Raw genomic sequence first — 55,970 nt, forward strand, 5'->3', positions numbered from 1 at the left:
ACGAAAGAGTATTTCGTCGGTGAACAAAATACTCTTTGTTATTAAGTGTATTAAATATACGAAAGAAAACTTTGTGAGCTTTTTTAACATACAAAATTCAGTAGTTGCCTTAAGTATGGCTTGAAGTTTGGAAACAATTTTATTCAAAGTAAAGAAAGTCATTTTAGTTTTTGCTTATACCAACTTAAGTAATTTTACGCAAGGTATTTAATTCAAAGTATAAAATTATTATCATATCCATTTTATAAAATTATATCCTATCAGCTGCACTTACTTGAGATAATATTAACAACCCTCCAACAAATACGATATGTGTACCCTAATTTAAATTTCATTTTATGTGTGCATTAATATCGTAATAAATTTATGCTAAGCTATTTCAAAAAAGAGGAATAAAAAAAAAAAAAAAAAAAAAAAAAAAAGCTGAAAGCTCTCAGAATTTATTTTACGTACAAAAGGGCTTTTTCTTCATTTACATACAAATACACTTGTTGAGTGCATTTGGCTAACGCCCCTTTGGGCTAAAAATAATTAAAAAGAGCATAACTTTATAATTTTTGATGGACAGTCTCGCGCCCTGGATATAAAATTGTTTTATTCCGTACAGTATTACCATTTCTCGCTTAGAAATCGTTGAGTTTTTTAATAAAAATTCGTTAAAGTTATACAAAATATTAAATACATAATAAAACAAATTCCGAATTCGGGCTTCTAGGTGCCCATATTCTGGTAGAAGACTACGTTATTCAAAATTTGATGGCTCTAGGTACCGTCGTTTTTTCACACTGCGAGAAACATATATACATATTCTTCATTATTTAGTTTCTTTAAATATAATATAGGGCAATAATATTTGATAGAAACAATTTGAACAATGATTCAATGCTTTTAGTAATTCGACTTAAGACGCCATTTCGTGGCCAACAGCTCTTTTGGGCTAACGCCCGTTTGGGCTAAAAATAACAATCCTCTGTTACTGACTTTATAATAGTAATGTTTATAGCTTTCCTTATCCGATTATTCTTCACAGTTTCTTATCACTTAATGGCAGACAAGACAGTACATTACATAATGCATTAGATTATCTAACATAATATAACCTTGAACTAAAATTTGATAAAAAAAAATAAAACTGCCTTAATTATGAAGTCTGAAGTGGGATTTTATTCAGTTTTAGATTCGAATAACCTTTTAATTCTCGATATCTTGGTTCTAGTATATCAATAATGCTCTTTATTACTTTTGAATGACAAGGCTATTTTATTTCATTATGGAATTACCTCGATTTTGAATCTTTATTGGATGTTAGGAATTCCGTAATTATCTACTGATAAGGCTCTGATATTGCAACAAAGAGAAAATTCATACAGATGTAATTTGAGAGACTGATTTGCTTCACCTGTCATTCAGGAGCATTTTATAATTATCGAAGAGGAACATTTCGGGCTACATATAAGTAAGGATGATTTACTTCTTATGATTTTTCTGTATTTATAAAATGCAAAATGTTCATTTGTGCATTGCGTTCCCTCTACTTTGAGGTTAGTTTTACATTTTCGTTTTGAGTATTGATAGCATGGAAGTGAGAAGTAAACGGAACGGATACGAGTAGCCCTTTTATACTTTTATAGGATGTGTGAAGTCTATTCAAAGATAAGCTTTCTTGTCCTGCTTGTTTTTGTCGGTTCTGTCAGACTGCTATTTTCAATATGCTTTTCGCTGTCTCGGACATACTTACAATTCCCGCTTCGCAAGTAAATTAAAAATTTTCGTCACATTATTCAAATGCTTCTTAAAATTACCACAATCAAATTTTCGAAGACTTATCAGTTTGCAATAACCGTAAAATACGCTATTAATACATGCCTTTAAATAGCAATGATAATCATCGAGGTGTAATTTCAGAGCAATTACTTCTTCTGCGTGCTTAAATATGCATGGATAATTTAAGTGACGATCATAAAATAGAAATTGTATGCAGAATAATAGCAGTAATAAGTAATATTTTAATATTAAAAAGTCATGATAAACGTAACATTGCTTATCCGAAATCCTAACCGGAAACAAAAATTGAAGAAAAATAAAAAATGTTCTTCTGTAAAAAGTGATAAAACTTCTAAAACTATTTTATGTACATAATGAAAATAACGTAATTTTCATTCCATGAATACTGATCAGTACACTTTATAACGGAAATATGAATATAAAGACAAATTAAAAAAATTAGATTCCATGATGACAGTTTAAATTACACGATTTCTTACTCCTCGACATTTAAATACTTACCATATTCATCCATATTATCAAAAACGTGGTAAGAGTTATGAAGAGCATTAAGCAAAAATACAAAACAGACTTTTATAATAATATGCAGAATATATGCTAGTAAATAAAATATAACATTCAAATTATTTCATTTTACTTCTCTAGAAAATTATTAATTTTAATTAATTTAAATCAAAATTTTAGAGAATTTGAAATTTCGTAAATAAAATCATTAAAATTGCGCCCACCAGCGGCCGAGCGGTAAAGTCGCTGAACACTGGGAGTTCGGTCCGAGAAATCCCGCGAACGGGCTGGCTGCATGGGCGTTTTCGTGGTTTCCCCATGTGTAACGTGTATACGAGTCAGTTTCCTTTAGAAAGTCCTCGACGAAGGCATCCATTCCCCTAGGAAGGTAACCCTAGTGTGCTTTGCCGTAATTAAATAAATCAAACCACTGAAATTGCATTTTTTAAAAATCCTTCAAATAATCGTATTTGTGTATCCTAATTCCAACATGCTATAAAGTTTACTTAATAGCATGGTGGAATTAAAAATTAAATGTTTTAAGTTTTGAACATTTTAATGTGTATTATCCATAAAAATGTTAAAAAAACAGTTTTTAAACACATAACATTTGTTACATCCAGCATTGTCTTATCTCCGACCTATACTATATACAGATATTTTTATTGCAAAAACAAGCAACCCTGAGGAATTTTAACACAAAGGAAAGAAGGAACAAGGCGAATGGAAAAGGAACTATGCATTATTTTATCTATAAAAACCGCGTGATCGCCAGGGTTAAATTTTTTTTTTTTTTTTTTCGATGCAACAGTTCTTTCTGAATATTCAGCATCAGAACAACAAACCGCTAAATAACTTTAAATTTTAAAAATATCGAAAATATCATTGAGAATATCACCAGAAACTAAAACATTCCATATTTGACAGAGAGCGAATGATGGCCGATAAAAGACAGGGATGTGTGATCGAAAACTGAGTCGTTTTCGGCTTCAGATTTGAAGCACGATGTCCATTCCATCTGCCTGATAGTTGTTTTCAGTTTGGAAGTAAACTATGCCAACAAAGTCAGTATTTATGACCGGTATAAAGCAACTTAAGAATGCTACTCGATTGTCAATTTTATGGCTAACGGGTTGGTTAAAAAATCTTTTTCGAAGTGATTTTTATTTTTATTTTTATTTTTACTTATTTATTATTTTTTATTTTTATTTTTACTTATTTATTATTTTTTATTTTTATTTATTTATTTATTTATTTGTGGTTTCGAGGGTAAGAAGGATACCTGAAAACATTAGACTAAATAATCATGAAACAAATGAGAATAATATTCGTAATACTAATTCAGAAGTCAAACAACAAAAATCAGCGTTATATTTACAAAATTTTCACAGGACTAGTTTCGATGGTTTTACCGAACCACCATCCTCAGCTGCAAAACCTCAAATGAACAAGATAGAAAATAATGATTAGATAAGATAAGAAAGCCTGGACAAGAATAAGCAAGTGGCGCCATCTGTTGGTGAAACCAGAACTAAAACACAATTTCTTTAAAGGCCGAAGGCAAATTTGGATTGGAATTAGGATCGTTAACTAGAACAGAAAGATTTTTATGAATGTGAAATGCCTCTAGAAAATCCAGTTCTCCAATGGAAGATGTTTCTTGAATAATTTTGGCAGCAGAAAAATTGAAAGTGTGATTTTCGGACCAACAATGTTGAGCAACAGAAGACTTCTGTGTTTCCTTTTTTCTAACATATGCCTCATGATCCTTGACGCGAAATTTTAAGGCTCTCTTAGTTTGGCCAATGTAAATTAAACCACACTGGCAAGGAATCCTATAAATACCCCAGGAATTCATATCCGGAATGGAGTCCTTGAGTATGGAACTCGGAATATTGATGGGAGAATAAACAACCCGAAAGTTGAATTTCTGCAAAATATGAGCAACTTTATAGCTAATTGATGGAAAGAAGGGAATGACAACAGAATTTTTATAATCTCCTAAAAAAAAAAGAGTGTGCCTTTTAGTGTGTTGAGATGAGAATCTTTTAACTGCTTGATTAATAATGTTGGGTGAAAAGCCCCTGTGAATAGCTATTGCTTTTAAATAATTTAGTTCTTCATCAAGGGCTAGTTTGGAGGAGCAAACTTGAAGAGCACGGAAAACATAGGAATAAAATGAAGCTAACTTTTGTTTAGTCGGATGACATGATTTAAAGTGTGGTGGAAGGCAAACCGATGAAGGTTTACGGTAAACCGTAGTACTGAAGTTGGATGTGTTACGTGTGACCAGAATGTCGAGAAACGGAAGAGAATTGCAAGTCTCAAGTTCAAAAGTGAACTGAATAGCAGGATCAATGGAATTCATTGTTGAAATAACTTTATTTAAATCATCTTTGTTACCTTCAAACAGGGTAAAAGTATCGTCTACATAGCGGAACCATGCCGGGAAGTTTAAAGTTTCAAACAATTTTGATTCATAATAATGCATGTAGATATCAGCCAGGATGGGACTGAGGGGGCTTCCCATGGTTAATCCCTCAGTTTGCTTGTAATATTTATTTTGGAAAACAAAATGTGTTTGTTTCAAACAGAGTTGAGTGAGAGATATTAGCTGATCAATTTCGATGCAAGAGAAATGAAATTCGCGAAGTCTGGTTTCTAGACATCTTAATGCACCCTCCACTGGGACATTGGTGAATAATGATTTTACATCAAAAGAAACCATGAGTAAATTACTGGGAGAAGTGTTTTTAACCTTTTTTACAAACTCTATTGAATTTTTTATGGTGTAAATGTTATGGTCTAATAGAGTGGAAAATCTAGAAACTAAATATTTAGACATCTTATCGCTCATAATGTGAAATTCAATAATAAACCTTTGAAACCAAATCTAACTGCGAGAGAAAGAGCCACAATTCGCGAAATTCATTCTAATCCGGCTATTATTATTTCAAAAGCCGACAAAGGTGGCCAGATAGTCGTCATGGATCAGAACACTTACATCGATGGTGTCACTAAACTCTTAAACGAAGGACCATATAATCCGATCCCTAAAGATCCTTCACCTTCGGACTTGTCAAAAATAAAGACTGCGATCAAATCTTCGCAAATCATTTCAAGCAACTTAAAACATTCGCTTATCCCATCTGTTGCAAATTGTGCCAGATTATATGCTCTCTCCAAAATTCATAAAAGTGGTATTCCTTTCCGCCCTATTGTATCAAATTTAGGTATTGCCTCATATCCATTAGCTAAATATTTAGTTTTTAGATTTTCCACTCTATTAGACAATAAAATTTACACCATAAAAAATTCAATAGAGTTTGTAAAAAAGTTTAAAATCATTTCTCCCAGTAATTTACTCATGGTTTCTTTTGATGTAAATTCGCGAATTTCATTTCTCTTGCATCGAAATTGATGAGCTAATTTCTCTCGCTCAACTCTGTTTGAAACAAACACATTTTGTTTTCCAAAATAAATATTACAAGCAAACTGAGGGATTAACCATGGGAAGCCCCCTCAGTCCCATCCTGGCTGATATCTACATGCATTATTATGAATCAAAATTGTTTGAAACTTTAAACTTCCCGGCATGGTTCCGCTATGTAGACGATACTTTTACCCTGTTTGAAGGTAACAAAGATGATTTAAATAAAGTTATTTCAACAATGAATTCCATTGATCCTGCTATTCAGTTCACTTTTGAACTTGAGACTTGCAATTCTCTTCCGTTTCTCGACATTCTGGTCACACGTAACACATCCAACTTCAGTACTACGGTTTACCGTAAACCTTCATTGGTTTGCCTTCCACCACACTTTAAATCATGTCATCCGACTAAACAAAAGTTAGCTTCATTTTATTCCTATGTTTTCCGTGCTCTTCAAGTTTGCTCCTCCAAACTAGCCCTTGATGAAGAACTAAATTATTTAAAAGCAATAGCTATTGACAGGGGCTTTTCACCCAACATTATTAATCAAGCAGTTAAAAAATTCTCATCTCAACACACTAAAAGGCACACTCTTTTTTTAGGAGATTATAAAAATTCTGTTGTCATTCCCTTCTTTCCATCAATTAGCTATAAAGTTGCACATATTTTGCAGAAATTCAACTTTCGGGTTGTTTATTCTCCCATCAATAATATTCCGAGTTCCATACTCAAGGACCCCATTTCCTTTTTTCTAACATATGCCTCATGTTCCTTGACGCGAAATTTTAATCATATCCGGATATGAATTCCTGGGGGTATTTATAGGATTCCTTGCCAGTGTGGTTTAATTTACATTGGCCAAACTAAGACAGCCTTAAAATTTCGCGTCAAGGATCATGAGGCATATGTTAGAAAAAAGGAAACACAGAAGTCTTCTGTTGCTCAACATTGTTGGTCCGAAAATCACACTTTCAATTTTTCTGCTGCCATAATTATTCAAAAAACATCTTCCATTGGAGAACTGGATTTTCTAGAGGCATTTCACATTCATAAAAATCTTTCTGTTCTAGTTAACGATCCTAATTCCAATCCAAATTTGCCTTCGGCCTTTAAAGAAATTATGTTTTAGTTCTGATTTTACCAACAAATGGCGTCACTTGCTTATTCTTGTCCAGGCTTTCTGATCTTATCTAATCATTATTTCTTATCTTGTTCATTTGCGGTTTTGCAGCTGAGGATGGTGGTTCGGTAAAACCATCGAAACTAGTCCTGTGAAAATTTTGTAAATATAATGCTGATTTTTGTTGTTTGACTTCTGAATTAGTACTTATTCGGCGTGTTATTGTGTCTTAATTATTCGTAATACTGTTTCATAAATTTTTTGCTGCACCCAAATGGAATAAATAGTATTATCCTGAAGCAAGAAGAATGCCTTCGAGCAAGTATCCGACTGTTGGGGGGGGAAGTGTAAGTAAGGGGCGGCGATATTTGCAGTTTCCCCTCAATCGTCTAAAAAGAACTCCAAGATTCAACGAAGGTCGTTAAATGTTTTAGCAAAAAGTACAATTAAGTTATTATTGAAAATTAACCCCGACTGTTCGTGATAAATTTACAAAGTGATTAAAAGAAAATCAAATTTAGATATAACTAATAACAAAAAATATAGTTTAGTAAATTCAGATTTTAATAGTATCACAGATGATGTTAGAGAATGATAGGAATTTCAGTCTCCAAACAGCCCATATTGAACTGCATTTGATCTCGGATATTTTTTAATGTCGTTCGATCTTTGTGAAACGAAATATTTATAGGGGCGTAATACATTGAAACAATTTGCCGTTAATGTCTATTTTGAAATTTCCACAGTTTTTCAGAATTTATTGTGCGCGGTCCTTAGATATACCAGTATTTTATTAATATGCCAAACGTGTGTGTAAAATATGATATTATCAGCTGGAAATAATTATTACAAAAATAATGATCCCAATCAATGACAATTATTAGTCTACTTTTATTCAATCTAGTACGTATAACTACTGTAAAATACATTATAAGGTTTTATGGTTATTTAAAAAATTACCTTTATATTTTTATCTTTAGCCACTAGTACTTTCAACGGCTCACTCCTGGATGCAAATTAGTAAACGTACATAAAAACAAAGTTCTTCAAGTTAAAGAGAGAGCTTTCATAAAATTTGCAGAGACCATTGGATCGTCTCCGAATTATTTCTGCCCATCTCCGAGAGTTAACAACCTTAGCCTTTCCTAGCCGTGTTGATGACGTGATGAAAAGGGCCTCAGCTAAAACGTAGAAAAGGATCTTGCCGTGATGCCGTGAGAACTGCATTCTTAGATTTTTATGTTTTTCTTAAATTTTATATTCTATTAATCCTCCATTCTATTAATCCTCCGGTGACTTGCTCCATAATTATACGAGAAGCTTTTATGTTGGAGATCACGTAAGGTAAGATAACGAAGAAGTTTTTTGCATTAAATTTTTATGTGATCTTTTTGTGTAAACTAGAACTAAAGAGAAAAGAAACACTGAATAAAAGTAAATATGTTGCTAACTGTAATTAATAAATAAGTAAAATGAAAGCAAATAAATCTCAGATGGAAAACATGCTCAGAAATAAAGGTTTGGAATGTAGCTATTCGATCATCATGTTAAAGCTTCGTTACAAGAATTGAGCATATGCGGACTTGGAAAATATAATTTTGAAATTCTAGAAAAATATGTGTATAATTTAGCCTATTTATTTCCTTGTACGAAGTATTGTAATCCCGGAGAGAATAAAGGACTCTCTTTCCAAAACAGATTGTAAAATGGGTATAAAATGGATTCAGAGAGATTTGTTTTTTCGTGACATCTGTACGTACGTATGGAGGCTTTAGAACGTTGAAATTGTGTATATGAGTGCTATAACATGTTGTTTTCCCGTATTTTTCAATTTTTAGTGAAGATTGAGTTTTTACGTATTTGAGATTCTTTGTATTTTTACCTTGACGCCAAGTAAAAGCAGAATTAATTGCATGAGAAATCTATATCTAATGAAATTCGGGGAAATAAGTTTAAATGAAATGCAGCAAAAAATGTGTCTAATTTAACAGGCCGTACAAGGAAGTCATGTGGTGTCCACATCAGCTATTTTATTTGTTAAGATACAAGAATAGCAACTATTTTTTTACAGTTATGCGATTTTAGATAAGCAGGTTTATATGTAATTTTTTTTTTCAGAAGTGTTTTCCCATCAAAGGTATTCCCGCTTTTACAAGCCTTTCTTGTCAGTACTCTTTCTTTAACTTAGCTGGCAGATGAAACGTGTATGTAATTTATTATGGTAAAGTATACCTAGAGCTATCATTTTCATCAAGACTTTCCTCAATGCAATTAGCTTTTGTTCAGGAATTAATTTTTTTTCTTTACTTTTATATAATAAGAAAATTTAGGAAATCATCCGCATGCCAGAAAATGGCTATGCCAGAAAATGGCTGGATATGTATCTAACAGTACTAAGCGGTTTCATCAGTTTGTTAGCTATATGTAAGATGTCATTTAATTAGCATTTTCCAACTGAATGCATGTCTTAAATACCATTTTCATTACATTTCTTACATTTCCTTTAAAACTGCAATAATATATTTATGATAGGTAACAGCTGTGTCAGATGGTTCAAAGTATTTAGTACAGAAAAGGACGAAAATATTATTGTAGAGAGATTAAATATGATTTAAGGTAGACAAAAATCGAGATGTTTTATTGATCTGTTCTGAGCATAATCTGACATCTTTCATTTTTGACTCAAGGTATCATACTATTTTATTATAGAATAGTAAATATTAAACAATTTCTATATTCTGAATTCTTGTAGGTACTAAAATGTCATATCATAATATTGGAAATATATTTCGGAAATGTCACCACTTAAAGCACTCAAGTCAAGTATTTGTGTTGTCTGTTACACGGGTGGCTACTGTTGCTGCTGATATAAACAGATATGAAGATCCTAAACTTGCAAATGCCAAACCTTTTGAACAAATACCCAGTATACCTACTTTCCCAATTATTGGAAGTGCTTGGGTTTATATGCCCCTGATTGGTAAGATATGATTTTGATTTTTAAATAGATATCTCACCAACATTAATTGATACCATTTACCATTTATTTTAATTTTGTTGCACATTTTATTTTGTTGATTTCTATGACCGAGTTTTCTAATTATTTTTTATCATTTTTTGCACGTTAAAGGTAAAATTTATTGCTACATTAAGTATTAATTCCTTTCTGCAATCAAGTCACTTCAGAATTGTTTGGTAAGCCTTGCGTAACCCTTTACTTTTTAATTGAATTTTCTGATGCTCACTGCTTTGCTCTAGAATTTACGCACTCTATAATACATTAAAAATGAAAAATAATTCGCATATACATGTAAGAGACTAGTAAATATTTACAATTTTACATGAAAATATTATGCATTTTTCAAATTAAAACTCGAAGTTTTTATGTTGTAGTTGAAAACGGATTCTGAGACATAAATTACTAGAATGCTCATTTTTTTAGGGTTTTTTGTACGAGTTAGCTTTTTTCACATTTAAAAAGCACTAAGAGGCATAATAAGGCTATTTATATATTTTTGACAGCTGACCGCTTGTGCAGGGTATATGCTCATGCACGCCGAGGCCCACGATCAAGAAAACAGATACTAGGACACAGCAGGCCATGGCTTAGGGCTGTTGTGCCACTAAGTTTAGTTTTAATTTATATATTTTTATCTTCTAACAAAAATTTGATAAAACATCTGAATTTCTGCAATTTCATTGCTATTTCTGATTTTTTGGCGGAAAGGGGTATAATGTGAAACGGAATATTAATTACCGTAATTAAAGTACATAATTATTAAACTTACTTGTAATCATATTGAAACAGATTAGAGTAAGGTTTTCTAATATTGGCTTTCAGCTATTATCGTGAACAATACTGAATTGGTTGTAAGGCAAATTTTGAGTGGCATAAAATAACTTCCTACTTCACACTTTAACATTTAGGAACTTTAATAAATATAGAGTACATAATATGAGAATCTAAAATACTTCTTCTTTGGCATATTGGATTTTTAATTGCATAATGTTTTGGACGCTAAGCAAATTTATGTTATTTATTTACTTTTTGAATGAGCCAATATAGTCTGTAATTTAGTAATTATGTGCGTCAACAATTATTCGCATACATTCGTTGATAAAAGCGTTAAATAAAAAGCCAAAATTAATAGAGATTTTAAGTAAATATTTATAGTAACTAAGCAGAAAGAGAAAAATTTGTTTTTGTAATATCAGCTTATTTCTTTTACTGTAATTTAATATTTACAGGGACATGATAAAAGATTTTATCTTTCAGTCGGTTCATTATGAAAGAGGCTTTTTTTCAGTTTTCTTGTTACAGATTGAAAAATTTATGCTCGTACGAATGAATATTTACTTTCTATAATATCTTATTGTATCGTAAGAGTTAAATTTAGATCTTATTAGATCTTATTATACAATACAGATTTTAAATAAATATATATATAGTAGCTAAGTAGAAAAACGGAAAATTTGTTTTTGCATTATCAGCTTATTTCTTTTACTGTAATTTAATCAAGTAAAATTGATAGTTCTGTTCTTTACAATGACATAAAAAAGATTTCATCTTTGAATCGGTTCAGTATATGAGCGGAGGCTTTCGTCTTTCTTGCTACAGATTGAAAAATGTAACTCTTGTTTAGAGCAGAAAGAAGGACAAATAATAGGAATTGTTTTCTTATCATTACCTTATTTTTTCATCTGTTAAAATATCTCAAAATCTTAAATCAATTCATTTTCTGAATACTTCTTAAACACATATATATTAAGATAAGGCATTTTTAATACTGTTTTTTTATAAATAAAATAGGACCATTATTTACAATGCTATGGAAATTCAAGTGATTTTGCTAAATTTTGAAGCCTTCAGCATTTTAGAAACAGTTGCCTATTTTTGATTCTGCTGTTTTAATATAACTGTTCAGTTATTTGAGCAGTTTGTATAACCTGAGTCCTTTTTTTTTTTTGTGTACTTAAAAATGAGAGCCTTTTTATATTAACGCAAGCATTTTAAACTTTTGTGCGACAGTAAAATGCATTTTAGTAATGAAAATGCCATCTTATACACTACTAATATGATTGTAGCTGATTGATATAACTCATCCTAATAAATTATAGACAATGTTGGTAAATCCATGCATTTATGCTAATGTATAAAATAAATAATAGATTCAGTTACCAAATTCATAAAAATAAGGGAAGTTATAATAAGATGAGGGCCGTAAGAAAGCTAATCCATACGGGCCATGTTAATCCTTAAATTATACTTGCGATTCCTTGAGCATACTTAATTTTGAAATTTAACGGCACGATCGATCTCATAAGATAAATATTACTCATTTCGAGCCTAAAGTTAACTCTAAAACTTGCATTTGTTGGATCTCATATATATACAAATTCACATACCAAAAATAACCCTTGATGATCTCTGAAAACATATGAAAGTACAACATTTAGAAGCTCGAAAATAGGAGTTTTGAAATATGAATAACCAACATTATGAAAAAACTAATAGGCAAAAAATTGCAGTAAGCACTAATTTTGCAACGAGCGTAAACGACTGCGGAAAATACCAATCTTCTCCACCTTTGTGATAAAGTTTGCTCATGATATGAGATAGATAACATGAGCAAGAAGTTACAATACGTTTCTCTAAATGTATGTTGAATCTAATTAATGCGTTAGGATAGTCGTTAAAATCGACGTGATTACAACAGTCGTAGACTAGTCATTGCAGCTACAGGAAGACGTATCCATAGATATCGCCAGATCCCTGATGTGAATTAATTCTATGACAATATTTGTTTCAAATAATTTTTTCAAATAAGGCATTATCAATGGCCTTCACTAATTTTTGGTGCTTATATTTGTGTACAGGATGTCTAAAAGTGTACGGAGTTTGAAGGAAAATTTTTGTCGTGAACTGGTTAATACTTATTTGATTATTATATTAACGTAGGGTGTAAAATCATGTTACATCAAATGACCTAAAGCAAGAAATATTAACTGGTCATATTTCACACGAAATGCTTAGATATATATATATTTCTAAAATACTGTTCCTTCTTACAGGTCGTTACAGTCTTCAAAAGCAGCATATAGCCGATCGACAAAAATACGCTCAGTATGGTGATATAATACGTGAAAAAATTGGACACTTAAATATTATTCAGAGCTATAATCCCAAGACTATGGAGATATTGTTTAAAAATGAAGGCCAGTACCCAACGAGGGGTTAATTTTCAACTCTCAAAGCATACAGGGAATATAGAAAGGAATGGTACAAGACAACTGGAATTATGGTGCTGTAAGTAAAAGTTGGACTAGGTTATTCAAATTCGGTCAGGGAAAATAATTGAAATGGATACTAGGAAATAACAAAATTATTGTTGTGTTTGAACAGAAGAGTAAAAAAAATTGTCGTTATTGATTCCTTAACGAGGTTTACATTTCATTAGTTACATTACTTAGAAAATGATTTTCCTGCTCATGTGTTTCGATATACATTAGTATATTATTTGAAGACTCAAAGCCAAGTAAAGAAGAGAAAAATTCGTACTCACTATAAAATATTTAGTAAATTTTGTGAATAAAATTTCAAAAATTTTTCATAGTACGTAGTGTTGAGCTTGAAAATATATTATATTATTTAATAAATTTCAAAGAACTAATTTTCTATTTTTAAATAATTACCGAGAATTATGGTATAGAATTTGCTGGCGATTCATTTTATAGAAGGCTTCTGAAAGAATTGCAACACTTTCATATTTACTTCAGCAAATTTTAGTTTGTATTATTCATTCAACTTCTTTCATTTTATTAACATTGAAGTAAAAAAAATTCAGGAACTTGGAAAATTGCTACGAAATCGGAGCTTATTTAAATTATAATATTTTTTTTAAAAATGAGCTTGCTTGAAAAATCAATCTAACAAGAGTCGGTGATCAATAGTTATGCATTAATCTAATACAAGTGTTTTATTTCTTCTCTTAGTGATTTCATTCTGAATGTAACAAAAAAAAATCTTTCCATATCGGTTTATGTCCTTTTATTGGAAATATGACACTTAAAAGTTATTCACATTTTCTTTGTATCTAAATGCATATATATAATAAAGTTGCAAATTTATTATTTTTTAGAAAATTCATATGAGGTACATAAAACGTTTATGCTTGAGATCAGAATATTAACTATTTGCTGATTTACTCATAGTATGTCAATAATCAAACTCAACGTTACTGTTTATATGTGAAATACTTTTAAATAGGTTTGGAATTTACCATGTGACGTTTGATGTATTTAACGATCATTCAATAGCGATCAAACTCTTGGTAGACGTTAAACGATTTAGTGCTAAGTCTAAAACAACTACTGAAACTACTTGAGTATACCTTTATTTAAAAGACCTTTTATTTAAAAAGAAGAGGAATAGAAGGCACATTTGGTGCTTACAAATCAGCCAACCACTGGTGGCGAGATAACAGTAAGTCAAATGTCAAATGTAAGTTAAATAAGATAGTAGCCAAAAGCTACACAGATCAGTTAACGGGAAGTTGGTTGAAAACTTAACCGGCATGTATATTCACCATCGGTAATTATAATGCAAGGCCGAAGACTATAAACCTTATCTGCTCTAGAAACGTAGTAACACGGCCTCGAGAGGCAAAACATGCTTTGTCTTACAATCTAAAATACCTCACCTTAGATACAATCGGAACTAATTTGCATTCTGGAGGAAAATGGAAGGAAAAAGTGCCATTAAAGGTCCAAAACATAAAATAACGGGTTAATCAATATAAAGAAACCTTACAACCAATATTTTAATATTAGGTGCTAACTTCTATGAAAGCTTGCTATTTTGCAAATATATGTTCATATTTTTAATATTCAAAGATTAATTAATTAAATTCGGAAACATCTCAAAAACTCTTAGTAATAATTCGTCTCATGAAAAATAAAGTGCAACATTATTTGAGTATAAAAGTATTAGAAATTTTAAAAGCTTATAGTAACAACTTCATCAGCTGTCTTAATGTGATTAAAGTAAAATCACAAAATAACACATCAAACGATATTTTAGATTTTCTTTTTCTGGAAAATGTTTCTTCTGGAAGAAATTAAAAATTTAATTTACTTTCTTTTGAAAAGCTTTATTTCATATAGCATTAATTGTATTAAAGACATTTAAAAACATTTCGTTTCATATAGGGATGGCAAAGAATGGTGGGACCTCAGATCGAAAACTCAGAAGCACATCATGAAGCCCAAAACTATCCAAGCCTACCTCTATCCTATGCAGGATGTCGCGCGAGATTTAGTGAAGCGAATTTACGAACAAAGAGACAATAATAAAGAAGTACCGGAATTTTTGCAAGATCTGCACAAATGGGCATTGGAATGTGAGTAGATATCTCTTATTATGTTATGCCTATTGAGGTTTAGAGATATTTTCTAAATACAATATTGACCTGCCCATAAGTTAAAATATTTCCAGTACATCGAATTATGTTCCTAGACATATTCAGACACACTAACATTTCAAGTAAATACTTCCATACAGACGGTGCCACACCCTTCACTGATATCCCTACTAAATCTCCCGATGCGTCACCTATGGATTTTTGTGCCTTCGGACTTTTAAAAACTGCATTATCCAAACGTTGTCCCAAAACCCTAACAGGACTCTGGAAAGCTGTTCGGGAGGAATGGGATAGAATTAGTCTTTACAATTAGGCCACAGAGCTGAATGTTCTTTTATAACACAGAGGCTGTTCGCACATTTTTTAGACAATTTTGTTAAGCGGTAATAAAAAATCGTTTGCTGCAAAAGAAGTCATTGCAATTGTACTATGTTTTTAAAAGTCAAAATTATCATCTGTGGCTTGAAAGTTTAGTGTTTATTCAAAATGGCGAATTTAACAAAGCAGTGGTTCGAAGGCTACATTTACGCTCTTTCCGAAGAGAAATATGCATACTCCGTTATCCAAAAACGATGTGAGAGTCATGGTTTTGTGATATCTGAAGCGTCGATAGGTAATACCATCAACAAAAAAGATAAAAAACGTCAAATTGGAGCCTCAAGTGGGACCAAAATAAGGAAAAAACGGACATCTTCGACTATTGCAAAGGTACGTTGTTTAATGTTAAAAGAAAATCCCCCTAGTCAAAGGACAGTTGCAAAATCATTAAAATGTTCGGTGTCCACTGTAAACAAAATGATAAACGTTGATTTAAATCTTAAGAAAGCGAAAAAACGCAATGTGCATCGTCTTCTTCGAAAGCACATCGCTCAACGCAGGACACGCTGTAGAATTCTATATGAGAAACATTTATCCAAGGAAAAATGGAAAACAATTGTCACAGTAGATGAAGCGTGGGTGTATTTAAATGACTGTAACAAAAAGAGAGCCATTTATTATCATAAAAGGGGAGAAAAGAAATTTAAGTACATGGTTCAAAGAATCGAAAGAAAGTTTTTCTAAGGGATTCATGATTGTTGCTGGTTTTTCTTATAATGGCAAGTTAAAAATAAAGAGAGTGCAAAAAAATGTCAAGATTAACTCCAAATACTATCAGAAACATATTTTATCCCCAATTTTTCTGAATGAAATACCATCGCTTTACCCACAGTGCCATCGATCTGTGAGACTCCATCAGGACAAAGCTAGCAGTCACACATCAAAATCCACTGTAAATTTCCTAAAAGAAATGGAACAAAAAACTGGTATCAAGGCTGTTGATTTTTCCGATAATAATCCTATGTGCTATATCTGACTTCGAATCTAAAATTTTCTGAAGAACACAAAAACCTTGTCTAAAACTTAAAGGTTTATTTAACTGGAACTTCAACACTGATGAAAACTTAACATCATAAACGAAAACTTAACATCTTGGGTGGAAAAACTTCAAAGTGCTTTAAAGTAACAGCTATGCCGGCACGGTGAAGAACACTTTCCCTTAAAAGACAGAATCCATCTAGCCCTTTCGGCTTATATCTCCATTTCGCTGAATTCAGACATCCGCTCCTACGTGTTTTGGACTTAAACGGCCACGCTGGAACTGGAATAGGACTGGATCAGGACCGGAACAGGACTGGAACAAGACGGGAACCGGAACAGGACTGGATCCGCAACAAGACGGGAACCGGAACAGGGCGGAAACCGGAATCTCTCATCCCCTGGCTTCTCCCCGGGCAGGTCTATTCTGGCTCGAACTAAAAGGAACTGCGGTGCCACTAAGGAAAGCACCTCCTTTTATTGCCGGCGGTTGCCGTTACTACAGGTGACTATGCAAATATTTAACAAAGGCCATACCCTTCACTGATATCCCTACTAAATCTCCCGATGCGTCACCTATGGATTTTTGTGCCTTCGGACTTTTAAAAACTGCATTATCCAAACGTTGTCCCAAAATCCTAACAGGACTCTGGAAAGCTGTTCTGGAGGAATGGGATAGAATACTTCTTCTGCCACTTAAAAAGGTATTATTATCCTGGAAATTGCGGTGTCGAAAGATAATTCAGAATAAGGTATGTCAAATAGAACATTTAAAACACAAGAATTTTATGTAATTTAGTTTTGTAAATACAATATACATCGTCTAAAAAATATGTGAACAGCCTCTGTATTAGCTCTAAATGTCACTCTGAAAAATACAAAGGCGTATCAAACTCTAAAAGTGCTTTTTAGTAGTTCCAATACAACTTTGACATTGTTTTCAAATGGTGGAGAAGATGAAATTTTGTTAAGTGATTTTGACAGTTCATTAATAATTTATATTTTCTACAGGGAGTTGAAAGGAAATTTTACGATGAACTTAACTTCGGAAATTAAAATTCTTCTTAGTGATTGGTTAAACGGAAGTGTTGTGATATATTTTCTTATTTCACAAACAAAGCATTCCATAAAGTTCAGCTGCTGGTCTAGAAACAAGAAAGATTATTTTCCAACGCAAATAGAATTTTTATTCTTACACCATGTCCAGTGGTGCAGTGATTTTGGAGATAGGTGTCACAGTACTATTCTTCAACAGCTCCTCATCACTTCACTGTTTTAAAGATTGAAACAATTTTTTTTTTCTGTTCCCATATTGAATCTATTTCTTAATTAATTCATTATACATACTAGTTTTATTTGGGGGGGGTATATTTGGATCTAAAATTTCATGGATGGCTTCAATAATCCTTGACTTTTAAATATTGTTTTTGTTACTGTATTCTTTCATTAAATCACTGTATTACTTATTTCATTAAATGCGTTGAAGTTATAAAGTTCGTCTTGGAATCCTTTCCATGGTTAATTCTGTCCTACGTACTACCCTGAACATTTTCAGAACAATTCTTAAAAGTTGTTTGATCTTGACGGCATGCAACAAGATTAAGTAAAAACAAACAATGCAACTAGCTGATTGAGAAATCCAGCTCATTGCAAACATCGCCAAAATAAAAAAGCATGCTGTCACTTAGCAGAACTTTGCATAGAACAAAAACGCACGAACATTGAGATTGAGATTCATTGTTGTAAGTTTCTACAGTCTTTTGATAATTCAGTTATGTCACTGTATCTCTGATTTTAATATGCCAATATGAGGTAAGGCTTACTTGGATATCACGACTTCCTTGTACGGCCCATCAAATTATACACATTTTTTGCTTCACTTCATTTAAACTCATTTCCTCGAATTTCATGAGAGATATATTTCTCATTCAATCAATTATGTTCTCAGTTCGCGACAAGGCAAAAATATATAAAAATTCAAAGCATCTTCATTAAAAGATGTAAAATAGAGAAAAATCTAAAACACCAAACACAATTAAAACAGTTGAAGGAAAACAATTTTTAAAATTAAAGTTAAGAGTTTCCACAGAAGAACAAGCAATTTGGTCAATGGGAAAAATTTTTGATGCATCAAAATTTAAAGCTAACTTTTGCTCCCATTGGTCAGATCGGCACTGAATCTGGTGCACTAGCTGGTTTAATTCCAACTATACTACTAAGCGTAAACAAATTTGCGCCACGGTAGGCTTAGTGACACATACACTTTTAAATTGTTGACAATTCTAGAATTATTGCATGCAGAGTAATTAAAGTCATAAAAACCTTAACCGGAACATCAGAACAACACAGTTCAATAACTTTTAAAGCAAAAAACGCAGAATTTACCAACAGAGTTCCCCGAGACGGGTATCACAGTGGAAAATTATATATATACGTTGGTGCGGCCGGACGCAGCGAAAAAGGGAGATGCACAGCTAGGCGTTATAACAGTTCCATATACAAATTTCAATGTTCTACAGCTAATCGTTTCTGCGTTATGCAAGACACATAGCTATAATTGACGTGACAAAAAAAGTCCATTCTGAAACCATTGAGAGTCCTTTATTTTATTCGTACGTACATATACCCAAAAAAAAAAAAAAAAAAATCAACCAAATGGATTCGAGAGCGGTCAAAATGAACATATTCGTTAAAATATGATACCCAAAATTTTTCTCGACTTTTATACAAGGAAATAAAAATCCTGCGCCTTTTTGTTTTGCTTGAATATCTGGCTTACATGGTGCTAATGTCTGGCTTACCTGACCACTAATAGAATGCACGTAAGCATATACGTACTATACAATACAGTAAGTGAAAACAATTAATTATTCCAATTAATTCTTATTTAATTTTTTTTAATTCGGAGGGAAAGTCATAAGTAAACTACAGAATATAGTATTGCATTAATATAAAAGCACATTTCTTAATTTAAGGGTTATTATATGCAACTATTATCATCCCCGCATGCCCAAAATGTTGGATTTTTCTTCTTAAAATATGGCAACTGGCAACTCCATTCATTTGTTTGAGGTTTTTATAAGAACAGTACGTAAATGTCCATATTATTGCTGAATTTGCTACCACGCATAGATGTTTGTCTAGAAATAAATAATAATGCAAACATATAAAACCGAACATTACTTAGTGAAATTTTCTGAAAAAACGTCTTTGGGAAATAATACAGTTATTAACCTAAAAGGGCTAGTAATCTCGAAACGCGATATTGTGTTGTTTCACTTAAATTTATCAATTAAATTTATCAATAAAGCTTTGCCGAGTAACAACACACTAACACGTGGAAGATAAAAAGTACTTTGTGTTTGGCCCTGGCAACACCTTGATTCTGAATTGACTTTTGTTGATTAAATTTGACAGATAAATATCTGAACACTATCGAATGGCTACACACTGAAGCGTGAAAGTTAAAAGTGCTTTGTTTCGAGTAGACGCATCACATAGCTTTTAAACCTCAGAATTTATAAATAAAAATTGATTAACGATTATGCACGATGATAAATAAAAACCAAGTTCAAAGTACAGACTTCGAGGTGCTCATGTTCGGATACAGAACTATGTGTGATAAAAAATTTAGTATCTCTAAGTGTCGCCGTTTTTTCTCAAGCAGATTTTTCATCATTTAATAATAAATTTGTATATAAATAGCAATGCATTAGGAAAAATTAAGAAATTAAAAGACGATTATATTAATGCATTTTGTTTTGACATTTATTTCAGCTATCGCATTTGTTGGATTGGATACAAGATTGGGCTGCCTTGAAAGCAATTTGCTTCCTGAGTCAGATGGTTTACGAATGATAAATTCTGTACAAACGCAGTTTGACCTCATGAACAAACTCGAAGCTTTTGCTGGTAATTTTCAGTTTTGGAAATACTTTCCTACCCCTACCTGGAAGAAATTCATAAAAGCAGCAGATGTATTTACGGAGTGAGTAATGAAATAAGAGCAGCTTCAGATTCATTATATAAATATTAAGACAGCTTTCTTTTCATATTTATGTCAATCATTTCATATTTGAAATATTCTTTAAAAAGTGTTGAATTTTTTCATTTTAATGACGTTATTGAACTAGTTATCGAAAGTTCGAGTTAAAGAACATACTGCGCTTAAGAAACATTTAGGATGTTGCACAGCTACAGTGGCGTAACTAAAGCGGTAAGTGTCCTCATCGAAGGCACATATTTGGGAGCGGCAGTTTTCACGTGATTCATATTATAGCTGCGCCCACCAAAGGCCGAGCAGTAAAATCGCTGAAATCTGGTAGTTCCGAACTGGGTTCGGTTCCAGGCGAACGTGCTGGCTGCATGGGCGTTTCCGTAGTTTTTCCCGTGTGTAAGGTGTATACGAGCTAGTTTACCTTGAAAGGTGCTCCACGAAGGCATCTCTTCCCTCAGGCAGATAGCCCTTTGTGCTTTGCCATAATGAATCACCCAAACTGCAACACCAAGAAAGACAAGAGATATCACAAAAACATTTATTTAGTAGATGACATGTTGACCAAGTATCAAATGATTAAATGTATATAGACTTCTGTGAAGTGTGGTTCCTTCCAGAATCAGTAGCCAGAGTAGCCGTCATTGTTGGAGATCACCGCTGCTATACGCCTCGGCATTGATTCAAAGAGACTTTGGACGTGTTCTTGGAATACAGCAAACCAAGCAGCTTCCACAAATTGCCAAAGTTGATCTGGTGTGGCAGCCTGGGATGTTCAATCGTTCAGCAACCATGCTTTCTATCGGCGAAAGTTCCGAAGAACGAGCCGGCCAGGGAAGCAATTCAATCTGGCGATTGACGAAGAACCCTTGGACAATGCATGCCACATGCCACGTGTGGTCGCGCATTATCCTGTTGCAATATGGCTGTGCGCAAGCCCTGAATGTAAGGAAGGACAACTGGCTCCAACATCCCGGAGATGTAGCGTTGACTGTTTAAAGTACCGGCAATGCGTATTAGGGGAGTGCGAGATTGATATCCAATATCGCCCCATACCGTAATACTCGGTGTAGGACCAGTGTGGCGGTGCATAACACAGCTCTTCAGCATCCTTTCTCCACGGTATCTCCAGACTCGAATCCGACCATCGTGGTGTTGCAGACAGAAGTGTGATTCGTCAGTAAAGACAATTTCATTTCATTCTGCCGTCCACATCCTTCTTTCATGGCACCATTGGCGGCGGAGACGTCTGTGGTTCTGCGTCAAGGGTAGACGAAGCGATGGACGTCTCGCGGACAGACCGCTATGCTGTGAACGGCGTCGAATAGTACGCGCACGCACTGGATGATGCGTTACAGAATAAATGTGCTGTGCTATGGTTCGTGATTTGACTGAGCGATCCGTCACTGCCATACGCACAATGTTCCTGTCATCACGTGAAGTGGTGCACTGAGGTGGATGCGATCGAACACGTCGGCCCGTCGTACGCTTTTGCATCCAACGGTCACATATCCGCATTACAGTTGTTTTGTTTTATCCAACGCGACTACCGATCTCCCTGAAAGATAATCCACACTCTCGGTATACCACTATCCTTCCTCTGTCGAACTCGGATACTTGATCAAACGATGATCGCTGTCTACTACGAGGCATAATCGATCGGTTTTTTTTTTTTTTTTTTTTTGAAAAAATCCCAAGAAAAACACAATTGCCGAACTTGAAATCGTCGAATACTCCAAGCCTTAAATAGCGCTTTGAAGTGGCGCCACAGGCGCGCGTGATGTGCGTCTTCGCTGAAATTCTAATCATTTGCATATCTCACCTCCGCTAATGCATGTTGTAAATTTCATGTTATTTGCATGCTTCCTTCAGGGTGTTGCATTTACGTTGGCCAGCAGTGTATATTATAGGGACTACTCATGTGAATTCTTGAAGCAGGTGAAGAATAACGAGAATGAATTGTGATGAAAAATTGGGGAAAATAAAATAAAAACAGGGTAGAGCGGCTTTTTTAAACTTTTGCAGGTTTCTCTAGTTCCTCCAGAATAATGTTTCAAATACTAACTAAAGTATTCAAAGAGATCGCAACGAAATTTTAACAGCTGCATATTTTTGTTACATCTTTTATATTTCTCGAAAATTTTCAACGTAAAATACGACACTCAAATTATGATCACGATGGCTTTAATAAGAGAAAATTCTTTGCTCAGAAAAAAACATGTCAGTTTTATTTGCCTTATCGTTTGGGGAAAATAAAAACAGGGTAGAGCGGCTTTTTTAAACTTTTGCAGGTTTCTCTAGTTCCTCCAGAACAATGTTTCAAATATTGCTATACTACTGCAAACGTTTTTCATAATTGCTGTCAGTGTTGCTCAGAATTTTTTAAATAAAAAGTCGTTTAAAAAATCTTTATTGATTTAATTAAATTCTTTTCTTTTTGCCTCATTTCTGCACTAGGTTCGCTAATTCTAGAATGATGTAATAAAGTCTAGAATTTTACGAATAGGAGTATAAACTTTTGGCCTGCTACCGCAGACCGGACTATCGGAGATAAACTGTTAACTACGTTAAAGCTGTACTTGTTGGGATTATATTAAATAAAGGCTAGATCCTGCTTGATGTGTAATTGTGTTCAAAATTCTGTCGAGAGCTAGGAATTCTTGTACTCTCTGCGTATTTTATATTTAGTTTGTTGAATTTATTTCTGGTGTGAAAGGAAGTTTTTGTGTGCTGAAACCAATTCTAGGTTGGCTGGTAAATTTGTGTTCGTATATTTTAGTTTAAGCACTCACAAGTGGCGAGGTAGAGTAAACTCGAAGTTTTTTACTTCTGCTGTCCGTTCTCTTGGTGATTAGCTATTCTGGTGGTGATAATTCACTGCGCAGAACAAACTAAGACTATAATAACACCATCCAAGTAGTTAAAACGTATAGAGATGTTGTAACGTTCTACTTCAAAAATAAGATCGATAATCGTTATGAAACACTGTAAATCAAATTTTAATTAGACTAAGGTAATAATTAATAAGGTATTTCTCCCGCCTTCTTAACTTGCCTTCGTGGTGTAGTGGTATTCACGCTGGGAGTGTATTCCAGAGATTTATGGTTCGATTCCCAGGGAAGGCGTTACTCATTTTTTATCTTTCCTACTTCAAAAAGAAAAAAAGAAGATACCTAGTGTCTCTACAAGACTCTTCCTTTAATCTAAAGAAGAATCGTTTAAAATTGAGCTTATGCTCTTTTTATACATACAGCTTTAAGAGAAAGTAAATTTTATGACGACAAGAAGCAATAAAAAAAATTAAAGGCCAAATACTTAACATTTCTAAGAATCATACCGTATATCTTATTAATCAATAATGTATTTTCAGAATTGCTTTTAGATATATAAATCGTTCGTTGGAAAACCTGAAGAAGATTTCTGTTGAGGACAAAGAGCTTACGCTGCTTCAATCAATGCTTCTCACCAAAGGTTTAGATACATCGGGAGCTATGGTGACAGTTACCGATATGCTGATGGCAGGAATTGATACCGTAAGTTTCATTTCAAAAGTTATAATTATGTTAAGACATAACTAAAGTCATGTCCATAAATTAAGGATAATTCGGAGTCACGCGGAAATCGAACTCTAAAATAAATATATCACCTGTAAAATCACTACACACATCTTCAAGAATCATATGCAAATTTCAGGAAGTAACCAGATGACACCGATGGTACGTCACAATGATGAGAGTGTAAGAGAGTGATATATAAGAAATACAGGCAAAGAAGTAAAATTGTTCGCAGGCGCTTTATAAGCATTTCAGGGCAATAACCGAATAATTATGACACAAAGGACGCATTTGGATGATTTTTTACGTGGTAGAATTATCGGCCGTCTGGAATGTGGGCGTACCCAACTGGAAGTATCAGACAAACTTGGAATTGGCCAGAGTGTCATCTCCAGGCTTTGACAACGATTCCAAGATGATGGTAATGTAAGTAGACGTTACAGCACAGGTCGCCCCAGAGTTACAACGCCGAATGAGGACCGGTATTTGGCAGTTTTTGCCAAACGAAACAGGCGGAGCACTGCCTCAGACCTGTCTCGTCAGCTTTCTTCAGCCACTGGTACGACAATTTCAAGGCAGACCGTGTACAGACGCTTAGGGCAGATTGGTCTATATGCTCGTAGACCTGTCAGATGCGTTCCACTTCCCGCAACTCACTGTCGCCTGCGGTTAGCCTGGAGTAGAGAGCATGCATTGTGGACACCGCAATAGTGGGCTTGTGTGATGTTTTCCGACGAGTCCAGGTTTAGCTTGCAGTCTGATTCTCGCCGGACTTTCATATGGAGAGCTCCAGGTACCCGTTACCAACAAGAAACATCATTGAACGACACCATTACGGTGGTGCAGAAGTGCTCGTTTGGGGTGGAAATATTCTGGATTCCAAAACTGACCTGCATGTTCAAATTGGAACCATGACAAGCCAAATCTATCGGGACGTCATTCTGAAACAACATGTACATTTGTTTCGGGGCGCCATGAGCGCACAATTTATGTTTATGGATGACAACGCCCGTCCTCACCGTGCAAACATCGTAAGCGAATGCCTTCAATCGAAGGATATCACCCGTATGGACTGGCCAGCATTCTCACCGGACTTGAATTCAGTACAGCATGTGTGGGACATGTTTGGCCGACAAGTTGCAGCCCGTCAACCTTCTCCTACATGTCTACCGGAATTTCGGAGAGCATTGCTTTTTGAGCGGTGTAATATCCCCCAAGATCAGATGGATAATTTGATACTCAGCATGCCTAGGCGTTGTACGGACTATATTGCATCGTCTGGGAGACATACAATGTATTAACAATCATACCAACCATGTAATATTGGTTTTTTGTAAATAGGGTTTTTTTTTTTTTTTTTTTTTTTTTTTTTTTTTTTTTAATTTGCTCCAGGGAGAAAAAATCGTTAATTTTTTTAATAATATCAAACATATAGTATCTTTTTTTGTTCTTTACATTTTGTTTAATAAATAAGCTTTAAGTCGAATTTGTTTTGCTTCTAACTCTTCCTTTGCCTGATTTTGCATTATCCTTAATTTATGAACATGAATGTAAGATGTAGATAATTAGTTTGCGCTTGTTTCTCTGACTCTCCATTTTTTTCCCGTTTTTTTAAGCAAATTACTGGATAATGTTATAATCTTAACGTACAGCTGCTGTATAGATACCTGGAACAAGCGCTTGTGTAAAATCAACTGTTCATTACTATGAGAAGGCACGATAAATATATTCATGATGAAGAATTGCTCTTTGCATACACTTAGCACGAAGTCGAAAGAGAGGGAGTCCATCCCCTTTTCTCTTCGATATCTTTTATTATTCTCTTTGTTAATATGACACTCCATATAAACCAGATATTCCAGGAAGCCAAACATTAAGCTATACATTCGAAGCATATAAACCAGATATTCCAGAAAAAAGACCCATTTTTTCGTTTTAGCCCAAAGGTTTGATTTGGTTTGGTTTATTTAATTATGGCAAAGCACACTAGAGCTATCTGCCTAAGGGGAGGGATGCCTTCGGGGAGGACTTTTCAAGGAAAACTGGTTAGTATACACTTTACACATGGGGGAAAACCACCAAAACGCCCGTGCAGCCAGCCCGTTCGCGGGATTCGAACCTCGGACCGAACTACCAGTGTTCAGCGAATTTACTGCCCGGCCGCTGGTGGACCCCTTTTAGCCCAAAGGAGCAATTTGCCTAGAAAGGCTATTAATTTCGTTTTGGCGTTTTGCGTCTTCCACTATAAAACTGGGTTTCATTTTCAAATGATTGCCCTCAAATTTTAGAGCCTAAATAATGAAGAATCTCCATGAACGTATGTACGTTTCTCGCAGTGTGGAAAAAACACGGTACCTAGAGACATGAAATATTGAATAACGTAGGCCTCTACTGGAATATGGTCATATGGAAGCCCAAATTTGGAGTTTTTTTTATCGATTTCATATTTTGTAAAACTTTAACGAATTTTTGATTAACAAGCTTAACGATTTCAAAGCGAGCAATGGCAACACTGTATGGGGGGAAAAATATCTCCAACGCACGAGACTGTGTATCGTAAATTCTAAGGATATGGTCTTCTGCACTATTTTGTCATATTGCTGTTGAATTGAATTTTATGGTTTAAACGCAAAAAATATGATATTTAATAAATGATGGTAACACACAAAACGTTGAATGGTCATAATACAAAAGACTGAAGCCCTTTGGTCATAATACAAAATCTGAAAGCTTTTAGACTTTGTCTTTTAATCCAACTTAAGTATTTTTAGAAGTTCAACTAAATTCCTGACTATGCATGGTAACTAAAGGTAAAGCCCCTTAAAATATTAATTTCAAAGATCTTGAAAAACGACTGTAGTTGAATAATACACGAATTAATGTATGATTTAGTCAAAATGATAATAAAAACTAAGCAGGCCGTCAATACGCCTTTTGGAAAATGTGTTTCGCATTGGATTCTTATGAGAAATTCCTTGGCAGTTTCTATTTCCATGCTACAGTTATAATATTAATAAAAACGATATCATAATAAATAAAACACTTTTAAATTATTTTATTTCCTCCTTCTCATTGATAAATTTTTATTATTAATTATCACATAGCATCTCTACAATCAAAATAATAAATTCAAAATAAAATCAATTGAGATAACTTTTTTTTTTTTTTTTTTTTTTTACCTTGTTAAGAAGAAGTTGTTGATGATGAAATGAGAGTTTCCGTAACACTTTTGAGGATGCTAGTAGCTTCGATAATTCACTGCCAGATCTCTTGACATTTAGATGATAATCAGCAAAACGAGAGATCCTGGATCTAGGCATTGATTTAAGAAGTTGTGGAGAATTTTTGCAAACTGAATTAACAAGGCAAAATTTCATTTATTAAGAGTTAATTAATGCATTTTATTTATTCTATTTCTTAAGGAAGGCCTTGCCAGAGCCATATTTCCAATAATAATAGCTAAATAAAAATCATCAGGCTCCATCTCGTTACGCATTCTTAACGCAGGGTATGCTATACAAATTGTAACCCATTGATTAGCATTTCACAACCTGTATTCATAACGCACACGATTCACACACGCCTTAATAATTCTGATTTGAGGTCAAGCTCTGCACTTTGCTGACGATGTACAGTTGCATTTTGATAAAATAGTGCGATATCAATCTACGTTCTGTCTTCGAAGTTCTCGGTGAAAAGGTAACTAAAAGACTGAAGTAACCGGCGAGTCTTGCCGAATGTTCAGTTAGAAAAGTGCATGGTGAAAATTTAAAAGAATGCTCTAAGTTTGGTATGTTGAGGTTATTTAATTACGGCAAAGCCTCTAGGGCTATCTGCCTAAGGGGAGGGATGCCTTCGTGGAGGACTCTCTAAGGGAAACTGGCTCGCATACACGTTGCACATGGGGATAACCACGAAAACACCCATGCAGCCAGCCCGTTTGCGGGATTCGAACCTCGGACCGAACTACCTTAAAAGAATGAAATGAAGTTAGTTATAATTTGTTAGAGAGACTGAAGTTTCAGGCTTTATTTTTTTTATTAATTAATCCTTTCAGTCTCCTATCAAAGTTGTTGCTGAGTCAGCCTGAATACAAAAGAATTTTAAAAAAAAATGTCGCTAATCGAAGGGCACCTAATTCTACAGTAGTTCCAATTCGTGAATTACTGATGTTACTATCAGACAAGTGAGATAGGTCACAACAACAAATCTGCAATATTTTAAAAAGAAAAAAAGGGACTATACTTTTTAACTAACTCTAATTTTATTCATTATCCAATTCCTCTACTATAAATTAACGCATAAACGACCGATTGATTAGTTATTCTCTGAGCTAATAAAAGTTGATTAAATATTTAATTTCTTCCAGGAAACTTTTTATAACTTTGATATTTTTTAAAATTTTTAATATTTTAATCATAATCTCTTTTTCAAGGTGTTAAAGTTTAATTTTAAGTTTTTAGGTTGCTAGTTAATTTTATTTCTTATATCCTCGTAAATATTAAATATTAAAAAAAATCCTTAGTAAATTTTAAATACTGATTACGTTAAGTTAAAGTTTTAAAAATAATATATTTAAGAGAAAGATAAGAAATTCAGTATTCTAGAATGAGAAAAAAATTACTGTTTCTTACATTTTCTTTCATTATATATAACGAAATTAGATATTTTCATTACATGTAGAGGATTTCTAAAGTGTTGATACAGCCTTTTATCTCTATGAACAAAATATTTATTTAATTTTAGACTTCTCATACTGTGGGCTTCCTCTTATATCACCTGGCAAAGAATCCGGACAAGCAACAAATACTGTATGAAGAAATACGGAAAGTTTTGCCAAATGAAAGCGATAAAATAACTCCAACTGTTTTTGGCGAGCTTCGGTATCTGAAATCGTGCTTGAAAGAATCCATGAGGTAAACAGCATTTAAAAAAATGTAAAACAGCTATGTATAAACTGGAATTTATTCAATTTATTTTTTAAGTGAGGACTTTTTGTTTTTGTTTTCTTCTTTGTTTCTTTGCGCTTCGATGTATTTATGGCTCATATATTTTTTCTTTTCATATGCTTGCCTGATATTGCAGAAAAACTATAAGATTTTAAAATCTATTTTAAAACAGTTTAATCGGAAATATGATAATGATTGGATTCTTCTTGAAGTAGTGATAGTTTTAAGCTTGATACTAACAGCTGCTGTGTTTTATCTATTTTAATCATAAAATGTAAACCAAATTAAATTTTGTGTAGATTCTGTGTGTATTCATCATTGTTAGCTGAGCTACACATTTCTTAAATGCATAAAGTTCAGTCTTACTTAAGTCTGTATCTTGAAGATAAGCTGATAATTCATTGAGCAAACTGGCTGATTATTATCTACTATAACGTTATCTTCCTTGGAAGACTTAAGAAAGAAAACGTATTCATATTTATGACACTATGCAAAGCAACAACCTTGTGTCTGGAGTAAATTTTAGTCTAAATCTGTAGATTTGGACTAAAATTTTTTTTAATTTAAAACTATCAATTTTTAGTAGAAATTTAAACTAAAATCTGAGCCATACACAAGCCTGTTGCTTTACCTAGTTTTATGTTTTACTTGGTTGTGTTTCTCTTCTTTCTTTTATTCGTATTTACTTTATACTGTATTCTGCAGATAGTAGTTTTTTAAAATTTTAAACTATCCATTTTTAGTAGAAATTTAAACTAAAATCTGAGCCATACACAAGGTTGTTGCTTTACCTAATTTTATGTTTTACTTGGTTGTGTTTCTCTTCTCTCTTTTATTCGTATTTACTTTATACTGTATTCTGCAGATAGTAGTTTTTTAAAATTTTAAACTATCCATTTTTAGTAGAAATTTAAACTAAAATCTGAGCCATACACAAGGTTGTTGCTTTACCTAATTTTATGTTTTACTTGGTTGTGTTTCTCTTCTCTCTTTTATTCGTATTTACTTTATACTGTATTCTGCAGATAGTAGTTTTTTAAAATTTTAAACTATCCATTTTTAGTAGAAATTTAAACTAAAATCTGAGCCATACACAAGGTTGTTGCTTTACCTAATTTTATGTTTTACTTGGTTGTGTTTCTCTTCTCTCTTTTATTCGTATTTACTTTATACTGTATTCTGCAGATAGTAGTTTTTTAAAATTTTAAACTATCCATTTTTAGTAGAAATTTAAACTAAAATCTGAGCCATACACAAGGTTGTTGCTTTACCTAATTTTATGTTTTACTTGGTTGTGTTTCTCTTCTCTCTTTTATTCGTATTTACTTTATACTGTATTCTGCAGATAGTAGTTTTTTAAAATTTTAAACTATCCATTTTTAGTAGAAATTTAAACTAAAATCTGAGCCATACACAAGGTTGTTGCTTTACCTAATTTTATGTTTTACTTGGTTGTGTTTCTCTTCTCTCTTTTATTCGTATTTACTTTATACTGTATTCTGCAGATAGTAATCCTGCTAATCAAAAATCGAAAATTTCGGTTGAAAGATTTTGCTGCTGGAGCACGGTTTGAAAACTAAATTATATGGTGTGTGGTGTGGTATATTTAATTATGGCAAAGCCCATTATAGCTATCTGTCTAAGGGTAGGATGCCTTCGTGGAGGACTTTCTAAGGGAAACTGGCTCATATACACGTTACGCATGGGGAAAACCAACTAAATTATATGCATTTTAAGTAAAGTTTATAACCTAAGATACAAAATAAAATATTTTTTCTTTGCCAAAAAATCTTAATTTTTTTTTTTTTTTTTTTTCTTTTTTTTCTTTCTTTAGTCTACATAAATGTGATTCTTCCCAGACTTTCTTCCCGTAGCCATTCTTGCAAAGCCATTTTAAAAGGTTTATAACAAACTTTATATTCAGCATCATACTTTAGCTACTATTTCGCTCAATTTCATATGGAAGCTTTATGAAGTTACAGCTTCTTTGGAATCAAAATTTTCTAACTTAAGACTCAAATCTGAACGCTAAGCTATGTTTAGAACTATGTTTAGAACAAAGAGAGACAAAATGAGAACAGTGTAAAAAACCCTTTTATTAAACTCATATGAATTAACAGAAGGCACGTCTTGTGTTTACAAGACCAGCCAGGCTTTATGGCGCAACTCAAAAGTAATTAATTTAAACTAAACTATGTTAAGTCGTAGTTTAACCAAAGACCGCACAGAGCGAAAACCCGCAAGTTCAGTGAAACCTAATATCGGTGTGGTTAAATTGATAGCGAGAATAACGCAGCGCCGCAAACAGACTGTTATCAAGAGATTCAATTAGTAACGTGGTATTCAACTCAGCAAGCGGAATACACTCTGATTAAGCAATCTAAAACCTTCCTTTAAATGCTATCTCTTTCTACCACCTTTGATTACACGCGAGCTAAAATTTACATTCTGGCAGAGAAAAAGGAAGTGAGAGAGACAGAAAAGCTATTGAACATAAAATAACTGGTTAATAAAAATAAATAAATCCTTACAAAGGGAACTTTATCCAACAAACCGATTTTTCCATTATTCTATGCATTTTTAACGTGCTGAATAACAGATAGTAAAAATGTTATGCTAAGGGAATTTTGAGAAAGTTTTGTAGTAAAAGATTTTGTTGCTAAAAATTATAATTTGAAACTATCTGTATTAATAAATAATGAAGAAACTGTATGTATGTATGAATGCATGTATGTAAGTATGTATGTATGTTCCTTGCATTCTGGAAAAACGGCGGAATCTAGAGACCCCCAAATTTGGAATACACGTAATTCTCCATCCCAGTATTGCACTTCGAATCATGAATTTTCATTTGCTTATTTAAGCGTTTTATGTTTTGTACGATCTTACTGAAATTTTCCGTAACAGACTCAGCGATTTAAAAGTAATGTGTTTTCGTCAAAATGTAAGATATTTATTTTTTCAATTTAATCAAAAAAATTCGGAGATTTAAAAGAAAAATGTTGGCATTGGGCAAAAAGCAAGACGTTTGTCTTTTAAATTTAAATAACAAACTTAGTAATTTAAAAGAACTTAACTACCACTATCAAAAATAAACTATTTTTGTCTTCCGCTGGTTAGTTTGTTGCCACCCTGCAAACCATAACATGTTTAATTTTTCTTCTTTTTGTTATTGATTGACAAATAAGGAATTGAAGAGCAATAAGCTCAGTTTTTCATCTGTATTATTATTAATTATCAGCAGGAGCCTGGAATTTCTCTACTTCGACTCATTAAAATTATTATACAATTTTCTTTAAAAAAAAATTAGTATACAGGTTAGTCGAGCAAGCTGATAATAACTTAGTAGAAACTTTTATTTGGTGAGTACTAAGCTATTACAGTCAAAAGTCGTTAATCCGGACCTCGTCGGGACTTCGGCGATTCCGGATTATCGATTTTTCCGGATTATAGATCATCAGTTTAAATCTGGTAAGATGGCATGCAGAAATTATAAAATAAAAAATATGAAACCGTAATTTATGAAATAAAGAACAATTATGATCTAAAGGGTATCAAAATTTACAAAAAAAAAAAAAAAAAAAAAAAAAGCTTAATATTTATTTGTTTACTTTACTTTCTTCGCTATCGGAAGCGAATTATAATGACGAGGAATTTGATTTAAATCATATCAAAGACGGAGTACATCGAGATGAAATACTACATTTAGTAAGGAATTATACGCCAAATAAAATAAAAACATCTGCCCTGAAGATAAGGATAGTGCTGACAGATCAACTTCCAATTCATTGCGCGCCGCGGCGTACCCCCGTTGCAGAGCAGCGTGAAATTGATAAACAGATTTCGGAATGGTTAGATAAACAAAGGATATGCCTTTATCCATTTTTTGCAGCAATTCCACTTTTTGTTTAATGGACTTCGAAACATACTTTCGCTTTGTAGATCCTTTACATATTAGTAAATATATATCGGAAATTCTGTTTGACATAATCGAAAGTTCAAGCTTACTTTTATAAAATTTCTCTAACAGTCTGCAAAAAATAATAAGCCGGATCCAATTCGAAGATTAAGGAACAACAATCTGCAACATTAACTGAATTAGATAATTTTAGCTTAGCTTATACCGTCCGTTATACATTAAACGCGCGTGCGTAAACGTATTTTGGGCATGCGCACACGCATATTTGCAGCCGTAAAGATCTTACGCGCATGCGGCAACGCGACGCATGCGCAGAAAGTTTGTAGCTTTGAGGTCCGGATTATAGATCATTCCGGACTATGGGTGTCCGAGTTAACGACTTTTGACTGTATTTATTCTTAGATGTATAAAACTCTGTATAAAGAAGTGAAATAAATTAATTATCCTAAATATTAATTTAATCTGTATATTTTATTTAAACATGAATACTTTGCTTTGATTTAATTCTACACAGCGTTAAGTAAAGTTCCTTCAGTGGTATCATGTTTAATAACGCATAACTTAGATATTAATTTTATTTCATAGGCTAGACCCAATAGTAAGAGGTAATGCTCGAACTTTGGATCACGATGTGGTTATATCCGGATACAGGGTTCCAGCTGGAGTAAGTATATTAAAAATTAGCTTAGAGCATTTCACTTAATAAAGTTTCAAGTTCGTCAACTAAGAATGCTACGATAAAAATGATATATATGTTATAAAATCTGAGACATGCTCTACTGTTTGAAAAATCAAAATTTTAGTTAGTCTGTATTATATAACAAATTAATCAAGTTTTTAATAAATTTGTTAATTGTAAAATTTATTATGAGTTTTAGTTCTTGAGTGCTTCATAAATATTCTCTTTGTGTGAAACAAAATTGCTAAAAATGTGGAAATGAGAATAGTAATGGAATTTAATTGAGACTCTTATTTTTATTTATTTATTTATTCATGGTTAAATGAGCGGCGCTGAAAACTTAACATCGCTGTATTCACAAATGCAGTGATGTTAACTCTAAGCATAAAAAATAACTGAGACGGTAACCCGCCCAGACATTCTAAATAACCAGATAAGAATGTAAATTGTCTTTTTTCTATAAGGCAAATAAATATTTATTAAAACAAAAATTAATTTTATGTTTACATTATTTTATTTTATTCTAACAACAATCATGCTCTTAAAAAATAAAATGCCTTATTTTTTATATATCAGTATATAAAATTCTCCTTTTTGGAAAAATTTAAAAAAAAGGAATATTTTTTATTGGACTAAACAAACAATCAGTTTCTATTTCAGCTAAGCTACTTGAGTTAAAATTAATTTTTGTAATCTAGACCTAAAAACGCACAAATAAATTAACAGCAAACTTATTCTAATTTTGTCTGGAAAGGTGAACTCGGGATATAACGAGCAGTAAAATCCTAGCACACAGTACGGACTTTTCGCGATTTTGAAAATTGTAACCAACACCAAAGTGACTCGTTTAATGTCCATCATAAATACCGCTATTACTGCTCATCATAATGCCCCCAAAATTCGCCAAATCCCGCGTGTAAAGTATACTAGGATTAAACCTGACGAGTTTCCCGATATAGCGAACGAACGTTTCAATCTCATCCAATTAATGCTATTTTATACGGTTATAGTGAACCTTGAAACTTATGAAAATCGGATAAGAATGCCATTTTGCGTCGAATCATTAAAAGCGTTGGTTCACTTTTCAGGTTGCCACCAAATATTATCGCCCTGTAGTATATTTAAAGAAATTAAATAAAGAAGAATCTGCATGAGTGTGTGTATGTTTCTGGCACTGTAAAAAAACAACAATGGTGCCTAGAGCCATCAAAATTGGAATAACATAATCCTCCACCCGAGTATGGGCACTTGGAAGCCCGAAATTTAGATTTAGAATTTGTTTTATTATTTATTTCATATTTTATAAAACTTAAACGAATTTTTGATTAAAAAACAACTGTTCAAAGGGAGTAGTGACAACTGTGTACGGAATAAAACATTTTTGTCTCCAGCGCAAGAGACCTTCTATCAAAAATTCTAAACATTTGCTGTTTTAAAATATTTTTATATGTGTGTGTAGATTAATAAAACGCCCTTTTAAGCGCAATATAAAATCTGAAAACTTTCAGATTAATTTGTTTCGAATTATTAAGTAAATTTTTCACTTATTAGCCCAAAAGATGTTAGCCCAAATGCTCTCGAAACAAGTATGTGTGTTAAGCCACAATAACACGCCGAATAAGTACTAATTCAGAAGTCAAACAACAAAAATCAGCGTTAATTTTCAAAATTTTCACAGGACTAGTTTCGATGGTTTTACCGAACCACCATCCTCAGCTGCAAAAGCCCAGAAGGACTATTAGTCTCGAAACATCATTTTGCGTGAAGTCACTTGAATGAGATGTATCACTTTCTAAATTATTGCCACCAAATATTATAGGTCTGTATTATATTTAAAGAAAGTAAATAATGAATAATCTGCATGAATGCATGTATGTTTCTCGCATTATGGAAAAACAACGATACCTTAAGTGATCAAATTTTGAATAACATGGTCCTCTACCAGGACTTTGGCACCTGGAAGCCCGAATTTGTTTTATCGTCTGTTTCATATTTTATAAAATTTTAATGAATGCTTAAAAAAACTCAATTGTTGCAAAGAGACTGTACAGAATAAAATATTTTTATCTCCAGCGCGCTAGATTGTCTATCGGAAATTCTAAATATATGCTGTTTTTAAATATTTTTAGCACAAATGTTCTCGAAAGATGTGTTTGTAAATGGGAAAAAAAAAAAAAAAAAAAAAAAAAAAAAACCACTTGGGCGTAACATAAAATCTGAAAACCTTCAGGTTTTGTTTTTTAGCCCAAAGGGTTATTATAGTTACACCCAAAAGGTTATTAGTCTCAAAATGGCATTTTGCGTCGTTTTACTTTCTGCGTTTATTCAGTTTTCAAACTGTTACCACCAAATATTATCGCCATGTATTATATATAAAGAAACTAAGTAATGAAGAATCTGCATGAATACATGAATGTTTCTCGCAGTGTGAAAAACAACAGTACTTAGAGCCATCCAATTTTGGATAACGTAAGTCCTCCAACCGAACATGGGCACTTGGAAGCCCGCATTTTGAATTTGGAATTTATTTTATTATTTACTTCAAATTTTGTAAAACTTTAACGAATTTTTTTATTAACAAACTCAATGATTTCAAAGCGAGCAATGGCAATACTATGCGAAAAAAAGCCTTTTTATCTGCGGCGCGCGAGACTGTGTATCGGAAATTCTAAAGGTATGCTGTTTTGCTGTTTTTAAATATTTTGTGATATTGCTGTTGAATTGAATTTTATGTGGTTTAAGTGCGAAGAACATGATATTTAATAAATAAAAAAAAAAAAAACGCCCCTCTGGCCTTAACATAAAACCTGAAAGCTCTCAGATTTTCCTCCCCCCCTTTTTTTTTCAAATTTTCCACTTCACGAACCCTTGCATTCCGTTACAGCAATGTTTTCTTGTATTAGAAAGACGTAATTTGCTTTTATTACAAAGATGCCACGTTGGTGCTCATTTTATGCGCTCCGAGAGAGCTGATTTCGTTCTTGAGTTTAATTGTAGGGAACTTTTCTTCGCAAATGCAAATGGATGTAATAAAAGTGCTAAATAAATAAGTTTATGCAAATAAAAAAAAAGGGGGGGAAGTACAAGATAATAAAAACTGCAGATTTCTATTCTAATTAATCAATCTAATAGAACATTCTGAATTTTATCGAATTAGAGAGCATCTCGAACGAAATAAGCTCCACTTTTGGTAAGATTAGAAATAGTATTTTTATTTACAAGGAAAAAAAAAAATAAAATCTGAAAGCTCTTAGATTTTATATTACGTCCAAAAGGGCGTTTTTTTAACGTTTTGTGCGTTACCTTTATTTATTAAATATCAAGTTTTCGCACTAAAACCGCATAAAATTCAATTCAATAGCAATTTCACGAAATATTAAAAAACAGCATATCTTTAGAATTTCCGATACCCAGTCTTGCGTGCTAGAAATAATAATAATAATAATAATTATTATTATTATTATTATTACTATTTTACAGTGTTGCAATTGTCTGCTTTGAAATCGTAAAGTTTGTTAATAAAAAATTCGTTAAAGGTTTACAAAATTCGAAATCGATAATAAAGCAAATTCAAAATTCGGTTTTCCAAGTGTCCTGTTCGGTGTAAGGACTAATTTATCCAAAATTGGATGGCTCTAGGTACTATCGTTTTTTCACAATGAGAGAAACGTTCATGCATTCATACAGATTCTTAATTATTTAACTTCTTTAAATAAAACACATGGTGATATTTGGTGGGAACAGTTTGAAAAGTGAACGCAGAAAGTGAAACGACGCAAAATGCCGTTTTGAGACTATAGCCTTTTGGGCGTTACCCCCTTTGGACTAATAATTATTTTATTCTTTTAACAACGGCTCAGCATACACGTTTATTCTGATGCATTAGAATGCAGAATACTGCATTCTAATGCATCAGAATTAAATTACTATTAATTTCTGTTCATTTTACATTACGATTTTTGTTACAGTCTCTATCTTAAGAACGTTACATAAAAATGTGTACATTCATATATGCTGCTATAAGCAGATATTTTTTGTATAAGGTATCTATGTCTGTTTGTGTACATGTACTTCTTATGTTGAAAATTTAGAATCAAAATAGTACTTTAATTTATGCCATGAGAGAACATTCAGAAACGCACACATACATTCATTTTGAAATTAAAGTAGTACTGCGAAAGCTATTAAGCATTTTGTGTAGAATTTTTTAATTAGTCTCTTAAATTTATTTAAAGTATTTATAGAGTTAACGTTTTTGATTTTTGATTTTAGTTTTTCAATTTTTGGCAGTGAAATTTCTGAGAAACCATATTTTGTATCCTTATGCTAGTTGTTAAAGAATTAATAACAAAACTTAAAAATATAATGGCGATATATTTTCCTGTAAAAATAATTATCAAGAACTATTAAAGATTCTTTTTAACATAAAACTTTTTGAGGGAGGAACTAATTTTTTTATAGTAACAAAAAATACACTATTCTTTAAAAGTATTTTAGAATCTATATACATTCAAAAACAGATTTTTGAATAATTTTGAATTTAAATAATTTGCAGTGATATTAAATATTTCAGAAACAAAATAAACTTGTTTCATTTCACCGGAATTTATACAGGTAGAATACAACGATTTCGCATATCAGAAAAGTTTCTGTTTGAAATTACTGTTATTTCTTGCTTTTTCAGAATAAAATGCAAGTAGCTATGTTTCTAAATTATTTAGTTTGGCACTAGCACGTTTTATAACAAACATTTAGCACGATAATTTGTTAGATTGCCGGTTAATACCATTAAGTTTCCAAAATTATTAGAAGTATCCCAAGTAATATGAGATGAATTCCCAGGGAGCAACAACTGTTTTCAGTCATTAAAATATTTAATATTCGTGCAAAGAATAAACAGAACGTTTTAAATCTTAAAATTTGAATAACTCTTATGTTCTCTTTCAGACTGTGATAGGTGTTGCTTTGCAAGTTGTATATCGCGATGAGAAATATTTTAAAGATCCAAACCAATTTATTCCAGAGCGATGGATAATTAAAAACGAGAAAAATACCACACCTTTCGCTTTTCTTCCCTTTGGAATAGGAACAAGAAGTTGTATTGGTCGAAGGTTGGCTGAATTGGAAGTGATCTGTGTGAGCACAGAGGTGAGAAAATAAGACTGTTAAATTTTGTAAATATTTATTTAATAAATTTATTTTGCCAATTATATTTAAAGAAATACACTCATGTCCATAAATTAAGGATAATGCAAAATCGGGCAAAGGAAGAGTTAGAAGCAAAACAAATTTGACTTATTTGTAAATCTTATTTATTAAACAAAAGGTAAAGAGCAAAAAACGATGCTATATGTTTGATATTATTAAAAAAAATTAGCGATTTTTTCTCCCTGGAGCAAATTAAAAAAAAAAAAAAAAAAAAAAAAAAAAAAACTATTTACAAAAAACCAATATTACATAGTTGGTATGATTGTTAATACATTGTATGTCTCCCAGACGATGCAATACAGTCCGTACAACGCCTAGGCATGCTGAGTATCAAATTATCCATCTGATCTTGGGGGATATTACACCACTCAAAAAGCAATGCTCTCCGAAGTTCCGGTAGACATGTAGGAAGAGGTTGACGGGCTGCAACTCGTCGGCCAAACATGTCCCACACATGCTGTACTGAATTCAAGTCCGGTGAGAATGCTGGCCAGTCCATACGGGTGATATCCTTCGATTGAAGGCATTCGCTTACGATGTTTGCACGGTGAGGACGGGCGTTGTCATCCATAAACACAAATTGTGCGCTCATGGCGCCCCGAAACAAAAGTACATGTTGTTCCAGAATGACGTCCCGGTAGATTTGGCTTGTCATGGTTCCAATTTGAACATGCAGGCCAGTTTTGGAATCCAGAATAATTCCACCCCAAACGAGCACTCCTGCACCACCGTAATGGTGTCGTTCATGATGTTTCTTGTTGGTAACGGGTACCTGGAGCTCTCCATATGAAAGTCCGGCGAGAATCAGACTGCAAGCTAAACCTGGACTCGTCGGAAAACATCACACAACCCCACTGTTTCGGTGTCCACAATGCATGCTCTCTACTCCAGGCTAACCGCAGGCGACAGTGAGTTGCGGGAAGTGGAACGCATCTGACAGGTCTACGAGCATATAGACCAATCTGCCCTAAGCGTCTGTACACGGTCTGCCTTGAAATTGTCGTACCAGTGGCTGAAGAAAGCTGACGAGACAGGTCTGAGGCTGTGCTCCGCCTGTTTCGTTTGGCAAAAACTGCCAAATACCGGTCCTAATTCGGCGTTGTAACTCTGGGGCGACCTGTGCTGTAACGTCTACTCACATTAACATCATCTTGGAATCGTTGCCAAAGCGTGGAGATGACACTCTGGGCAATTCCAAGTTCGTCTGATACTTCCAGTTGGGTACGCCCACATTCCAGACGGCCGATAATTCTACCACGTAAAAAATCATCCAAATGCGTCTTTTGTGAAATGCTTATAAAGCGCCTGCGAACAATTTTACTTTTTTGCCTGTATTCCTTATATATCACTCTCTTACACTCTCATCATTGTGATGTATCATCGGTGTCATATGGTTACTTCCTGAAATTTGCATATGATTCTTGAAGATGTGTGTAGTGATTTTACAGGTGATATATTTATTTTAGAGTTCGATTTCCGCGTGACTGCGAATTATCCTTAATTTATGGACATGAGTGTATATTAGATTAACCATTATCGCTAACCACATTAAATATAGTATAATTCAAAGTGACTTGTTGTTATGACTTTTCTCACTTGTCTGACAGTAACACCAGAACAAGCCCACGAAATCCATCGTCGCAAGGAGTGCAAGATTGCGCCTGTCGTTGACAGTCGATTACTTACGAGACAGTCCCCCCCCCCCAATTTTGATGGAGAGCAGCCCGGGGGGACAGGTTCGACGGTCTCCTACTCCCTCTTTCCTTACCACCATCCTCTCGAGGAGACTTTCGGCTTGCCGCATATTTAGAGAGCCCCCAAGCCGCATAGACACTATACATTTACGACCATCCATGCATTCTCCGGAATTCGAACCTGGAGCCCTTCGGTACGGCAGGCAGCATCGCTAACCGGTTGGGCGGCCAAAGTGACTTAAGTGCTATTAACGTAATCAGTTCTAATGCTGCAATAAAAAGTAATAAATACTATAATAATAACAAATAATAAAATAATAATATAATTAAATACATTCCGTTGAAATAAATACTACCCTCATAAATTAAAAAAAATCTTCGTATAAAATGTTGTCTCATTTGTGTTTTATTGCTGCTTCTGCCACTCAGATATAAATTCCAAAATTTATTTGATATAACGACAAACACTGCATTTTTTATGCTGAGTTCGTTGAATTCCGAGTAGCGATTTCCAGAAACGAAAATGAATTTCAGTATAAGGGTTTTTCGAAGCGGTTTGATCCAGTTTCAGATAGCCTTAATCTGGGTCTTTAATCAAGATAAAAATTTCAGGCTGTATTATCCGATGACTCAGGAGATTAGTTATATAATACCATTACCCAAAGCTCACTGCGACGACTGTGATGACACATAGGAAACATTTTATTAAGACAGGATATCATTCTACACAAGCATTTAAATGACATTTTAAGTCTTGAAGACTTTATCTTTTATACGATGCTTATTAAATTAATGTATAAAAATGAGCAGAGTTAAACTTATTTGAAATTAGTAGTGTTATTTTGCATTACTCTGTCTAACCAGAACTTACTTATCGTTCACATTGTTCATGTAACTTAAGGAAATCGTATAAAAAATTTAAACTGCTTCCTTTTCATTTCATGCACTAATTGCCCATCTGAAGATTTAAAATATATAAAACCATTTGAAAAATCAGGTAAATTAAATAGTCTGTGTTTGCAACAAAAGTAGTTCAATTTGTAATTTAAAACAAAGCAAAATTCAACCTTGACATAAAATTTATTTTTATACAATTTGTTTCACTGAAATATTATTTATTTGTCCATTCATGGACAAATGCAAAACATAACATAAGGTTTTCTATTCCACTGAAAAAAGCTAATCGCTCATTTGTAATCCATCATCGCAATTAAAAATTAGCTAGTCTTACACCTAACATACTTAGAACTTGGTTGTACATGAGCTTTTAGTATAAATCTTGGAATTATGACCTTGTATGTTAAATTTAAAACGTACAAGCGTAAAACTTTTCGCCAGTGTGACAAAAGGCAGTTCATGTACGTTTAACCTACGTATCAGGAGTTTTATTATTTGCATAGCTGTTCGAGCACTGTATCTGACTTTAAGGTAAACATGAATTTGTTAAAAAAACGCAATGCTAAATTGTTGATTCTCTGGCGCTTGTCACGTGAGCGGTTTTCCACCCAAGTCAAAACCTTGTACATAGTTCTTCTAGACATTCTTCGAGAAGGTGTTGCCCAAGTTCATACCCCAGCAACTGCTTCTGAAAGGTAATGGTTTGAGCATAAATAAGCATACCATGATGAAAATAAGAGGAACTGAATGCAGTATTTATGCGATAACACATTTGTAGATTGCTGAATGGCTGGCGGCTTCACGTGATGAAAATGTAAGTTTCAAACAAGTTCTAATAATTCACAATTTATAATCTTGCTTTATCAGACGTAATTTTATCTCCTGCTTGCAATAACATATGTGCACTAGCATTTCACAAATATGAAGGGAGTTGTCGATAATAATATAAATAAAAAAGTGTCTGACCAAAACCTGAAGCACTTGAAATACTTGTAACATTTAATATACATTTCTGAGTACCCATTTTTAGTTTCCATTCTATCCCACCTCTTCTGATTTCGTATTCACATATGTTTACTCCAAAAGGACCTATAAATTCGTTAATATGAAGTAGTAGTTAAAGGCTTTATAATCTGGGCATATTAAGAGTCATAAGATACTTTCCTTACGTCAAGCTTTCTTGGCGTAACTAGGTAGCACGTCCGACTAGCAATCGGGAGATCCGGTGTTTGAACGCCGACGAGGGCATAAACTAATAACTCTACACAGTAAATTTTCTTTGTTTTTAAGAACTTTTAAATATTTGTCGAATTTCATTTCGCATTTTTTGAAGTGCTATTTTATCACTGTATTCAAATCACCTTTGATCGACGAAGTCCTTTGGTCCTTTTAGTCCGCTATCCACGTGGAGAAGGAACTGTACAAAGTAATCTTTGAAGGTAAACCTAAGACGCAATTTAGCGGTTGTTAGAGCATGCTGAACATAGGCGTGTTTGTTTTTACACACTCTCGCGCATAGCGTTGAGTGAGAGTGCCTGGGCACGCATAACTCGCACCCATATAATTGAGAGTACACAGTGTAATAATATATATTTATATTTTTAGTTCTGAAAAGGAGGGGCAATGGCGAAAAAGGTGCACGGGGCAAAAAGGCTCAGAACCCCTGCTCTACGCAGTAGTTGGGTGATTGAATAAGCAAAGCAGCGAAGTATTGCGTTGTATTAAGTACATAAACATGCTAATTGAAGTGTTAAGATTTCTGACATAAGGTTCACTTTGAGTTAACATTAAACGTGCAGTCAAGATGATTCTTATAAAAGGTGATAATTAATTATATTTTATTACCATTTAAATTATGTTGTACTTAAAGCCTTACAACTTCTAGCCGAGAACGCCTCGACTTGATATATGACCTTAAATAATAAGTCTGCTTTAAATTAAATAATGAACTTGTTTATGTCAGAAGATAATACACTGATTAAGATATTTTGTAAAATTTGTTGGTAAAATTTTGAAGTAAAATCCATATAAATTCCTAAGTTTTTATTTTTAATATTATCAAACCTGTAAGCTTTAGACACTTTCATTCATTTAATGAGCTAGTAAAAATGTATTGTGCTGAGTTAATTGCATGAATTACGAGATTTAAATCAGTAAAATAATAATAATAAATCTTCGATCTGTATAAGGAAGGAAGGCTTAGGCTATTGAAATAAAATTCATTCCAGGCCAGAAAATGCTGATTAAAAGTTTATTTGATAGAAAATGGCTAGTTTGAAATCCCACTTGATTGCATGTAACATGTATAAGAGAAAAATTACAATTGTGCATTAACTCTCTTCAATCCCACTTTTTTATTTTGCAGATCATTAGGAATTTTAAAGTGGAATATCATTATGAAGATATCGATATGTACACAAGACTGATTAACACTCCAGACAGGCCTTTGAAATTCACGTTCATAGAAAGATAAAGTGATCAGAATAGAAAACTTACTTATGCAAGAATCGATTTGTGTAACTCCATCTTATCCGATAAATAATTACATTTGTGGCAATAAAAAATAATCTGTATCATACCAATTAGATAAAATTTAATAAATGTTCTATTATGGAAAGATTAAAATTTCTTCACTGACAATTTATATTAATCAAACAGTTATTTATGATTTCAGTCTTTACTATAACTTCTTTGCGTATTCTTCACTAAAATGCAATTGAGTAACCAGTATTTAATCTGAGGTTTTAAGACACAGCGTGCTTCTGGAATCGCGTACAAGCTACGTGTTAGTTTCCTGCCAGCTATGATAGTTGCAACTATTCGGCTTTTCTCGCTGTTAACATTTTAGTTCTGATGCTCCTATAGAGTAATGTTCCCGCTTCTGTTATATTATAGTAACTAAGTGTGTAGCTTGTCACTAATGTTCCAGCATTTGATTTAAATCTCTGACTTTTCTGTTTAGTTTCATCACCACAAGTTCTGGTTATATCATAGCACCAGAAAGTGCTTTTGAGTTCTAAATTATGTTTAAATGAAAAGGTAATTTTTAACTTTCTCATGACATTGTCGTTGTTTCAGACACAGCAATAATTCGCTTCATGTCAGTTAGCAGATCAAGTGTAACTCTGTATCTCATCCGTTTTTATCTATAACAGAAATCTTTTATAGGATTTATAGCATTTTCAATCCTAATTCTTTTTTTATTTCTTATGCAATCATTGGTATTTTTGCATTGAATTACACTGAGAAAGGAAGAGCTTGAAAAGTAACATCCTAAATTTATTACATTTAATTTATTTTTAAACACTTTTTATTGAATTTATTTACAAAAGTTAGTTAAAACTCTTTATGAAGTTACTCTATACTGCTTTCTCAAAAACATCGGTAATTCTTAGTGTACCTATTACGCAGTGAAGCTATTAACTCGTTTCTATGTTTTAAATAAAAAAAACCGCCAAGAGCTCACCACAGAAGAAGTGGACGCATATAGAGTTCCGAAATTTGCTACTTCCTTTTTGATCTTAGTGTGATGGATAACATTTGATACACCGTTTTTTGGTCAAAATCCTCATATCCTTTAAAGCACCTCCGACAATAACCGCCGCTGACCTATCTGAATCTACGGTTTTGTCTGATGCTGGAATTAACTCTTGAAGCATTATCCTCAATTGAGAAACTGGAGATTTTATTATTGTTGTATGTTTCGTTTTTGTTCAGGAATAAGTTCAGAGCCATTCTTCTTAATGCTTTTTCATTGGTTAAAAAACTGTACTGGCTGCACACATTCTTATCTGCAAGCACAAACTGAAAGGTCTTTGCATTTACACAATGAAATATGAAAAGTTTTTTTAGAGTCTATTCTTCGAACGAAACAACTTTTTTAATTGAGTCTGCCATCCCTTTTCAAAATTTTCTTAATAATAACGCGGTATTTATTATGAAATTCTCTCACTTTACGTAGTGTCTTCTGATCCGAAACTTCCTATAAAGACAGGAGTTTTCTTATTACTGGTGAATATACAACAGCTAAATTGGTTTCTTGATTAGATTATATTAAGAACTTTTTCCCATTAAACAAATAATTATTGATTACGTCGATATAATGCATTTTCACTAGAAGACTTAAAGATGAAACATGCTATATTCAATTGTATTGGAGATATTTACATAGATTAAAACTAATGTTAATTAAAAATGCCTTCTTACTTAAAAATCATATTACTAGTGGCTGAGGACAGATCAAAACACGAGGGGCATCAGTTATTTAAGTAAGCAGGTATAGCTGCTTCATATTGTCAATCTAGATCCAAGAGAGTCACGAGTGCCTCACGTTTCCCTCATCCCGATTCCTCGCAAACATTCAGAGAACTCTAAATACTCCAAGACGTGCGGACCCAGCCATACTCATCTGCATGTTATGTAAACTCTTTTTAAATACATGGTGTATCAAATACAGGAGGAACTTATGAAGTACATGGGGAATATTTAAAACACTGGTAAACGTATTAGTATAGGGCTGAATACTGAAAATACCTGACGAATCGATATGGCGAAAATATCAAATATATGCTGAACATATGAAATAAAAGGTGCACGTATCGAGTACATGCTGAATATTTCAAATATCGGAGGAACATATCGTGAACATTGTGAATATATAGTGCGTGTTGAAGCCGTCTGGGTGCAAAGACCCAAATGAGGTATGTAGCTTCATAAGCTTATAAAGCTTCATTTAAAATTTAATTGCTTCTCCGAGTATTAACAGGTGAAATTAGAAGTAATTGTTATAAAGGTGAACATTTAAAAAAGATTCTGGCAACCAAAGATCAAATCTAATTTGAAAGACATTTTCCACATTAAATTTGGTTGATAAAAGACAGCTTCTTAATGCACAGGTAATCTAAATTTCAAAGAATTTCTTTTTCTCTTTAATAAACAACACCATGCTATAAAAGTAGATGCTGTTTTGTACAAAATTACAACAACGGCTGCCGCAATATATATTATACACCGGTTTTTACATCTGTTCTCCAGGTTCTATAATTTTTTTCCTGCTCTCAAAATGATCAAGTTTTGGTGAAAAGGAATTTCTTGTCTAGCAAACGTTCATTCATCTGGCCTACAATAATTACATTTCTTTAATAAGGTTACTTTGATTATCATTCCGTGATGTTGAAACCTTCAATTTGTTAATGGCTGCTGTATATCTTTTCAGTTATGATCTCAAATTTTTCTCTTTACCATTATAAGTTCTCGTCTTCTTTGGTATCTTAAACTAACGAACTGTAGAAAGACTGTAGATGAATTATCCTCAAATCTTGACGTCAGGCAAAGTCAGAAGAAGGATATAAATGACCCTTTATTCAATCACAAAAAGTTTGGGCTTACATAAGCCAACACTTCTAGCTTAACTTAAACAAGTAAACTTGAACTTAAAATAAAATGTAATTAAACTAGCCTAACGTCTCACGGGATAATTTAATCGCGCAGGAAGGCCCTTATTCTCGTACAAGTCGAAGAATAAGTCTAATGGCTAGAAGCACTCAACGCCACAGAATCAAATTGCTATTAATTCAAGATAACAATGTGGCCTTAAAGCTCTAAAATCAAATACAGGCTCCAAAATCAACTTCTGAAATCTTCGTTTAAATAGTACTTCTTTCTCCTTTCATTGAATAAACACGCGATAACTGATTAAAATTCTGGCAGGAAAGCTTGGGTGAAAGGAGAGGGAAAAGGAAAATTACTTTAACTAAAAATTAACTATTAGTCAAAATAAATGAATCTCCACACTATGATCAATAGTAACGAAGAATTTTGCAACCTACCGAAGTATGAGATAACAAAAGGATAATTTTGAAATACATTTTCCTGTAGTTAATAAAATTCATATTCAGATCCTGAACTTATTCGACGTATACCTAAATGGAAATAAACTCTGTTCTATCCAATTACACTAACGCTTACTAAAACGGTTTATCGCTTAACAGAGTACTCATAATTTGTGACATGAAATACCAATAATTCATGCAATTATTGTTATGACTTTTAAGCTGATACTTAATGTTGTTGCAGTTGTTTCTAATCCCAGAAGTGCTCCAACATTTAGACCAATTCCACGAAATCAAATACTTATAAAAAGTCTAAAAAGAAAAGAGGTTTTGGAAAAAAACCTCTTCCAAGGTAAAATAAAGACAAAATAAAATATGATCGGGTGATGCCTGAGCAGCATTACACTTAGATTAGATCTTAAAAGCTTTCTGCCCTTGTTCATAAGAGAGACTCCTCAAGTTATCAACCGGAAAACGTGATATGCAAGTCTGCTGGCTTTTAGGGCCTCCAAAATGTAGGGCGCCACCAGGGCGAACTCTCGAGTCCAGTCATGCACTGGAGGATCCAGAGATCCTTAAGTGATTTCTTACACTCGGAGAACACTTCACTATAGGTGCAAAGCATATCTTATAGAGATATTAGATTATTTTAAAGCCGGAGTGATGAAAAATGAGAAACCCCCTCACCGAGAATCGAATCACGGACCTCTGGAATACGCCCCCAGCATGCATACCACTACACTACGAAGGCATGCTAAGAAGGCGAGAGAAATACCTTATATACTTCCCCTTTTTAAAGGGCAACTGGGGCTTTTAGGGGACCCAATCGCCAAATCCTGGGTGTGGAGAATTATCATCCACCACTCTTTTAGTTCGGGCGCTACTGTAGAGACATTAGGTTATTTTTAAAGGAGGTGTGATGAAAAATGAGCAACGCTTTCGCCGGGAATCGAACCACGGACCTCTGAAATACGTGCCCAGCGTGCTGACCTCTACACTACGAGGCATGCTAAGAAGGCGGGAGGAATACCTTATAATGTGACTGGAAAGACTCTAAAGCAGCAAGAAAGTCCGCAATATCGTTGGCATTAATATCTGCATGGGAGGGAATCCATTGGATGTGCACCTCGGAATTAACCGAAAGCCTAGAAAGTAAGTTCAGAATAGATATGCCAGCTCTGTCCCTAACCTCTGCCCAATCACTTAGATGTTGAACTGATGATCGACTATCAGTGAGGATCCATGTATCCGCAAAACCAGGTTTAGCAATATTATACACATAGATCAGGCGTCTTTCGGTACAGATGAGCCCAGATCTGAACACACAGCAAGAATCTGAATATTTATTTTTAACTCTAAAAGTAGACTTAGAAGTCCTGATGAAGATATCACTACCAGAATGTCCATCTGTATATATTTGAGGAGCACCTTTAGGTATACAATTCATAGTTTCCAGGGGAATATGTCTCATAAATGTCAGCATTTTTCTGAACTTAATTCAAAAGTTCGAAGGGAAAATGGATGCCACTAAAGTCATAGACAGGGGTAAAGCCTCTTCTCAGAGAGTAATAATCTATCCGGCACGGGAAGAGAGCAAATTATCAAAACCTTGTAAAGTTGCTGGAGAAAAAGGACTGTTTATCTTCAGTCTATGGTTATTCTTCAGATAATTTTTCAGATAGGTAGAGGTTCTCTTCTGGTCATTGTAACTGAGAAGCTTATTATAATATTTAAAGAGACAAGACTGTCATACTCAATGACTGGAGATCACATTCAAATATAACAGTATCATTACGGTAACTGTGTCTGAAGCCAGATATGTAGTTCTCAGCACTAACTTGAACTCTTTTCAGCCTACTTAGCTTAGAATCTGCAGCACAGAAGTAAATAAGTGAGCCTTATTCCCAGTTGGATCTAATATGGGAAGTATAAGTTAGTTTCAGAGGCATCTGCTTCCCAATCTTGCGTAGAGAAATATATTTCAGCCGAATAGTTAATTCTTTTTATGAGCCATCTGAAACAAGTTTGATTAAAAATAATAATATGAATAACAAAATGAAAATCTAAAAGGAAACCTGATTTTAAAATTTCTACAAAACTGAAATTCGCTGTACAAAAGCTTTATAATGTTAAAAAACGCATGCAATTTATTTTAATAATAATTTGTTTTCTTATGCAGAGATTTCTTTTTAGGAAATTGAATTAGCACAAGTAAGTGAGATTTTTCAGAGAAATAAACATTCAAAACAAACATGCCTTATGTGCGTTCCAGATGCTGTCTGGTCTTTATACCAGAAGAATACGCAAAAGGAAAATGACTTTATCCATCACCTGCTAGTATTTTGAAAGATCGGCCTATTTTTAATTAAAATATTTCCGTAGATAAAATATTTCCTATTGTTTATAGATAGTAAAGTAAATATATTTCGTGCTATGCATTAATTTAATCTAATTATCATCACACAGCATACATTGTATATTAATCGAATTGGGCAAATTAAAAAATTATTTTATTAGAAACAAATGATTTGCATGAAATATTTTACAGTGAATAAGGAACTGTTCGCAATTTTCTGTTGCTGGTTGTGCACAAGATGTTATTTTTGATAGCACAAGCTTATTGAGCATCAGAGTACAAAAAAGTCATAAATTTTTGTTTTAAGGTACCATTTCATAATTTTCAAACAAAATTTCAAACAAAATTTCATTATTGAGGAATCGTTCAATAAACTTTTTCTCAATAACAAATATGTATGTAATAATAAAACATATATGATGTACATATAATGTACGACATATGTAATAATAAAACACATATGATGTACATATAATGTACGACATATGTAATAATAAAACATATATGATGTACAATGCTCAAAAAAAAAAAAAAAAAAAAAAAAAAAAAAAAATGGGACAGTGCTATATCTCCCGTTCTACTGGGCCGATTGACAAAATTCAAACTGCGTTTTTCATGTCTCGAAAGCGCGACTTAGGATATATATTAGATTTATATATAGCACTATTCTAACATAGGTATTTTGACACAAAATCGGACTTTTTCTGAAATAACATACCAATTTTTTTATATATTTCGATTCTACGACTCAAATTATGCCAGAATACCAAGTTTTCTAAAAATCGTACGAATAGTTTTTAAAATATTAGCTCTCAAAATTTTAGCTTCTCAATGTTAATTGAATTTGGCAAATATTTATTAATATCTCGTTTTTTATTAAACTTTTTTTATTTTTTCTCTCACATTTCGAAATTTTGGTTCATTCCAAATAAAATTTACTCATTTTTTGCGTTTTATTTTTTAAATTTCTATTTTTAAATAATTTCTATAGATTTTTCGAAAAAAATTTTGAATTATAACCTATAAAATTTTTACCATCATCTTAAAGTAGGTGTATTTTTAAGCATATCTGCAAAAAATTACTTTTTTATTCAAAATTTTCTAAGATACACACGAATTTACATAATTTCGCGTTTTGAAATTTGGCACCTTTTTTTTGAGCGATAATAACGCCAAATGTGGTCTATGGATTTTTGTTACACTGAATTGCCACAGCTATTTTTAACCTCAAACTTCAAGTAAAATTTTACGGAGAATTAATTATATGACATTTTTACCCTCAATGATGCGTAATAAATATTTATTAATACTATATGAAAGGCTACTTTTTAAATTATAGATGATATTATTCAAATTTTTAACTATTTTTTTTTTTAATTTCTCTCGTATCTTTTCTTTTTTCTTTCTTTCTTTCTTTCTTTTTTTTTTTTTTTTTTTTTTTTTTAATTTAAGAGTAAGTTTTTGTAAGAGTAAATTTTTACCTTCGGCGTTTTATCGTCTGCTACTTTACTTCGTTTAAATCGAATTGTCTAAAACTGAGAATTTTCGTTTGATATTTATTTGAATTTTATGACATTAACTGCACAATTTATTTCTAAACAAACTGTTGCTTTTAAAGTGATACTATCATCCATATTTTTAAAGCACAATATATTTTTATAGAAACATAATATTTAGAATAATCATTTTTTATAAAAGTCAAATTATGATATAAACATACAACCCTCTAGAGACTGAATTAATGGAAGTTCAATGGTTATGTAGAAATGATCTGCAGCTACTTAATGGCTGGATAAGTCAGCAGATTCTGTGAACAAGTAAGAATAATTATATAAACGACACCAACATTCTGGATTCAATAAACAATGAGGATACGATGTTTACTAAATGAATTTAAGAAGTTTTAAAACATAAAAAATCAACTCATTTTTTTTTCCTAAAATGTATTTTTTTTGCGTAGCGTATTTTCATTATATCTTTAAAATTCTAATTTAGAATGTAATTGTCAAGAACTGAATCCTAATCATCAGTAATATAATAAGTAATTATTACGGTTATTAATAAATCCTTCTTATAAAGTAATTGCAAATATTTCAAAAAACTTTCTGTCTGAATGCAAACATTTTTCTATGCAAATATTTTTAATTTTATATTAATCAAGATTGCACACCATATTACTTATTTCCACTTCAATTCTTACCGTCAGTTCTAGTAGAATTTACAAATCAATTATATTTAATTAAGGATTGGATTGGATTATTTAATTATGGTAAAGCACACGAGGGCTATCTGCCTAAAGCGAGAGATAACTTCGTGGAGGACTTTCTAAGGGAAACTGGCTCGTATACACGTTACACATGGGGAAAACACGAAACCGCCCATGCGGCCAGCCCGTTCACGGGATTCGAACTTCGGACTGAACTACCAGTGTTCAGCGTCTTTACCGCTCGGCCGTTGGTGGGCTATTTAATTAAGGAATGACCATCTAAGTTAAGAAACAGCGTACCATAACAACATTTCAATTATTGGCTCCGTATCTTTCATGTTACTCCCGATTGGCTAGCTACATGATTTTTAATGAGTATTCGGATTTTACTAGTAACTTCACTTGGAAATCGCGCTTAAACTAGGTTAGTTGGTTATTTGAACATAGAAAGAACATGGGAGCTATTTGATTAAGATGCTTTCATAGAGCATCTTTGTAAAGAGAACCTAAAAACTACGAAAACCAACCATGCAGCCTGGGTTAGACTGAGCATCAAACAATTAGTATTTAACAATCTTTTTTTTTTTTTTTTTTTTTTCAAATGCTAGGCAACTGATGAGGCTCCAATTAAATCTCCAATTTAATATTTTATTTGTAAATATTTAAAATATTGTTGTATTCTTAGACACAAAAAGCAGAATTTAAGTTTTGTTAACTCGTTAGTAAACTACCAAGCCGTAGTGCAAAAGAATATTCAATTTCTTTGGAAATAATTGTATTCACTTAATATTCTTGGAATATGAGCTAAAGAAGGAACGTTCTCGGAAGATTAAAGAAGTGTTTAAATCCAGTGATATTAGGTTTGTCTTACAAGTTCAGGATCAAAACGATTCTGCAATTGCCCGAGTAGTTGACTTGTAAATGGATGTGAATTAAGCAGATGACTTTTAATCTTACGTTATTCAGCCAGAAAACGTATTCCAAATGTTTTGTATTGCATGACAATGCATCTTTTCATTTTTCAATAACCAGTCGGAGAACCGCTTGTGTTCCGAAAATAAGTATGTGTACTCAATCGTCCTGCATGTTCTTCAAATTTGTCTTCTTGTGATTTTTTTTCTTTCCCAAAAACTAATGTTGCCTCTCAAAGGAACGTTTTTTGACATTGAAGAGACAAAATTAATATGACATCTACTTTTAGAGGCATGTCAAAAACAGATCTCTACAAACCTTCTTTTCCATTACATGTTGTGCAGTCAGACAAAACGTTACATCAGCGTAAATTCTATAATCTATTTTATTACACTCTGATTACTTTATTAACATACAGTGAATATATACTAAATCTTTTACTTTAGCTTAAGTAATTCGGAATTTTTGACGGAATTGTTTTCGGAACTAGGACTTAGAAGATAAGTCAAATTAAATATTTCGATAACCCAATAAATTCAAGTTCGAAATTTCAATATTTTATTTTCGGAGGGAGGGGAAATGTTTTCAGTTTTGGTCCATTATACTAAGTATATTTGCTTCGATTTTTTATTTTTCCATAAAAGCGAAAATTTTACGCATGATATATATATAACGCATAGCTTCAAATTAAAATTTAATAATATACAGAGTGGTTATAATTAAAGTTCCACATTGAAACGGTCATAAAAGGAAAACTACTGGATCAAATGTTATCAAACTTGGAAATCGTGTAAAGGAGGTCATGGGAATTTATTTTCCGCGAAAAAAAGGAAGTTCGAAACCTCACCACCAGGGGGGAAATGGCGCTGTATGCAATATTGTTAAACGAAATATGGGTCGGAATCTAACTTAACCTTTTGTTAAACGGGTTTAATATGTTGTATACCCTTAAGAAACTTTGAAGTAGGCAAATTACCATTTAAAGACGTTAAATTCGATAAATGTCGAGTGCGCCATCCCTGTAAGTGAGAATTTCGTCCGTGAAAACCACGAATTAGCGATTAGAAAATGTGAGATCGCAAATCACTCTCACAAGTGCGTACAATCTGGAAATCGTTTTCTTACAGATCGCTAATTTGTAATTTTTTAAGCCTGAATTTGGCACTAAAACATGAAGATACTGATTCAAAACGCTTTTAATCGATTTGGGCCAAAGAAATCTCTCATGTTATCTATCTAGTTCCATTGCATTCTCCTACTGCATTCGATTGCATAACAGTCATTTAACACCGTTTACTGTTGAATGACAGCTAGTTTTATAACAGAACCATTTTTTCTAAAGAGCAGTCGACAGCTGGACCACTGCAATTGCAGCTCACTTAGAGTCAATATTAAAATGTTTCGTGATACATGAACTGCAGTAACGTGGCATTTTAGATACTACGATTTTTATGCAGGGCTGGGCACCACCTCAAGATTGTCGCATAGTTACTTAGGCAACATTTCACGAATGAACGTCTTATAAGCCAACACTTCCCCTCTTCCCACCAGACCTCAACCTCTGTGACTTTTGTCTATGAGGTTATCTGAAAAGCACTGTTTATTGTGATAATCTAAACAATTTGGCAGAAATGAAAAATGTGATACACTGATAACATTCCTCCTGATATGCTATGTGTAACGTGTATACGAGCCAGTTTCCCTTAAAAAGTCCTCCACGAAAGCATCCCTTCCTTAAGGCAGACAGCCCTCGAGTGCTTTGCCGTAATCTAATAAACCAAACCAAAACCAAAACTGATATGCTAAGAGCTGCTGTTGAGAATGCAGTAACATGATTTAACTTGCTTTCGGAAAATGCTGGACGCTACATTGAACATGCTTTGTAACACGTTTCGGAAAATATTAAACACATTTAAAAAGATGTTTTCGTTTCTTATTTCATTTAACAATATTGTATACAGCGCCATTTTTACCCTGATGGTGAGTTTTTGAACTCTTTTTTTTTTTTCCTCCGAAAATAAATTCCCATAACCTCCTTTACACGATTGCCAAGTTTGATAACATTTGGTCCGGTAGTTTTCCTTTTATGATCATTTCAAATTGAAACTTTAATTATAACCACCATGTAAATTAAACTTTAAAAAGTTTCACAGTTTGGTTCAAGTCCCAGCTTTAAAAATATATATATAAATATAATCTCTTATATTAATTCTCTTAGAAAGAATGTTTTAAGAAGCTAATTTTTCTCTCGCGTTATAGACTGTATAAAAAAAAAAACATGATCTTTAGTATGATTTAGATTGTTTCAGCCGATATAAGAATCGGGTCACTCGGTGGTAGAGAATAAACCTTGCTGGACTGTTTTATTTCTTTGTCATTTAGCAAAAATCTTTTAATTAAAATATTTATCCTTTGGACTTCGCTTTAAACTTTATTTATAGCTAAAATGACTAGAAAATGAAAAGCTGTCTTTAGCTGAAACGCAATTCATATAATTGATATTTTAAAAAATTGACAAGAATGCAAAATGTATGAAAGTCTAGCAGTCGAAAAATCTTAATTTTCTTGTGTGAGCACTGAAAATAACTGTAGAAGGAAAGAAGAAAATTAGGGAGAAAAGTAAGCAAAAATTTGCAGGGAAATTTGGCTATCAGACATACCAAGATGTTCAAAAAGTTGGACGCTTTCGAATATACTTTCAGAATACTTCAAAGAATTTAGGTGTTCAAAGAGAAAACACTTGGAGGTGTACACCAGCAAATACCATCAATTGAGCTTGTGTTAACAGAAAAGACAAAACGATATCATTGCAGATTAAAGTGAAGAGCGACTGGTTTTAACTATATGGTTGTGTAAATTACGTTATAGAACATCATATCGTATCATAAATGGTGAATCCCATGATTTTCTCAGTCGAATTATTTGAAGATTCAGGAGTTTATCCAGTGATGTATGTGGATGTCACCTAAAGATGTTTTTTTCCCTTCCTAATGAAACAGCGACCGAGCGGTAAAGTCGCTGAACACAGGTAGTTCGGTCCGAGGTTCGAATCCCGCGAACGGGCTGGCTGCATGGACGTTTTCGTGGTTTTCCCCATGTGTAACGTGTATGCGAGCCAGTTTCCCTTAGAAAGTCCTCCAGGAAGGCATCCCA

General features: G+C 33.1%; 1 pseudogene across 1 annotated transcript; it reads left to right on the plus strand.

Moving 5' to 3' along the window:
- Positions 1 to 1,376: 1,376 nt before the first annotated feature.
- LOC118193079 (putative cytochrome P450 12a4, mitochondrial) lies at positions 1,377 to 44,157 on the plus strand (annotated as a pseudogene). The gene is made up of 10 exons (XR_015041699.1): positions 1,377 to 1,456; positions 9,595 to 9,822; positions 12,915 to 13,149; positions 15,051 to 15,241; positions 20,396 to 20,606; positions 23,983 to 24,145; positions 28,913 to 29,082; positions 33,620 to 33,698; positions 38,661 to 38,861; positions 43,878 to 44,157. The product of XR_015041699.1 is annotated as a putative cytochrome P450 12a4, mitochondrial (transcript).
- The last annotated feature ends 11,813 nt before the right edge of the window (positions 44,158 to 55,970 follow it).

The sequence above is a fragment of the Stegodyphus dumicola genome, chromosome 6 (genome assembly GCF_044657685.1).
Source record: "Stegodyphus dumicola isolate Sdum_Otavi_A_Nest chromosome 6, ASM4465768v1".
In the NCBI taxonomy this organism is placed as follows: domain Eukaryota; kingdom Metazoa; phylum Arthropoda; class Arachnida; order Araneae; family Eresidae; genus Stegodyphus; species Stegodyphus dumicola.